The sequence below is a fragment of the Schistocerca americana genome, chromosome 4, assembly GCF_021461395.2.
Source record: "Schistocerca americana isolate TAMUIC-IGC-003095 chromosome 4, iqSchAmer2.1, whole genome shotgun sequence".
NCBI classification, from domain to species: Eukaryota; Metazoa; Arthropoda; class Insecta; order Orthoptera; family Acrididae; genus Schistocerca; species Schistocerca americana.
In genome coordinates, this window is record NC_060122.1 from 437,579,552 (window position 1) to 437,651,640 (window position 72,089).

The window sequence follows — 72,089 nt, forward strand, 5'->3', positions numbered from 1 at the left end:
AATCAGATAGCAGAATAATATAGTGGCGACATCTGATCATAGCGATAAAATTTGTTATACGCACATGAACAAGGTAGAAACTGTTACACGATCGGATGTACAATATTAAATGGAGTAAAATTATGGAGCGATCATAGCAACGCTTACGATATTTAAATAAGGAAGGCATAGATTCTAAATGCTGTCATCTGAACCGTATATTGGCATATCATTTCTCAAATGAATTACACTCCATCGTGTTGTACCTTGTGCAAAAAAACGTAATTGAATCAGTAAACTATCATCTAGAAATAGTTTTTATAATCAATATTGATCAAATAGGTTAGGCTGTATTACCATGGTTGCTGATTGAGTCAGTTACTGGTGCCAGTGTAAAGTGCATTTGGATCTCCTCCTGCTTTGGGTGCATGCATTTTTACTTTGCTGTGTCGATATTTGATAGGTTCGGCGAATCTTATTTCAAGACTCTTTGAGCCTTGACGTTTTACTTGTTGGGAGTTCCTGCGTATGAGTCTTTGTATTTACGGAATTGTGTGTTTTTGATTGTTGTTTTAAACGCTTTACAAATAGGTGTGCATGATTTTCATTATTCATTTAAATATTTGCTGTATTTTTGTGTTTTGTTTTTTCGTGAACGCGAATATTATGTAGTATAGTAATGTTATTGTAGGCCCTCTTGTTAGTGGCAGCCATTTGTTAGGATAATTAATTTAATTATATGAGTAAATTCATATAGCTCAGTTAAGATTGAGATAACAATAGTTAGGTGTCGCTGCGAATGTAAACGCACCAAATGCTGCCATTGTATTGGGCAAGTAGACATTTTAAGTACGGTGCTCTATGAATTGAGCAAGAAAGTCACGAAAATTCACAACAATCGTAGATGAAGCATTTCCTACACAGATTGGCTTCTCTTATGGGTTATATTAAGTCAAGTGGGCCGGTATCCCCGATGGACCATTTAGGAATATAATAACATTTTGTAGGGAGGTTCAACATTGTTTAGGATAGATAGCTTTGAAGTTTCAGCTAGATATCCCCATTGATTTCACAAATACAGCGTCTCGTAGATATGGACTCCGAAGTTGCTCCCTACTGGCATGCAAAACTGCAACGACCGCACAACTATTATGGAAGGTATTCTTACAAGGCTCTGCTTTGGTAAAGACCTACGTAAGCAAATGCTTGTGCTAAGTAACAATTTAGTCCTGGTAGATTTTTAAGTATATCTCGTACAACGATACTGCATTTAAAATGAGAGAAAGTACACCACTACTCGGAGAGCCCATTTATAACCAGCCATAAATAGTAGTTTTACGGACAGGTACAGCCAAGAATTGACTATACGAAATAAAGCCAAACTATCATTTCGTCAATTTTGTGCAGTAGCTTCTGCCGTTTATTGAAATATACGCACTTGAAAAACGGATGAAAAGGTTTTGGGTGTCAAATCTTTTGTTTTTTTGGGTGTCCATGTCTCGAATATAAGTTCTGTAGCCTTTTTATCACACCAAATCTAGAGAATGTGTTCTTCAAGCTTTAGAAGCTGTTTTGTGGACAAAAACCATTGCTCAAAGTTGCTTTGCATTCACAGTATATATTGTAGAATGTCACATCAGTGAGTAAACTGAAAAAAAGTTGACATATTTTGTCATATGAGACATTAGGGCCTATCGAAAGCATTGCCAAAACATTTTTCCCATCCTCCCCTCCCCCTTTTTTTATTTTTTCCCCTCGTCGCTCTCACCCCCATATTGTGGTGGGGGGGGGGGGGCAGCAGTACAATCAACCTGCTCTTCAGTCAGTAGACATTATACACTAATGTAGAAGTTAAACAAAACAAAGAGACATATTTACCATGTTTAATTTTTTATATCCAGGTGCGTAAACAGTTTACACCATCAATGCATTCCCCTATACTCTTCTTCGTTGCCTAATTTGGGCTGGATTCAAACACAGATTAGGAATATCTATAGAGCGAGAGCAGCTTAATCAGAATATCGCCATCATCAACCCGAAATTGTTGCGTGACTTCAATATAACGATGTTTGTTTACATTTCGTGCTACGAACGACACTCTAGTTTTGCACTTACGTATCCTGTATTTACACATTTAACTGCAATGGCGAATCACTGTTGCCGCTGTGGGCATAAATAAAAAAAAACATCAAACGGGGAAACGTTCCTTTTCATAGCTAGGTCTAATTGTAATTATCATACTAATAAGAGGCGCTTTATGTTTTGAAAAATATCGGGACACAGCGAAATAAAATATTAATATACCAGGGCTGATTTATGTCACTGTCAATATACACTGACGGAAAAAATGGCAACATCAAAAAAATAATTAACGTAGAGTACCGAACTTCCGGGAATACATTTGTGTAGATCCACTGGACCTGACGGGATACCAATTCGATTCTACACAGAGTACGCGAAAGAACTTGCCCCCCTTCTAAAAGCCGTGTACCGCAAGTCTCTAGAGGAACGGAGGGTTCCAAATGATTGGAAAAGAGCACAGATAGTCCCAGTCTTCAAGAAGGGTCGTCGAGCAGATGCGCAAAACTATAGACCTATATCTCTGACGTCGATCTGTTGTAGAATTTTAGAACATGTTTTTGCTCGAGTATCATGTCGTTTTTGGAAACCCAGAATCTACTATGTAGGAATCAACATGGATTCCGGAAACAGCGATCGTGTGAGACCCAACTCGCTTTATTTGTTCATGAGACCGAGAAAATATTAGATACAGGCTCCCAGGTAGATGCTATTTTTCTTGACTTGCGGAAGGCGTTCGATACAGTTCCGCACTGTCGCCTGATAAAGTAAGAGCCTACGGAATATCAGACCAGCTGTGTGGCTGGATTGAAGAGTTTTTAGCAAACAGAACACAGCATGTTGTTATGAATGGAGAGACGTCTACAGACATTAAAGTAACCTCTGGCGTGCCACAGGGGAGTGTTATGGGACCATTGCTTTTCACAATATATATAAATGACCTAGTAGATAGTGTCGGAAGTTCCATGCGGCTTTTCGCGGATGATGCTGTAGTATACAGACAAGTTGCAGCATTAGAAAATTGTAGCGAAATGCAGGAAGATCTGCAGCGGATAGGCACTTGGTGCAGGGAGTGGCAACCGACCCTTAACATAGACAAATGTAATGTATTGCGAATACATAGAAAGAAGGATCCTTTATTGTATGACTATATGATAGCGGAACAAGCACTGGTAGCAGTTACTTCTGTAAAATATCTGAGAGTATGCGTGCGGAACGATTTGAAGTGGAATGATCATATAAAATTAATTGTTGGTAAGGCGGGTACCAGGTTGAGATTCATTATGAGAGTGCTTAGAAAATGTAGTCCATCAACAAAGGAGGTGGCTTACAAAACACTTGTTCGACCTATACTTCAGTATTGCTCATCAGTGTGGGATCCGTACCAGATCGGTCTGACAGAGGAGATAGAGAAGATCCAAAGAAGAGCGGCGCGTTTCGTCACAGGGTTATTTGGTAACCGTGATAGCGTTACGGAGATGTTTAATAAACTCAAGTGGCAGACTCTGCAAGAGAGGCGCTCTGCATCGCGGTGTAGCTTGCTCGCCAGGTTTCGAGAGGGTGCGTTTCTGGATGAGGTATCGAATATATTGCTTCCCCCTACTTATACCTCCCGAGGAGATCACGAATGTAAAATCAGAGAGATTAGAGCGCGCACGGAGGCTTTCAGACAGTCGTTCTTCCCGCGAACGATACGCGACTGGAACAGGAAAGGGAGGTAATGACAGTGGCACGTAAAGTGCCCTCCGCCACACACCGTTGGGTGGCTTGCGGAGTATCAATGTAGATGTAGACAGTGACCATTAAACATTAAAAACATAGCACTGTACACTTTCACTAAAACTGGAATAAGACCTGTCCTGGAATCAATAGAGGGTTGATGAAAAGAAAGGTTGATATGGATGGAGGTAGGAGAGGGGTGGTGATGAGGATTGAGGACTGGTAAGAGGTGGGATGAGGTAGGGGTGGATAGTATTGGGTTCTATAAATTTGAAAGGAAAAGTGGATGGGGAGCAACAGGAAAGGGGAAAAGGAGGTGTGAGGACAAGGAGGGAGCACTTGGGGGAAATGGGTATAGTAGGGTAGATTCAGAGTTGGTGGGATGGATATATTTGGGGGCAAATTTGTGGTCTAGGGTAGAGAGAGAATTGAAATTTCTTTGGGATAGGATGTGGAGGGTGTGCAGACAGAGGATTGGTGGGATGTGTAGGTAAAGGTTTGGCAGCACACTTGGATTAGAAAGGAGAGTGGGGACGATAGGATTATTGGAGTAGAGTTTGCGGTGGTTGTTTATTTGAAAATGTTCAACGTGAGTGAGGAGAAGTGGGAGTTTGAGGAGTTGGTGAAGGATTTTTATGGGAGAAGGTGAGTGGATGTGGAAAGCATAGAGTTTGAAGATCTGAAGGGACTTACAGATCTTGGGTGGGATGGATATCCATGTAACATTTGCATAGCAAAGGATGGTGCAGATCAGGGATTTTATGTATGAAAGGCAGTGGAGCGTTGTTGTACAAATGTTTGGCCAGTTAGTAGTTTGTTTATTGTTGGCTATCTGTTGGATGCTTAGTAGGTGAGGTTTCCACATTAGTCGCTAGTTTAAGGTTAATCCAATGTGTTTTAGTTTTTAAGTTAACTGGATAGGATAGTCGTAAATGGTGAGGTATAAGTCGTGGGGACATAAAGTGCAGGCGGTAATCTCCATAATCATTGCCTGGATTTTGAAGGGGTTAATCTTAAGAAAGTTATTGGTTATTCAAAGAGATAAACTGATTGAGTTGGATTTGGAAGGACTGTTGGGATTTCTGTAATGTATGATAGAGGGCAAGGAAAACAGTGTCATCAGCATATAGAAGGAGGTGGATGGGAGGAGATGGTTTGAGCATATAAGCAGGGTATAAGAAGTAAAGGGGAGGAGAGAGAACGGACCTTGAGGCACTCCTGCAGTGTGGTGGAAGGTATGGGAACTGGTGGTGTTAACAATGACATAGAATGGGTGATAAGACTAGGAAGTGTGCAGGTGGACACAGTTGATTGGAAGTGCATAAGTCTGGCATTTGAAAAGGAGACTGGAATGCCATACATAGTCGTGTGCTTTCTCTAGGTCAAGAGAAACAAATGTGGCTGATTTATGATTGCTGAGCTTTTGAGATAGGAAATGGGTGAGGTTCAGGAATTGATCATCAGCTGAGAATGAGGGACAGTAGCCACATTGAGTAACAGAAAGCAGATGTCGATGGATGTGTCGGGGAAAGGATGTATTCAAAGATCTTGTTAAACAGTGAGGTGAGGCAGATGGAACAATAGGAGGGGGTATCAGTGGGGGTTTGTTCAGTATGAGGAAAAGTGGGATTTTGGAGGTTTTCCATAGGTCAGGATAGTGACTGTAGGGAGGATAGTGGTATACAGTAGTCTAAGGGTGACGGGAGAGGAGGTAGGTCATTCATTGAGATATCAATAAGTAATACAGTTGTGGCCATGGCATGTATTGTGTTTTCTGTGAAATACATGTTCTATGTACTCTGCTGTGATTGAGGTATTGAATTCTGTTTGTGGTATGTTGTCAAGTACCAGAAGCTTTAAGGGAGGGGTGGAACTGTCGTATCTGTGTATTCGTCAGCAGTAGGGAATTGGGAGTGGTCAAACTGAGGATTGTCAGGGATGGAGATGATATTAGAGAGGTAGTGTGCAAAGTGATTGGCATTACTCAGGTCATCAAGTAAGGGATGGTTGTTGTGAAGGATCGGGTAATGAGGGATGGGATGGGTGCCTGCAAATCAGTGGAATGCTTTCCTCTAGTTGGAAGAGTTAATTAGGGGTGTAGCATTGAGTCTTGTGCCAATCCAGCTGTTTTTTCGCATTGAGTGAATTTCTAATGCGTTGTCGTATTTGCCAGTGGCATGTGAATATACCCCAGTCACAAGACCCTAGGAGAAAGTCATATTAGCGACGGGATTCACGGAGGAGTATGGCTTGTGGTGGAAGAATGGGTCAATGAGGATATATGGCTTTAGTTGGGATATGGATGGAGATAGCATCTGACTAGATCTGCTGCAGGAAGACTGTGCCATGGGCGATGTTAGCGGATTAGGAGGTGGCTTTCTGTCAGTGTATCTATGGATCCCCAGCAGTCATTCCAGTTGGCATGGGGAGTAGTTGTTGTCAGCCTTTGGATGAAGGTGGGATGGGGTGCATGGGGACAGAATAGTGCGTGGGATATGGTGAGGAGGACAGGTGGGTGGTTACTTCCAATTGGATTGAGGACCTCCACAGTGAGGCAACCAAGGTTGAGTGATGCCAGGATGACTTCCGGGGTGGTGTTACTTTCATGACATGTGTGACTGTATCACCCTGGAGGGAATTCGTAAATTGAACGTCAGCATTGGAGTTCTGCAGGAGGTCTACTATGGATGTTGAGGTCAACAACAATAATATAGAAGAAGTAAATGCAGTCGATGTGGCAGAGGAAGTTGTAGAGTATGAATCTGTAAACTTTGCTTTCATACTAGCTGTTTATCTTACCTTCCTACTATTGCACCCAGTTTTTCGATGGCTAAGCTATTTTTATAACAGTGGTGTATGGTACTTAGATCAGATCTGTAATATTTTTGGAATGCTGTAGAGCATACAGAGATAATGTTTTATGTTCTCACAAATGAGACAAACGCACACAACTAATTTTTTTACCCACAGTGGTTTGTGTGTTACTGGTAATAAGATGCACAAAGCAAGACTCAGACGCCTGGTGATTTCCTTGGACATTGTTTGGGATGTTTAGGGAATGTTCATAAACATCCAATGATACTGTGGCAATGCTTACACCAGATGACCCTTTAAGTATGTTGTAATTTTTTGAGTGAAACTTTACAATGTAAGAGAGTGGAACTAATTTTGTCAGTTTAGATGAAAACTCCTCATTCACGTTAACAGTATTAGCGTAACATATTCATTTTGTAGTCCGTGCTGATCTTCTGATTAAGTTCAGTGGTTTCATGTTTGTCGAAGGTTTCAGTTTTTTTCAAAGAAACTTTTTTGTCGTGGTTGGCCATCCATATAGTAACTTTTTAGTTTTCTTCAGATGATACTGCATTAATTTGCTAAACTAATGTTTTGATGAATGGTGAAGATATACTGAATGCTATTAGCGTCTGCTACAATGCATGATCTGGTGCAGACTGGAAAGTATTTAGTAAAACCTACTGTAGTTTCAGAATGTTCACTGTTAAAATTGAATATATTTATTCTAAGCTGCATAAAATCAACTGTTTCATTTAATATTTTTCCTTCTGTGTGTATACCATATTTTATACCTGGTAAAACTTGACTCTATTCTTTACTTTGCGACTGTTCATTTCTTTTATAAAGCAATATAATCATAAGAAGCATTGCCGTACACACACAGGCAGATTACAATTACGAGACCCCTTTACAAGGAAAGTAGTAAGACAGATAATAATTATGGACCAGTCTCACTACTTCTCATCCATACTGGAAAAGAATTATGTATGCAAGGACTAAAACACACCTCTCTCAAAATAAGCTAATTAGTCAATCTCAGTTTGGTACTTGGGTAGTTTCCAAGATCTGTTGCAAGTGATACACAGTTGTCACAGAGTGAGATATACATTTTGTTTACAGCACTGACAACAATTCACATGGCTGTGATAGCACCTGATATCCATTTTGTTTACAACCGTAACAACAATGACAAAAGAGGTCCCGAAAAAAAAATACAGTAATTTTTTTTACCTTGCTCGTGATCCAGAATTTTAACATTGACTATTCCGTATTTTGTATATTCAGCCGGGTGCAACCCCTGTGTAGCCATAGCCTGTGTACACTCTTTCACCAAATTTGATACACATTACTCGGTGACAATCCACACAATTGTAAACTCATGATTCAGCGGTATGTGAAATCTAAACCACTTTCTGTAGTACTCAGTCTTGGAATTAACTCCTGGCAGGTAAAGTAGTGCAAGTCAGCACTGCACTGGCTTCAGTTCACTCGTCTGTTGAGTGCTTGTTCCACAAAAACGTATAATATGGATTAGAAATGTATGTCAGACCGGGACTTGGACATGGGGCCTTTATCTTTTGCAGGCTGGTGCTCCACCGACTGAGCCATCCCAGCATGACTCGTGACCCACCTTCTCAGCTTTACTTCTAGTAGTATTTAATCTTCTACCTTCCAAACTTCACAGAAGCCCTCCGCCATCTTATTGCAGGAATAGCACTCCTGGAAGGAAGTGTACTGCAAAGATTGTACAGTCACAGCCTGAAGGTTGTTTCCAAAATGAATTTTCACTCTGCTGCAGGGTGTGCACTGATTTGAAACTTCCTGCAGGTTAAAACTGTGTGCTGAACCAGAACTTGAACCTCTTACATTTGCCTTTCACAGGTACTAAGCTACCTAAGTGCACTCTCTGCTGCAGAGTGAAAGTCCTTACTGAAAACAAACTGTGTGGTTAGGCCTTATGTCTGCAGTAGGTATCCTTTCTTCAAGGAGTGCTAATCCCACAGGGCTGCAGTAGAACTTCTGTGAAGTTTAGAATGTAGGTGATGATGTGTTAGTGGAAGTAAAGCTGTAAGGGCGGATGGTGAGTCTCGCATCTATAACTCAGTCAGTAGACTACTTGCCCAGGAAAAGCATAGGTCCCAAGTTTGAATCCCAGTCTGGCGCAATGTTTTAACCCTGCCACGAGTTTCAAATCGACACACATTTTGCCATAGAGTGAAAATTTGTGTTAGGATACTAAAGATAACTCCAGAACCTCAGTTGAGCATACTGACAACAGCCCCATGTACATCAACCACCAGTTATGAAGTTTGTGGTCAAAAATCAATCATATTTTGACAATGGTAGTGACAGTCATGAATATTGTAATGGAAAGAAAAAATGGTTTATACTATCTCTCTTTCAGCCTTGGTGTGGCATAAAAAAAAGTGTCTTCTTAATTGCAACGTTACATCACAGATTGTATTGTGGTCGTATGTAGTTACATGAAAAGAACTTTTCAGTGAACAACCTCCAATTAAAATAATTTTATAAAAAAGAGAAAGTAATCGTAGCATGGGCAAATGTCTCAATTGTTTGTACATTTTTCTAGTGCCAATATAAGGAATAATTAATAATTTTTCACAAAGAACTAAAATAACTGTCAAACCACAATAAGTTAATGCTAGTGTTCATTATAGTTCCCGTTAGAGTAAATTGAAACAAATTAGCCCTAGGTCACAATTTTTAGTCGTATTAACCAGGTTGTAACCTGTGGCTGTACAGGTATGAGCAGCCCATAGTGGCTCGCCTTCATGCATACTTTTTAAAAAATTCTGTGGCTAAAGCCCTTCTGGCCTGTTATTTATTTTATATGTGACATGTAAGTACTGTCTCTGTCTTGTGTTGTTAGTCAGTACTTAAACTTTTATATAAAAAATTTCTTATCCCTTAAATTTGTAAATATGCTATAGGCCACTTTAAATGTTTAAATTCTGTTGAAGGCACTCTTAGAAGTATTGCAACCTGGTTATACGACTAAAAATGGTGGCCGAGGGCTCATTTGTTTCAATTTTGATTTATAAACGGTCACTGAACCAAGCAGCCATGTTCAAAACCTTTCCATTAAAGACTCCAAAAAAGGCTTAAATAGTGTGTTTCAACCTAAAAAGGTCTTTTCCAAGAAAATAAAGGGCTAAAAACCATTTCATGAAAACCTAAAAATCTGAGCCGTAGTCACTTTACAAAAACACAGTTCCTTCAAATATGTACATGGCAGAAATTACCATCCTTAGTAACAGTAGGTCAGGGGAAAGAAAAGATTGTAAAACTGAATGTTAAAAATTTCTAGGTATATGTGTTCAACAGAATGTGAGTTGGAAATAGATCTTTTTTAATGCTGTGTTCATTAACATTTGCCCTACGTGTATTTGCCAAGATTTTGACTGATAGAAGCATTAGGAATACAGTTTTGTGGGACAAGTATATGCAAGTATTTAAAAAGATGTGTGTGCTGACAACAGCATGACAGTTCACATTCTTTTATGAAGTTTGTTATGAAGAAACAGTCACAGTTTGAAGTTAATAGCAGCAGTCACAACCACAACTCTAGGATTACCATGGGTTCCCCTAGCCCAGCTTAAACAAACTCTTGCTCTGAAAGGGGAGAATTATGCAGCCGTAAATATATTTGGTCATCTCCCTTTCCAATTAAACGTGAAATACGGCTGGTATCGCCTTGGTTTGACGAGCCAACTACACCAAACATTAATTTCTGAGCAGATAGTACATTGTATTGTAGACTGAAATTAACATAAATATTTAGTTTTGTAAATGGTCAGCATTTAGCTGCTATTTTTGATGAGAAAATGCATGATATTTGTAAATCTCTTGACATGTTTACATTGTAGTTAGTTGTTACAAGTGTGCTCTAAAAACTTTATAATTGATTCATTGTTTGTATGTTTGCAGAAAATGTCTAGATTTCGTGAATGGGACCTGTCGTGCAAAGTATATGTTGGAAATTTAGGTCCCAGTGCATCCAAGCATGATCTGGAAAGGGCATTCAGTAAATATGGCCCCCTTAGAAATGTGTGGGTAGCTCGAAGCCCTCCAGGCTTTGCATTCATAGAGTTTGAAGATCCTAGAGATGCAAAGGATGCTGTTCGAGCACTTGATGGAATGTAAGTAGCCTTTTTAATGAAGACTTCTTCAGTCTGTGATAAGTGTTGTAGGGATTTTAGGTATACCAGACCATGCAAACAGGAAAATAAGAATGAACCTGACAAAAAGTAACGCTCGCGAAAAGAGATGTTGGGTCCAAATTATGCTCTGAGCAAAAATGTTCAATGTTAATACCACATTATACATGCATATATAGCTCTGTATTTTTTATAATTAAAGAGAAATCATCATTCCAAAAAAGGTATAAAAAGCAAAGGCCTATTGTTTCCATAGGTAATCTCCTAAGTTCTTGATACAGCATGGAATCTGTTACAGAATATGCAATCTTGTTTTGCAGTCGGAACCTGATTTATTTAAGATGAGTTGTGTTGGTGTGATAACCATCTAGGTAACTAGGTTAGTGATCATATACTGTTCATGCCACTAAACTGATCTCCAAATTAAGAATAATTCTTAATGTGATGGTGATGAAATAGTGTGTGATATCGATGTCACTACAATGAAATTCCACTAAGTCAGAGTGTGGTGTATAGAAGCACTGGTGAAAAATGTTTTAAGGCCTTACACACACATGACCGCCATCTCCGTAAGCTCAGACCGGAATGCAGCTGTCATATAGCATGGAAGCAGCAATCTGGAAGGGGCTGGGAAGCAAAAGGGATAACAGTGTATGAGTGGGGAGAGGGAAAATCACCGTCTGGCAGAGCATGCAGGGACCAAATTGTCAACAGGTGTAGCTTTGGGGTTTTGTGAGGTGGGGAGGCCGGGGGGTGGAAGAGAAAAAACAAGAGGAGCAGGGAAGGGGAAAGATGGGCCAGTGCGTAAGCAAAGGGTGGCCACAAAGAGGGTGGGAGACGAGAATAGGACATAATAGGACAGGGGGTGGAAGTTGTTGGTTGGTGGGTGTGGGGACAGTAGGTTGAGCCTGGGATTATTTCAAGAGCGGAGAATCTGTTGTAAGAATAACTCCGATCTGCACAGTTCAGAGAAGCAGATAGTGGCAAAGAGGGTGGAAGAGGATTGAGATGGCTCGGGTAGTGAAGCAACCGTTGAAATCAAACGTGCTACGTTCAGCTGCATGTTTTGCCTTAGTGTGGTGTACTGTGCTCTTGGCCACAGATTGACGATGACCGTTCATCCTGGTGGACAGTTTGTTGGTGGTCATACTAATATAGCAAGCCGTGCAATGATTGCAGCAGAGCTGGTAAGTGACATGGATGCTTTCACAGGTGGCCTGGCTTATGACAGGTTAGGATAAGCCTGTGACAGGAATGGAATAGGAGCTGCTGGGTGGGTAGATTGGGCAGGTCTTGCGTCTGGGTCTTCAAGAGGGGTATGATCCCTGTGACAAGGGTTTGGGATTGGGAGTAGCAGAGGGATATTGTAAAGGTTGGGTGGGAACACCACTTAAAGAGGGGTGAGAAGGGCCTTGGGTAGGATGTTCCTAATTTCAGGGCACAATGATGGGTAATCAAAGCCCTGGCAATGGATGTGGTTCAGTTGTTCCAGTGCAGGGTACTGTTGGGTGACAAAGCGTGTGCTTCTTTGTAGTTGGTTCTCGGGGTAACAGGGGGGATTGAGGTTGTGTGGGGATATGGCATGGGAAATTGTTTGCGGACTAGAGCTGGGAATAGGACCTGTCTGGGAATGCTATGGTGAGACACTCAACATACTGAGCAAGAGAGTTTTTGTCACTGCTGACATGCCATCCCCAGGTGGCCAGGCTGTGTGAGAAGTTTTTTTTTTGTAGGGATGACTGACAGGTTTAATGTGGACAGAAGTGTGGATGGAGCCGTTAGAGGGGAGGAGGTCAGTGTCCAAGAAGGTGGCCTGGTGGATTGAGGGGCCCCAGGTAAAGCAGACGGAAGAGCAGGTGTAGGGATTGTGAAGGAATGAGGGTAGGATGTCTCGGCCCGGAGTTCAGATCATGAAGTTGTCATTAGTGAACGTGAACCAGACTAAGGGTTTGGCATTTTGGAAGGCAACAGAGATATCCTCTAGATTGCCCATAAACAATTTGGCATAGGAGGGTGCCATGTGGGTGCAGCAGATTTGTTTGTATACTTTTCCTTCAAAGGAGAAGTAGTTGCAAGCTCTAAGTTGTATGGTGTAAGGTGTATGGTGAATGAGGTAGTGCTTTTGGAGTCTGAACCCCATTGGGAAAAGTAGTGGGCATGTTTCCTTTACTGAAGAAGGCATAACTAAATAAATGATGAATTTTGCTGTCAAAATACTTTTTCATATATCGTCATTCTGATTGAATTATTCTCACTAGTTTGAGACCTCTCCCTGTGAAAGTTCCCATTCAAAATAGCTACATCATGTGCTGGACCATTTGCATGTTTTGTCATATGGAACATTGTCATTAAGAGAACTGATATAACATTTTGGTGTGCAACAGAGCAGTGTCACTTTTTGAATGATAATTTTTGGTCTATTTACCATTTGCTTGTTAGGGAGTGAGATAATGCATTCATCTGACTTGGAGAAATATTGGCTGGAGAAAGAGATCATAGTGCAGCAAGATGAATTTTGGTAGTACACTCGATTATTTACGATCACTTTTAAATCACTACTGGCCTTTATTTCCAATTTTTAACCCAGTTTGCTGAAAGATGTCCGTCTGCCTTCAGACGTAAGTTTTTAAAATTAGAATGCACGATGTGTATTTGTTGAAAATAACTTTGTCAGATGTCTTTCTTGCCCTCGAGTCATTGTGGCACTGTAATATTACATCTATTTTTCAAGTATGTTATACATGTGACTCATAGTATTGATTTGAGCTATCACTATTAAATCCTGTTGATTATTTCATGTGTCATAGATATGTATATTTAGAACCTATTTCATAATTTGTAGGAGGCTGTGTGGAACTCGAGTTAGGGTTGAAATGTCTACGGGACGCACAAGAAGAGATGAAGGCCGCAGACATTCAAGGTACAATTTTTTGCCATGTCTGTTATCTCATTTATAAATTTTGCCACTAGGTGTATTACCTCTTTGCAAACACTCACTTTATTTTCCTGATATTAAACATGGAAATAACATATTCACAATAGTGCAGTTTTAACGGGGTTGAAGCTCTCTTGGTAATAGATATATGCCAGTATGCATGCAAATTCATATGTAACTAAACACATAGTTTTTTCTAAATTTCACTGCATCTGGCTTAATGTGATTTTTGTTGGGGAAATAATAGATAGTATGTATTTCATATTATGCCAAAATTTTCAGGATATATTCTCCCTTCAGTCTACCATCTCTGGCTCAAGTCAGTCTGCTCTTCATGTTTTTGCTACCGACATGACCCGGGACAACCTGAGAACTTCCCACTTGAAACAAACTACGCATCTGGCGCCCCAGACATCTTAGGCCCACAAATTTGCATCCAGCGGTTTCCACAACCCTTCTCTGCCATCAGACCACCAATCAACACAGCTACAACCCATCTGTTGGGCAGCAGAACATAACAGCCTCCTAATACCAGCGTACGAGTTTCACAACTTCTCATGCAACTGCCATCTCATGGTGCTGATACAAGGGCCAGCCTAATGTGCGGCTTGTAGTATTCAGCATACAACTGATAATAGGTGATAAAAGCAAAGGACTTTTCTCTGCAGCACAGTATGTAATTTTATTATATTTCCAGCAGATGTTTTATGTTATTCTTTAGTGTCACACAGTTATCATTTTTTTCTCTCGATTGCATAGAAAATAATGTAACAAAATTTATAGTTCTTTACTGTGCGCTCAACTTGAAAGTTGAACCACATCTTTTCTATACACATTCTGGCAGTAAGACTTTTAATATGAGCCCTTCACATTTAATATTGTGTACTAATTCAGTTTTATCTTTGGTTTATGTGCAGGTTTCTATCTGTAGTTCAACAAATCAAATATTCATTATTTATCTGTTAACGAATGTTTAAGAAGTTGTGTATTGTCTAATAATTATGCAGATGTAATAAGAGTTTTCATTGGCAGTTTGCAAGGATTTTGGTTAATGCTCATGAGTAGAATACATTTGATTTATTTAAATTTGTGTTTTGATATTTTCAGTATTACAACTCATTATTTTTTATCTTCATGCTTTTGTGTTCTTTTTTAAACTGCTGTTGCTTTTTAATGACACACTGAATACGGTTTTATGTGGTGTGTTTAGAGCAGTTTCAATCTTTAGAATTATATTAATATTCTAAATGTTCCACAATAGATTTATTAGATAAAAAGTCAACTCACAAAGCAGTGGCAGGAGAAAACTCATAAAGGATGTGGAAAAGCACAAGCTACTTTCTTGCAGAAGGGTTGAAAGGAACGGAAGAGGGTTGAAGGAAAACAGGTGGTGAGGATCGGGAAATTGGAAGAGTTATAGAAAAGTCATCTAGAACCCTGGTTCAGGGGAGACTTACTGGACAGTATGAGAAGGAAAGATTGAATTTTGGTGCTTGCGCTGGATGACATCTGAAAATCTAAGAACTTCAAAGTGGAAGATAAGGTAATAAACACAATCCTGGGTTGTGGGCAACTTTTCCTAAACTCTTCACATTTTATAAACCTCACCAGTGCTTTTATTACATCCCTTTCGCTTTCCTTTCAACTCTTGTACCAGAAGAAAGAGCCACTGGCTTGGGAAGCTTGTGTGTTTCCACATCTTTCACTTGTTTTCTCCTGCAGCTGCCTGGTGAGTAGATTTTTTTTATCTATTGATATTATATCTTTGAATATTGATATTTTCTTTGGAAGTATATTTTTTCGTAATTAGAACTGGAAGTAAGAGTCCTGTTTCAAGTTCTTCATTTTTTGATCAGTTTACTTCATTGTGTCTGCTGATATTTTTTCGAATGAAATACATGTAACTGACCATAAGACTACATGGAAGATATAATTTTGCAGACTGTAAAACATTATTAGAATCATTACAACTTTTTCCTTGTTTCGATTTGCTAAATGTCGCCAGCAGTGACTACACGCATCTTTCTCATTCCACTGCCTTCCATTTTTCTGGATATTTCAAAAAGAAAAACTGGACTGATTAGGTGGAACTTCATATGCAGAATGTTCTAAAATGTTAGGCCAGCGTATTTATATATCATAGTTCATGACTTCATTTCCGTAATTATTTTTACTTGTGAGAAAATGATTACCACTCGTAAAATGTTTGTTAGACGCACCTGCAACACACGTTGCCGTATTTAGTTATTTATTACTTAGGGAATCAAGTGGTAATAGATATTTATGAGGGTGGTTTGACAAGTCTTGTAAATTTCCATGAAATAATGGGACATTTTTGATGCACCTTCATGGTTAGTAAGCTTGATTATTCCAAGGACCGTGTAGAGAATTTAAACGATGCTCAGTATACAGTTCATTGTTGACAACCATCTGAATTGGTCAGTGTGTCTGCTGCGATTGAAAATGGAGAAAACAGATTTTCTTGCTGTTATTAAACATTTTCATTTTTGGAAGGGTTGGACTGCCACACAAATCAAAATCGAATCGGATGAAGTTCATGTGGACTCTGCACCATCATTAAATACCATTTTCTATTGGATTAATGAATTTAAATGTGGTCAGACAAGCACCAAATATGAAGTGAGTTCTGGCCATCCAATGGGGCCACCCTAATGGAAACTATTGACAAAATCCATGACGTGGTAAGGTAAGATCACCTAATAAAACTCTGTGAGATTGCCGAGACTGTAAGCATCTCAACTGAGCAAGTGCATAATATCCTGCATGCAGGATTGTCTATGAAGAGGCTGTGTGTGAGGTGGATGTCACAATTCACAGTTGACCAAATGCACGTCTATGTTAACATTTCAGCACAGTGTCTGGCGATGTTTAATCAGTCTGCAAGGATTTTTGTGCCGACTCAACTGTTGAAAGAATCCATATCCATCATTATGCGCAGAGTCAAAAGGCAATCAAAACTATGAACAAAGGCTGGTGAAAGTGCACTGAAGAAGACAAAGACTGGTTTGTCGGCTGGTAAAGTGATAGCTACTGTTTTTTGGGATTCCTGAGGAATAATTCTCATAGATTACATGGGAAAAGGCAAAACCATAACTGGACCCTATTATGCTGCATTGGTGGATCATTTGCAATGTGTTGGCTGAAAAAAGACCAAGATTGACACACAGAAAAAAGGGTGCTCTTTCACCAGGATAATGCACCGTCCTACATGTCTGAAATGACAATGATGAAAGTGTATGAATTAGATTTTGAATTGGTTCCTCATCAACGCTATTCACCAGACTTAGCCCCTAGTGACTTCTTCCCGTTCCCTGACTTGAAATTTTGTCTTGCTGGAAAGAGGTTTTCATTGAATGAGGAAGTGATGGTTGCAGTCAAAACAAATATCTTGCAGTCTTGACAGAAGATGTTTTTCTGATGGGATTGCTGATCCAGTTGTATATCTCTCAAAGGAGACTATGCTGATAAGTGAGATGAGTTTTTTACGAAACAAACTTTTTCTGCCAGACTTACCAAACTACCCTCATAAAACTCTCTATCTCACTGTGTGACATTTTGCTTGCGTGGTTCCTATGATTTGAAATGTATGTACATTCTACGTTAATTCATGGAGGACTGAGCTAGATGTGTGTTTGCACTTTATAAAAGCTTTTGCCAAAGCAATTAAGGCAAATGGAAATTATATTATGCAGTAAAAACTGCAAATAGTGTGGGATATGTATTTGCAAAAGCCCGATGATCTACCATTATTTTAAAAGAGACAGATTTTATTTTTGAATGTCTGTCCATATTGACATTGCTATTCAGCCACATTTGTGTCGTAGAAACATATTTTTTTTCTGCTCAATTACACTGCTGCACTTTCTTTAGGATCTCCATATTGTATCATTACAATCAATTATTAATGGCAGTCAGAAGTAAGTAGACATGGAGGGTTATTTGGGGCTATGTGACTAGAATGCACGTTTTCAGTGGTTAGTGCTTGTTTCTCAATACAGATTGCACAGGTTTTGGTTGAAACCTTTTCTTCAAAACAGCATTATTTTGCAGACATTTTGCAGTAGTTTGCATTTTCTCTTTATTTCTTTTTGGTTTTATTACATGTGATCAGAGTGAAAACTCCATGAGTGTTGGGGTGTGAAGAGAATGAAAACTTCACAAGCAGTGTGGTATGAACTCTTCTGTTCATAAAGAAAGAGACTTCCAATTTTACTTTACAAAAAATATTCTTAGAGGTCACTGCATCACACTAGCTTTATGTATTGTTTCAGCAAAGGAGACAGACAGGTGTAATTTTCTCAAACCTCTGAAAGTGAAAGTGTTAGATAGGTATTCAGTAAATTCAACATAGAATGTGTCCAAGGAAAATTTAAATGTTGTGGCACTGCAAAGAAATTAAGGTGTCTGCTGTGAGAATTCGGACAGATGGCTTCAAAAGCTCTTTTGTATAAGGAGAGATAACAGTTTAATTGCAGGCCACCAGTGGGCTCACAGCTCTCTTGTGAATGCATGCATAGTGAGCATGGTCCCCCCCAATGGTACTTTTTTCCTGTGCTGTCATCTTACTCTCTGACTGTATCTTTCCTCATTTTGTGTGTAGGACACATTCTGTAATAACAGCGTGGCTTGCTTATAGAACATCTAATGGAGCTTTTCTCACTTCGTTTCACTACTTTATACCACCTATTTCAGTTAGGTTTGGTCCCAACATATTGATGTGACCTCCAACTGGTTCAGACTTTTCTTCAGAAGTGTGGGCTGTGGGGGTAATATTGCCCAATATCCAGCATTTAGTTAGTCCATGTTAAGGGTCATTGTGTACCTGTATGGTGGTTGTTAGTCCTGTAGTGGGTGTTGCACACTACTAATGGATGAATGTGCCCAGGTAGTTAAAGAACAATGGAACTTTATTAACTTAACACAACGGGCAAGTTCAACATAAGCAGCTTCAGAAGTAACACAACGATAAGGTCATCCAGATTTGATATGTGAATGGCACAATGCACAGTAACAGTTCCGTAGTGTCCTTAGTGTTTTGGTCAGTCCTAATAAGTTGTCACTGGCAAAGTCAAGAAATGTCTGAGGTGGACATAGTCTGTGATTGTTGCATTCATGATTTCTCAGCACTTTGGACGCAGAATGTGAAGTTGTAGGCTCAGACTGATGGGCCATGAACTTGGAGTGTTCTGCGCACTGGGCACATGGAGCTCCGATGTGAGGGACTACTGGCGTTAAGCTCAGACATCTGTGAACGGCTGATGTCGACTGCCTGGAGAGGGCCAAGCAGTAGCCTATAAAGCCATCCAGCAAAAGAATGCAAGCAAAACGTGGTGGTGGCATGTGATGTGTGGATGAAGTAATACCAACAATAGCATCACTATATACAGAAAACGCAGTGCCACCTCATGCTATGGTGGCTGCCGAGGTGTGATTTGCTGTTGGGTTGCTATCATACTTGAAGGGCAGCAACACCCAGTACACTGTGTTAGTGGCTGGGCTGTAGGCAACAGCCTGCCAGAGCAATGTAAAAGAGGAAGTAATAGCTTTTGGCATCAATTGTATGTTCCCTGCGTAGTCAGAGGCTACTACTGCGGTAATCTCTGACTATATAGGCAACACACTATTGGTGCCCAAGCTGTTAATTCTCCTGCTTTGCCTGTTACATTGCTTTAGCTGGCTGGCACCCATATGGAGAACCCTTGTTTGGACTAGGTGGCATAATGCCAGATATGTGTCACCATGAAGGGATCTAAGCTTTCAGCCATGGGTCATAAGGCTCTGGCAGTCCTTCCAGGCAGACTGAAATTCTTGCGTATGTCTCATGATGATCCTAGAAACTTACCGTAGTTGGCTACGCCATGGGAGGAAAACGAACACAAGTGGCTAACTTCCCTCAGTTCCTAGTTTGTACCTGGGCAGATGGATGATCCTTCCTCTCAACTAAACCATCGTTCTTTATTGAGAATATTGAAAACATATTTAGAGAAATCTCTTCTCTTAATAAATTTGATTACATCTTAATTAAAATGCTAAATTCTACCCAGTTGTGAACTTGGGTAGAGCCTGCCAGACAGCAATGTTGGCACTGGTCATTTCCAATGGTAACAATCATGGTTTACTGCTGTGATGTGAAGCCATATTTTGGTGCTTTAAATGTCAACAGCTCAGATGTAGGTTTCTCTGGTGTACGTACAACCTGAATTGTGGAGACTAGTTGGTCACATCACAAAAATTCACCTTGTGTGCTGCCACCAATATGTGCCAATTGCGGAAATGACCACCCTCCCAGATTTCCAAAGTCTGTTGCCTTGTTATGCAAAATCTGTGAACTGAAGGGTTCAGATTGCCTTTTGTATTTTGAAGCTCTCAGTTAGATTGACCTTTGCAGCTATTGTGACTGGGTCAACAGCAATACCTAGCATATTTACTCCCTTGATGTTACCTTCCAGTAGTGTGCAAGTAATTTAGACCATGGGGGTGACAGGCCTTCCCTCTCACAGTTCCTGCAGCACCATCTACTAGAACCTCAACTCCCTGCATCCAGCCAAAGGAAGAAGTCTCCAGGCCTGTGACCTGACACACACACACACACACACACACACACACACACACACACACACACACTGAGCCAATGTTTGCTGATACTATCCCACTCCTACATGTGACACAATGATTTTCGGGCATGACTTGTTCTCCCAACCCCTCCATGCCTAACCAGGACAAACTTAAAAGTGATATTTCAGTGGAACTGCAATGGATACTACTGTCACCTGCCTGTACAATTGCTACTATTTTCCTTCGATTCTGCCATCTGTTTTGCTCTCCTAGAAATACGTTTCACTGCCAACCATTCTATAACTTCTTAGAGTTACCTTGTATCCTCTCAGAATCGTACTGCCCCTAAGAGAGCATCTGGAGGGGTCTGTACATTGGCTTTTACAGATGTCATCAGTAAGAGGATTCCAATGTGTACCACATTGGAAGCAATAGTAGTGCAAGTGCAAATAACCACAGCAATCACCATCTGTTACTTTTATTTACCCCCCAGGTAGGACACTTACCTAACTTCATTGGACTGCTTAAATCCAACAATGTCAGAAGACCCTTCAGCATCTGAGCAACGTCTTTCACAGACCATTCTCATCACTTTTAAGTGACTTCACACTAAGGTTCACTGTCTGAGTAAACACAGTAAGAAGGATGGAATTACATTTTGAATGAAAATTTGTGTGATGACTGGGACTTGAACCCAGGTCTCCTGCTTACTGGGAAGATGTACTAGCCACTACACCACCATGGCATTGTGGCTCAAAGAGCTGCACAGAATACCGTAGTCTAATACCCTCCTTAATGCCTAGGGCAAAATGAGCTGAAGGCATGAATTAAGGTTTGTTTTAGAGAAGGCATTTTGAGAGCCACAGTTTCACAGTGATGTAATGCTAGCATCTCTGCCCAGTAGGCAGGAGACCCAGGTTCAAGTCCCAGCCTTGGCATGAATTTTAATTCAGCAACTCATCTTATATCCATATCGAACAGAAAGAAGTAATGGAGAGTACACTACATCTTCTTCCTGGAAATATATGCCTCTTCATCCCAGGTGTGGGCCAAGCTCCCTAATCTTGTAGGCTGCTCTCTTCCTTCACAGTAGTCTTTCTAGCAATGCTTCGGTTATTGCTGAACGCTTTGCGATAGCATTGGCATCCTCCTCCTATCTGGCTACCCTTTGAATACATAAAAGAGAAGTTCAAGACATCTCCCTATCCTTTATCTCCTGTCATGCCAAATTATATAATGATCCTTTTACTGATGGGAAACTGCATCAGACTCTTGACTAGTCACACAATACGGCCCCACACCCACAATTTGATTCAAAATCAGATTACTGAATATCTTAATGTTACTCAAAGATTCCATCTACTAAGATTCTTGAGCCAGATTTTGCTAGAAGCTGTTTTTCTCCTCATTGGTAAGATGGTGTCATTGTCCTGAACCTTAAACCAGGCAAAAAACCCACATCCATTTATGGCTACGAATCAGTTAGCCTCACTAACACGCTCTGCAAACTGCATGACCGGATAATTACTCTGGGTTCTTGACTAAAGAGGTCTTTTGTCCCCCTATCAGTGAGGGATGATACACAATTGACTATCTGGTTAGGATGGAAACTGAATTATTACACCCTTTTTTTATCTACCAAAACCTCATTTTCACCTACATAAGGTGTACAATGCGACTTCTCATTTTACTCCCCCTCCATCACTGGGTATTTGAGGCACCCTACTAATTTTTATTCGTCAGTTTTTATCCCACCAGTTGTTTTGAGTTAGAGCTCCTCCTGGGCCCAAGAAACAGCATTCCTCAGGACTTCGTGCTAAGTGTTAACTCTTCATCAGCATCATTTAGCCAGTGATCCCATTGGATGAGTGGTCGTCTGTGCTGTGCGCTTTATGTCAGTGACTTTTGATTTGGTATTGTTTCCAGTCTGTATGCATTATTGGCTGAATGCCAGTTCAAAGACCCCATCCGAATGACTTCCACTTGGACTTTTTCAAGAAGTAGCTTCCAATTCTCTCCCTCGAAAACACGTGTTGTGGGCTTCTGTCATACCCAGAACTCTACCTGTGTACACAATGCTTGGACATTGTTGCACAACCCATATGTTTGGAACTCCTGTTTTTATCAAAGTCTGACATGGCTGTCCCATATTTGTCGGCTAAAGACCAGCTGCATGCGAAAGCTTAATAATCTCTCCTGGCCACACAACTCTTGTGGTGTGAATCACACTACTCTCCCCCATATTTGCCAGGCTCTGGCCTTGTCCCAATTGGACTATGGTTGTCACATGAGTGGCTCAACAGCACCTTCAGCTTTAAAATTACTGGACCCAGACCATCATTATAGAGTTGGACTGGCCACTGGGGGCTTCCAGACTAGTCCCGCAGACAATCCCTGCGCTGAAGTGGGGATCTTGCCTTTTGAATTGGCACTGAAAATCACGATGTTGGAGTGCCCAAAACAACCAAACACCACCTTTTCAGTTCTGACAATACCAATTGTTGCTCATTTTTGCAATCACCATCTGACAAGTTCTAATTATCCAACTTATAAATTTTTTTTTGCATGTCTGGGGTATCAGTGCCATAACACCTGCTCAGTTGGAATACGCCTCGAGGTCCTCTGCTGGTACCTCCACTAACCCCATCAGAATATGCTTCCCATCTTTCCCTGCACTCACTACCTTGGTTAGTACTAAACAACAAACTACAAACTGTCCAACAGATTTTTGTAATCTTGGGTCTGTCTAGAAGTATCGGTACGATTGACATTACAAACTAGCTCCAGTACAACATAGTTCATATTTAACTGCACAGAAGTATCAAATTATATTCAGTAATTTGAAATAACTTTTAAGCAACAACTAGAGGAATTTGAATTAGAATTGTTATTAATAAGTCATTCACACCTTTCACGGCAGTAAATATCTGAGTTTGGCAATCGGTGGTTGCAAACAGCAAGCAAGAGTCCAAATAGCATCCTACTATAACACGAAATTAATGATCCTTGGTAAGCTGCTTCACAGTCTTATCACCAATGTAGCTAAATTTTACGAAGTTCATAACATGGCTTTATTCTCAGAATGCATTCCAACAAGCTTTCACCCTGCCACGAACTACAAGCAAGTTTCATATCAGCGCACACTCCGCTGCAGAGTGAAAATCTCATTCTGGAAACATCCCCCAGGCTGTGGCTAAGCCATGTCTCCGCAATATCCTTTCTTTCAGGAGTGCTAGTTCTGCAAGGTTCGCAGGAGAGCTTCTGTAAAGTTTGGAAGGTAGGAGACGAGGTACTGGCAGAAGTAAAGCTGTGAGTACCAGGCGTGAGTCGTGCTTCGGTAGCTCAGATGGTAGAGCACTTGCCCGCGTAAGGCAAAGGTCCCGAGTTCGAGTCTCGGTCGGGCACACAGTTTTAATCTGCCAGGAAGTTTCATATCAGCGCACACTCCGCTGCAGAGTGAAAATCTCGTTCTACAAGCAAACACTTTCCTCATTGTGACCAAAATGAGACACCTTTTTCATCACATTCCAGATGCAGCCCATTATGCTGTGCTGTGCTTACTCACAACAACAAACTCTTTTTTAGTTAGTTACATGTTCCATAGATTACTTGAACAAATCGTTTATCGAAATGGTGTGGAATGAGTTTGTTTGTAGGGTGTGTACATGGTTAATGTTAACAGTAATGAACACTATTGTTAATCCTGCTTGTGCAACTAGAATTAAAAACAAGTTGTTTTTTACAGTCTAACAGTTTTTTAATAGCAATTCATCCATGAAATCGGATTTGTCAATTTGGGTCAGATTAAAAATTTGATTTACCACCTGTCAGGCATTTTATCTTATTAGCAAATGGTCAAAGATTTTTGCTGCTGCATATTGAACTCATTTCTGAAACACTGAGAGCTTCAATAATGGGTAATAAGTGTATTTTTCCCTCTAGTGTTGTAGGTATGTACATCACTCTTCTCAAATTGTGACTGATCATTTATTACGAATTTCATTAGCGAAAGTGCATATTGTGACGGCACAGTTAAAATGCCTAGCTCCTTGAAGAAGTACCTACATGACACCCGTGCGTGAACAGCACATATTATTATTACTGCTAACTTTTGTATGATAAATACTTCCATTAATACTTTCTTCCTAAGTGATGAGTAACCCCCTAAAATTATTGAGTGCAAATATGTAAAATGTGTCAGCAGATTGATATGTTTGTCTCTAAGATTAGCAATTACATGAAGAACAAAAGTAGCTGAACTTAATTGTTTGAGAAGTTCAAGGGTATGCTTCTTCCAGTTCAAGTTTTCATCAATATGTACGCCCAAAAATTTGGAGCATTCTACCCTACTTACTGACTCCTGCTCAAGTGCTATGTCAGTTGTTGGTGTGACTATTTGTTGTACAGAACTGAATGTAGTGTGTTTTTTCCCAAATTTGGGAAGAGTTCATTTTCAGAGCGCCACTTAATATTTCTTTGTAAAATATCATTTATACAACTCTTTTGTTGCTTCCTCTCTAATGGGATTTGTTATAACACTATTATCATCTGCAAAAAGAATGAATTCTTCTTGTTGAATGTTAAGTGGAAGGTCATTCATATATACACTCCTGGAAATGGAAAAAAGAACACACTGACACCGGTGTGTCAGACCCACCATACTTGCTCCGGACACTGCGAGAGGGCTGTACAAGCAATGATCACACGCACGGCACAGCGGACACACCAGGAACCGCGGTGTTGGCTGTCGAATGGCGCTAGCTGCGCAGCATTTGTGCACCGCCGCCGTCAGTGTCAGCCAGTTTGCCGTGGCGTACGGAGCTCCATCGCAGTCTTTAACACTGGTAGCATGCCGCGACAGTGTGGACGTGAACCGTATGTGCAGTTGACGGACTTTGAGCGAGGGCGTATAGTGGGCATGCGGGAGGCCGGGTGGACGTACCGCCGAATTGCTCAACACGTGGGGCGTGAGGTCTCCACAGTACATCGATGTTGTCGCCAGTGGTCGGCGGAAGGTGCACGTGCCCGTCAACCTGGGACCGGACCGCAGCGACGCACGGATGCACGCCAAGACCGTAGGATCCTACGCAGTGCCTTAGGGGACTGCACCGCCACTTCCCAGCAAATTAGGGACACTGTTACTCCTGGGGTATCGGCGAGGACCATTCGCAACCGTCTCCATGAAGCTGGGCTACGGTCCCGCACACCGTTAGGCCGTCTTCCGCTCACGCCCCAACATCGTGCAGCCCGCCTCCAGTGGTGTCGCGACAGGCGTGAATGGAGGGACGAATGGAGACGTGTCGTCTTCAGCGATGAGAGTCGCTTCTGCCTTGGTGCCAATGATGGTCGTATGCGTGTTTGGCGCCGTGCAGGTGAGCGCCACAATCAGGACTGCATACGACCGAGGCACACAGGGCCAACACCCGGCATCATGGTGTGGGGAGCGATCTCCTACACTGGCCGTACACCACTGGTGATCGTCGAGGGGACACTGAATAGTGCACGGTACATCCAAACCGTCATCGAACCCATCGTTCTACCATTCCTAGACTGGCAAGGGAACTTGCTGTTCCAACAGGACAATGCACGTCCGCATGTATCCCGTGCCACCCAACGTGCTCTAGAAGGTGTAAGTCAACTACCCTGGCCAGCAAGATCTCCGGATCTGTCCCCCATTGAGCATGTTTGGGACTGGATTAAGCGTCGTCTCACGCGGTCTGCACGTCCAGCACGAACGCTGGTCCAACTGAGGCGCCAGGTGGAAATGGCATGGCAAGCCGTTCCACAGGACTACATCCAGCATCTCTACGATCGTCTCCATGGGAGAATAGCAGCCTGCATTGCTGCGAAAGGTGGATATACACTGTACTAGTGCCGACATTGTGCATGCTCTGTTGCCTGTGTCTATGTGCCTGTGGTTCTGTCAGTGTGATCATGTGATGTATCTGACCCCAGGAATGTGTCAATAAAGTTTCCCCTTCCTGGGACAATGAATTCACGGTGTTCTTATTTCAATTTCCAGGAGTGTATAAGAAATAGGAGTAGACCCAAGATTGAACCCTGTGGGGCTCAGGATCTCCCTTTGTGATTTCTCCCCAATCACTAAAATGTTCTACACTTTCATCATTGTTTTAATTATTTAGCACAAATTTTTGTATTCTGTTTGCTGTGTGTAAAACTACCAGTTCCATAAAATTTGAGTTTTACTGAGAGAATAACATGATCTAACCTAAGAAATAATGATAAAAGAAAAGGGGGATGGCATTGTGCTGCCATGCTTTACACTGTTATGTGTTAGCAGGTACTTGGTTAAGAAAATTATCTAAGCAACTAATAAATCAGTACTTCAAAGAATCACAAAAATCAGAATAATAATAATAAGCTTTGACAGAAAAACTAAATGTGAAACTTTTTCATCTTTAAATTTATAGGTCTATCAGTAATTAATTAATGTTCCACTGCTGAAAACCCAACGGAGGCTTGTGAACAGTACGATTGGTATTCTTTGATTCACAATGTTTTTAGCTGCAGCTTTGAAGCTACCAAGTGATTGATACACTTCGTTTTAGCACTCTGCTCAGATTGTCTGAAGTCTTGAAATATGTTGTTAAGTAGCACTTTGCTGATGTACCGTCAGATGGAGTACTGCCCAGTTGGTCTGCAACACTCTGCAATACTGTGCCTGTCAGCCACACATCCAAGTTCATGCCAACAAACAAACATAATCCAAAATGAATGCCCTGCCGTCCGAAAGTTAGGCTCTTTTTCTTTTCTCTCGCTCACAAACTTGAACTCAGTCAAAGGCAACTGGAAGAAATGAATGAGAAACAATATAGCTGTAATGCTTCAACCAAGATGATGTAGCACCCAGAATTTTCCTTACACTGCAGTGTTCTTGTAACTTTCAGATCAGAGACCTAAGACCACTGGACTGTAAGCTACAAAAATAAAAGGCATCTGAGTCATCTGTTTGTACAAAGTTTGCATGTGGCTTCCCATACCGAATTGAATATCTCTCAACTAAATGTCATACACATTTACCAGTGTAAATAATTAAAGACACATCTCACTTTAAAATAAAGTAAAACCAATGTATTCATCACAGAATATATATAGAGTGCCATCATATTACTGTACATGCAGATGTGCACAACTACAAACACTTGACAGCAGTTAAACCACAGCACACTCCAATCTTACTGCAATCATCCAATAGAAATAAAGGAACTGTACTCTTTGATCATAATAATTTAACTTTAATGAAGTACTGTACTCTTACTGCAAGTTTAATCACATGGTGGAATTACCACCTGCATGGACCAAAACACTGGTACACTTTTATAAAAAAATTCAGTTGTGTGTAGCTCTTACTAATATAACACTCACTCGTCACATTTTCTCTACTGCTAAACTAATTAGAAACAATATACATTAAATATGAAAAATGGATGAAAATGTATACAACACAAACAATAACCCCAACTGTTCCTCAATACCCTATAACTGTTCTGGTCTTTCAGGGAGCTCATCACTGATCTGGTACAGTATATGGAACAATACCTGCCTGTGTACATCTGAAATATTCATAACACTGGGTACCTTATCTTTAATTTGTTCAGTTATATGCTTGGTGTCTATTGTCTCATGTATTAAACAAAAGTTTGCTGTGAACTTTGGCCCTGATGACACACAATTAAATTTTACCCTGTTCTTGCCAAAGTTACAAGTAATTGTGTTAATTCTACAGTCGGTTGTTAAACACTGTTTGACCCAGAAATACATACTAAGGACCATATTTGTTGTCAAACCTCTAACCATGAATAAATCCTCCTCAAAGCTTGTCCCACTTATAGCAAATTCAGCTGCCACATCTCTCTTCAAAGATTTGTTATACTGACACCTTGGGTGCTTTCAATTTACAGCATCATTCCCAGTATCGATCAGGATACTTCGATTTGAAGCTGAGTGGAGGGTCTCTACTAAAAGCTGTGTCGGTTTTGTGATAGTCTTGGCTGCAGATTTCTGGACCTGTGTTATGGAGTAGCGAATCGTAGGACTCACCTGAGAGTAAAATCAGACTACAGACAAAGTGAAGTCATAACAACTGTCAAAATTGTAACTGTAAATTGTTGAAGTATTCATAACATAGTTCCTGAATTTACTGTCCTCCAGGAAAGATGTCATGAATATAGACACCATAGAAGGGGGAGTGTTCATTGCAGTAGACAAAAATACTGTCTCTCCAAGTCGAAATAGAGTCTGACTGTGCAGTTATCTTGATGCTTATAACAGATCTTGGTGAACTCCACTTAATTATCAGATGTTTCACAGCCATCTGACGCTATGACAGTTTAAGAATCATTCAAAGAAAGCCTACACTCAGTAGTATTGAAATAACCAAATTGTGCGATAATAGTTGAAAGCAACTTTAACCTACTGAGTAATGGACTGGAATGGAAATAGGCAAATCATGTGATAACAGTTAGAGGTGACTTTAACCTACCGAATATAGACTGTGACGTCTACGGATAAGTTGCAGGTGGTATGGACAGGCTGTCATGTAAAATATTATTGAACACAATTCTAAAAAAATAAATTAAAAAAATAAAAAGTTTTAAATTTCAGGTTTAAGAAATCTTTCGAACAGGGGGATTGTACAAGTGTACTGTCATTCAACTGTCATACAGGCTATCAAATGGAGGACATGGAATAGGCATACCTGATGTAGAGAAACAGCTCAAAGGGTTGAAAACAAATAAGTTGCCAAGCCCAGGTGGAATCCTTTTCTAACGATACCCTGCAAACCGTGGATCACGAACAACAGGGAGATTCCATATTCCAAGATTTTCAGGAAATGTTTTGACATGGTGCCCCACTGCATGTTGTGAATGAAGGTACAGAATAGGTTCATAGGTTCCCAGGTATGTGATTGGCTTGAAGACTATGTTGCCCACAATGCCGAGTGTTTGTCAGAGAGAAGAGTATCGTCAGGAGTGCCCTAGGGGGTGCGATTTATTACTTTCTACTATTTTACTATTACTTTCTATATACCTAAATGTTTTGACAGACAGACTGGGCAGCAATCTGTTGCTGTTTGATGAAGATGCTGTGGTGTGCAGAAGAGTGTTGTCACTAATGTAGAGAAATTAATGCAGATGAATTGGGGCGAAAAAATCCCGTAATGTTTTTAACTGTGAAGCGAAAGTCTTGTCCACTTCTGATCTTGGAATCACTGCCTCACATCCCCTTTTAAAATTAATCCTTGCTTGTGAGTTTAAGGATGTGTAATCGGATCCATGATAGATTTTCATAAGACTTATGCCCCTCAGTCCACATCTGTTAATACATTGTTTCAGAGTAGTCCAGTACAACATATAATCTAAAATTAATTGCATAAAATCATCAAATGGAGAGGTTTGGAATTACTATTCTGCAACAGCAGGGGTTAAATTTTTTAAGACTTGTTTATTAACGCTTTGATTGCTGTGGATGAGTTAACTCGTTATCCTCCATCATCGCCCAGGGGCTGAGGACATGTTGAAATGTGGCTTCTGGGTTTACCTTAAGTACTATTGGTGTGTTTGTGCATCCCATTCCTCTGATCACGTTTCCCAAAGCGCTCGGATGGAATTGGGCACAGCACACACAACCATCCTCCGGGTATAAAAACTAATGATTTGGAAAGATTTAATCAAATTTAATTAAAATTTTGGTATCTTATCTACACTTCATACACAGCAGTGTATGAGCTGAAATCAACCTTACACAAAGCTCATGCATTGCGTTTTTACCTCTGCAAACTTTTTAAAATTTTGTTCAGTGATTTACTTATGCTATGTGATCAAAAGTATCCGGAAAACCACGAAAACATATGTTTTTTTATATTAGGTGCATTGTGCTGCCACCTACTGCTACGTACTCCATACCAGTGACCTCAGTAGTCATTAGATATCGTCAGAGAGCAGAATGGGGCGCTCTGCAGAACTCACGGACTTCGAACGTGGTCGGGTGATTGGGTGTCATATGTCTGTCTGCGATATTTCCACACTCCTAAATATCCCTGGGTGCACTGTGATAGTAAAGTGAAAATGTGAAGAGACACATACAGCACAAAAGCATGCAGGCCGACCTCGTCTGTTGACTGACAGAGACTGCCGAAAGTTGGAGAGGGTTGTAATGTGTAATAGGCAGAGATCTATCCAGATCATCACACAGGAATTCCAAACTGCATCAGAATCCACTGCAAGTACTATGACAGGTAGACGGGTCGTGAGAAAACATGGATTTCATGGTTGAGGGGCTGCTTGTAAGCCACACATCACGCTGGTAAATGCCAAATGTCACCTCGCTTGATGTGAGGAGCAAAAACATTGGACGATTGAACAGTGGAAAAATGTTGTGTGGAGTGACAAATCACGGTACACAATGTGGCAATCCAATGGCAGGGTGTGGGTATGGTGAATGCCCGGTGAACATCACTGCCAGCATGTGTAGTGCCAACAGTAAAAGTCGGAGGCAATGGTGTTATGTTGTGGTCATGTTTCTCATGGAGGGGGCTTGTACCCCTTGTTGCTTTGTGTGGCACTATCACAGCACAGGCCTACATTGATATTTTAAGCACCTTCTTGCTTCCCACTGCTGAAGAGCAATTGAGGGATGGTGATAGCATCTTTCAGCACGAATGAGCACCTATTCATAATGCATGGCCTGTGGTGGAATGATTACACGACAATAACATCACTGTAATGAAGTGGCCTACGCAGAGTCTTGACCTGAATCCTGTAGAACACCTGTGGGATGTTTTGGAATGCCGACTTTGTGCGGGTCTCACCGACCGACATCAATACCTCTCCTCAGTGCAGCACTCCATGAGGAATGGGCTGCCATTCCCCAAGAAGCCTTCCAGCACCTAACTGAATGTATGCCTGCAAGAGCGGAAGCTGTCATCAAGGCTGGTGGGCCAACACCATACTGAATTCCAGCCTTACTGACAGAGGGCGCCACAAACTTGTAAGTCATTTTCAGCCAGGTGTCCAGTACTCTTGATCACATAGTGTAATTTGATTGCAGCACAACTATGATGAATAACGGAAAGAAATTCAATCCTTTTTTGAGTAAAAATATCAGACACTACAATGTGCAAAATTCAAATCTTATAACTCAAATATTTTCTTTAAAATCAGATGATAAGTATTTCACAGCAGCCGGAATGCCAACCACAGCACCGATAGCAGCATTAGGCAAGCAGTACAGTGACAACAAAGCTGCACTATCCATGGAATACAAAGAGCATGCCCGTAGCAATCAAAGGTTTAATCAAAAATGCATATATCTCGCAGGAAATGAATAATTGTTTCCAGCAGTTGGTAGCTGCAACCAGTAAGCTATGGTTCAATATTGTTGTACTACATTTTTAAGTTCAGTTCATTGTTGAGCTGCTTCACTGTGTACCACCAGTGCAGCTAAACTTTACTAAGTCCATAACTTGGATCCATTCGCAGAATGGAATTTCTTAAGTATAGTAACTGACAGTATATGCAGCTGTATGCTACATGGGACAAAGTCCGACATATCTTCGCTGTACTGTGACCTAAGAGCAAACCCTTTCTTTGCTGTGATCATAACAAGACTCCTCTCCATTGCATCCCAAATACAACCCTCAGAGCTATGCTAACCAACAAAATATCAGTGGGCTCACTTCTATTTGGTTGCAGCTTCCGATGCTCCCCCCCTCCTATCTGCTGCAGTGTTTAGTGATGGGTTCCGCTGTAAATTATAAGAAATTTGCAACTCTCAGATCAGTTGACCAATTTAAAATTAAAAAGAATTGTTAGATCCGTGCTAATCCACTGAGCATTTTGATATAAACATGGTGTAGTTATCTTAATTCTTATCTGATTAAATGATAAATTAATACTTAAAATTTTGTGTAAATTTGATTATTCTTCATTGCACTTCATTTGGTGCTAACAAAACTCATTTATCATATACCATTTTGTACTTAATTTCTAAACTAGGATAATTTAGGGTATTTCAAACATAACTGCATATATTCAGAAGTTTCGTAGTTTCATTATGCAAACAAAACCTTAATACTCTGATTCAATTTCTGTGTCAATCAGTGTGAAAACATTTATAAGATTGTGTAGTTTCTCCATATCTCCACTGGACATTAAGGTATTGTTGACTTCATACTAACATCCCCCCCCAAGACCGTAAGTTTTATATAGTCAACTTTAGAGACAGTTGTGTGTCATTTTAGGAATATTTGTATTAGCTATGTGACCAGGGAAACCTCATAATGTGTGTGTGTAGCTTATTGACAATGATTCTGCTTCTCAACTTAAGTACTTTCCCATCTTGCAATAATCTTCCACATTTCCTTTGCTCAGTTGGTGTCCATTCATAGATTTTTTATGGCCGTTGGTTATCATTCGTGCATTGGAGGTGGCCATTCCAAGTTAAAAGCTGTGGCATGACAAATAGTGTCATTTCATTTCTGATATGTTCCAATTTGGAAATATGACAGCTTCTTTGTCAAGGGTCATCAACATATTTTTGTAATTTTTGGTTAGCTCCCATATTTCAGTGTCATATGTGGTGGTGCTCTATATGACTGACTTTTAAAAACCTCTGTTTTCTTTGTATTTTTGTCATTCCATGACAAAGAGTTCAGGTGACCAATTACTCTTTTCCCTTGCCTTATTTTATTTGTGATTCTCAGGTGCCTCTTCCATTTTTTGTATAAGTGATACCCAAATATTTAGATGTACATCCATTTTTAATTTGAATCCTACACCCAAATTTTCTCGTTCATTGCCACCCACTAGCATATTTTCAGTCTTTTGTGTGTTTACTGCACTTACACAAAAGCAAGCCAATCTTTTTTTCCAATTTCCATGGCCCATATATGCGCCTGTGACTTAGATTCAGGTGCAAGCCACAGGAGGTTCTGAAAATGCTGCAAGAAGCTGCTGTAAGTAGTTACTTTGCCACAGTAGTCATTGTGTTAGTGTTTCGTTGTGGGTTGCTCATCTTTTGAATTTGGAAGTTTTTCATATATCCATATCAATAAAGATAAGTCTCTTTATATACACGCCAACAAAAAGGACATTTTTAAGAAACTTTCAGAAGTTGGCAAGCATGGTAAGTACAGTTTTACATTTTGACAGCTCCAACTCCATTTGGAGGTTGTCGTCACACGTTTTTCAATGCTGCTAATATTTGCAACATAACATAATAAGTATTTCACTGCCTTAATGTAATATCATAATTATGAGTTACCCATTTGAACATGAGTGCCCGTATAAATGAGCTTTTACAAAACCTTGTTACTCCCATGAGAGACCCCTACCATAGCTGTTGATTGATATGGATCTTATGCTATCTGCGCTACTTGCAATGAGTGCACCAACCCCAAACCCCCCCCACTTCATTTGTGTTTCAGTGGAGAAATAATGCAGCCTACCAGCTGCAAATAATTTTTTAATATATTGACCTAGGTTTTGACTCCTCTAAGGATGTCTTTGTTAGAAGAAAATTTTAGCAACCGTAAAGATACGTTGCTAGACAGCAGTAGTCAAAGTATTGACCAGATGTGCTCAAGCCAAAAATTAAAAATGTTCCAGCCTTTTTAATTTTTGGCTTGAGCAATTCTGATCAGAACTGTGGCTATTGCCTTCTCGCAATGTAACTTTATGGTTGTTAAAATTTCATTCTGATGAAGACAGCCTTAGAACTGTCGAAACCTAGGTCAGTATATTAAAAAATTATTTGCAACTGGTTTCTGCGTTATTTCATCATTGAACCATAGACGTGGTTACTGAAAGGCAGCCATGTTCAAAACTGTCATTTGTGTTTCTTCCACTGACCTCTAGGATAATGAGAGCAGTGCTTGATCATGCCACAGGTCAGTGACACGGGATCAACGAGAGTAACATGAGACCAAGGAGACAGGAAAAGGAACAACTTATAGCTTGTTCCAGCTATAGAAAAACATTTCTGGGCCAAAACGTGCTTGCTATTATATACTAGACGTGCTGAATGATTTTGTTAGGGAGCTACGACATAAGTGCTTATCTGTGAGTGTAGAAATTATCCAAGTTAAAGCACATGAAGTTGCTCGACAGCAGGAAATCACTAATTCAAAGGAAGCTGCAACTGTGTTGGCTGTTTCGTGAAACATGGATGATTTTCTCTTCGTAGGCGCACTTCAGTTGTACAGAAGCTGCTTGAAAACTATGAGGAAGAACTTATCATTTTTTGGCATTTCATAATCAGATGTCAAACTGAAAATAGGTTTCTTCTTGGTCAGATAGGTGTATTTTGATACGCCAACAAATAATACAGTAGAAGCAACAGGGAACAGAGCTGTCAGGATAATGTCCGCAGATGGTGAAAAGCAGCGTGTGTCTGTCTTGCATGCTTGTATAGCTGATGGCCATAAACTGCCACAATTTATTGTTACTAACTGCACGATGTTATCCAAGTCTGAAGTATTTCCAAAAAGTGTTACTTACTTGCTAACGAATGTGGCTGGTTCACATAGGACATGGTATTAGAGTGGATTAAACTTTTATGGCAACATTTCCTGGTGCCTTGCTATGTTTGCTAAATATCCTTGTAGCAAATCTTTGTGCAGTTCATGCTTCTGTAAGGAGGGAATTAGTAGAGAGTAGGTAGATTTGGCTGTAATTCCAGGAGGGATGACATCAATTATGCAGCCATTAGATGTTCGTTTAAACAAACCATTTAAGGACAAACTTAAAAATATGTCTCCACAACGGCTACTGAGAGAAGATAGACAGGCAACGCCTGCACTACATGTTAAGCTTGCAAGCTTCCCTCAAGTGTGTAAGTGGATTGACCAATCTTGGAGATGTATCCCGAGTAAGACTGTCCATAATACATTTAAAAAATTTTGTGTTTCCAATGCACTTGATGGCACATAGGATGATGCTATCTACAAAGGCAGTACCAACAAGGAATCGAGTGGTGATGACTCAGAACAATCTGAGTAATGATTAAAAACAGTATGTATACATGTGCAACAGTGCAATAAAATTTCTGTTTTATACTTTAGCTTTTAATTTCTAAGTCATTTTCTTTGTAGATATGTAACAGTATCCAACAAGTTGGTGAGCCTATGCTACCATGAATGAGGAGACATGGTGTGTGTTTCTTACGTATGTGTTTATGTGATAGTTATTTCCATCTTTTTTATATTTTGTGTTGTAAACTTGTATTCTTGTTTGCTACATTACTGGCGGTTTCTCTGAAGCATATGTCGATTTGATCTACTGTAAACCTGCGAGAGCCTCTTCCCCCAGCAAGAAAAAGTACTGCCTGCTAAATGGTAAAAGAGGTTGACATCCTTAGGAGACTTCATACTAGCATTTCTCTGACTCAATAAGAAAACGTATGTAGGAGATATTGCAAGAGAAGGATTTTCCATAATTATGAAAATACTTGCTCTGTTCACACTTTGTATGGATCACTTGTGCTGCAAATAATGCTGTATAGACAAATTATATTGTTTAGAATGTTGAAAAAGTAATCTAATAAAGTACCCTCTCTAATCTCTATCAGTGACTATACAAATCAGTGTCTTGAATATGGAGATTGCTCTGTGCCACGTTTATATCCCTTAAATCAAGTGCAATACTCCATCAAGCCAAACTGTAACTTTCTTGGATGAAAACATTATAATTCATTGAAAGAAAAAAATGTAAGATGACATTTATTTGTTATGGAAAGACTGACGTACGACTCAAACACGAGGCGTATGCAGTACAGTCTGTCAAAGTCTTAGTGGCCCCAGCTGCCCTAGTTCCACTCAGATTATTTCGATAGATATCATGTATTCTCACTGCTGTCAGTGTTTATAGTGTAACAGTAATTTTAAGCACCTGAAAGGTTAAATTTAATTTCATGCAAATTACTACAAGTAAGTACTACTTCCTGCAAGTCCCTGGGAGGTGGGGACACTTTATTCTTTGTCCATCACATGACGAGCCATATTTGTTTACACTTTAAACTCCCCCTCCCCTTCTGAGTATAATTTCTCGGGTGTGGTGCTAATGAGCTCCCTTGCCATAGACCCTCATTTGTGGAGAATTCAGGAGGAATTTTGTTACCTTCTTTAACCATACTGATGCAACTGTCATATAAGTTTCTTATTACCTGGAAGTACCTATTACTAATACCAGAATTTTGCATTGCTACTCACTACTTACTTTAGTGGGATTGAATAATATGCCTCCTGCTGATCAATAAATGTTAAGTAAACTTTCATTCCCCTTTTAGCCTCTTTTCAGTGAGGTTTTTAAGAGCAAATAAGCCATCCATGTGCGCGTGTCCTGCTCTAAGCCCATTTTGCTCCTCAGACTCCATTATTTGTGCCGCTATTTGTATTGCTAATTATGTGTTGCTGCCATCGTCCTGCTATCAGCTTCTTTGAAAATCATGTAACATCAGAAAAGACATCACTAAAACTTATATATCACCACACATTGCAGGGGGAATAACACTAGAAAGTAATTGAGTAAAATGAACTACCATATCTGGAAAAGCAGGGTTAGGTGGATTGAGGGTATACCCAGGAGAGCAGGAAAGATTATAGGCTGTATTAGAGAGCAAGTTTCCACATAAAAAGTTTAAAAAACTAGTACTGGGTAAGATAACTGGGTGGTGTAGAAAGTGCTGTGGTCTTCTGAGTCATGCCATAGACCACACACAGCAAGTGAACACTTGATATCCTGTAATGAGACAATTCTTCTGTGACCACTCATCCTTCAGCCAGTGTTTTTGTGGTGGCCTTTCCTATACACAAAGCCATGTAGGAAGTAAATGTTAGTTCATAAACATCAGGTTTTTTTACATGGTACTCTGCTTTTGTTGATGTACGATTGATTAATGGTAAGGTGGATCTTGTTTCATTGGACAAATAATTGCAGGAGTAGGAATCCTCTGGTAAGTAGGGGTAATGATCAGGGAATGTCATGGTTTAGAGAGAAATGTTAGGAAGTTAGAAGAAAGACAATTGGTAACAGTAAGTTGTGTTGGGAGGTTATGGAAGGAGGATGGTCTCGTTTCAGGGCTTGACCTTTGAGTGTAATAGTCTTAGTGGAGCAATGGTTTAACGCATTCAGGGGTGATATTGAATGGGGGTTCTTTTGGGTTATTTGGAAGTGAGAGCTGTATTTGGAACAGAAGATAATTGTAGAGATTTGTTTATGGACCAGATTTGTGGTGTGGTTGTGAGAGAGGAGAGTCTGGGAGAGGTTATAGGTGTTGAGGAAAGTGGTGTGTGTGTGTGTGTGTGTGTGTGTGTGTGTGTGTGTGAGAGAGAGAGAGAGAGAGAGAGAGAGAGGGGGGGGGGGCATACTTCAGAACACACCAGAGAAGTGAGAATGTTCTGTCTGTACTAGTGTTTTAACTCCTCACTCAAGAGGGCTGTGAGCTTGGGCACCATCTTACTACAGTACCCTTTGCACCATCAGAGGCACATCTTCCACCGAGCGAGGTGGCGCAGTGGTTAGCACACTGGACTCGCATTCGGGAGGACGACGGTTCAATCCCGCGTCTGGCCATCCTGATTTAGGTTTTCCGTGATTTCCCTAAATCGCTCCAGGCAAATGCCGGGATGGTTCCTTTGAAAGGGCACGGCCGACTTCCTTCCCCGTCCATCCCTAAAAACCGATGAGACCGATGACCTAGCAGTTTGGTCTCTTCCCTCAAAACAGTCCAGGCCAGCACATCTTCCAGCAAGAGAGGCAGGTTCGTTTTGCAAGAAGTGCAGATATGCTTCACCTGTGAGGCGATACGAAAAGATGACTGGTCTCACAAGTCGGTCGCCAGTAATTCCCGACCACACATTGAGGCTAAACCTGTGCTGATGATTTGCTGCTTCTACCATGGGGATTCTCCGTAGCCCATAGTTGGTTATTGTCTAGGATGACAATAACGCATCTTGTAAATGTAGCCTCATCTGTGAATAGCATGGGTGATAGAAATCTCAGCACCTTGATGGCCTGTGTGAATAACCAGTGACAAAACTGCCCCCATGGAGGCAAGGCCTGCACACATTATAAGTAGTAAGGCCTGCATGCTTTGTAAGTGATATGCGCAGAGTGACAGTTGTCATAGAGAATGTTCCACACAGCTGATTGACTTACTCGTTACTGGCGGGCCGCCTGCCTGGTGTTGTTACCAGGTGTTTTTACAGTCAGATCTCAGATCTTTCATCTCCACCTTCAAGTGGGTGTACCTCCCTTGGAAGAATTTCCAGCCATATGTCCTTATGACTGTTTTTTTCCTCTTATCCTCTCAGGGGATTGTTCCCTGCAGTTTGTCCCCATTTAGCAAAATCACTCCATATATATTTGCCAAAAATATCTAGAATGCAGAAAAGGGATGGCAGCTATTGTGGTGCTGTTGTTGCTAATTACTTAGTTTTTTAAGATGAATGTGTATATGTGAGCCTTAGAGAGATGGTCGGTGTCAAGGAAGATGACTTTGGATTTGGGAAAAGACCCGACAAGATTTAATAGGAAAAAGGAGTTATCCTTTTGTAGGAAGGGATGGAGGAGTTTTCTGCTTTGAAGTGTGTCTATCAGCAGTATTACCAATTTCCCTTCATGAAGGATCCAAAACTTATTGGTACAATGTATCTCATCAAAGTTACTTCCGTGAAGCATTACACTAACACCAAAATGCATAAAAGGTAATGAAGTATTGTGATAAAGTCTGAAGCATTGTTATAGTGCAAAAGAGTCCGCCCCCGGTAGCTGAGTGGTCAGCGCGACAGACTGTCAATCCAAAGGGCCCGGGCTCGATTCCCGGCTGGGTCGGAGATTTTCTCCGCTCAGGGACTGGGTGTTGTGTCGTCCTAATCATCATCATTTCATCCCCATCGACGCGCAAGTCGCCGAAGTGGTGTCAAATTGAAAGACTTGCACCAGGCGAATGGTCTACCCGACGGGAGGCCCTCGTCACACGACATTTCATTTCAGTGCAAAAGAATCAACAACACATCTCTAAAAGAATTTGTGCGATATATTAAGAAGTAAAGTTACTCTGTGATCTTGTCTGCTTATTAAAATCAAATCTTCCCATTTCGATATCAGAAAATGGTTTGTCACTCAGACCATAAAATCCATCTTGCAGTGCATTGCCAATCATAACTTACTTACATTTCTTATTATAGGCAGTGAGCAGCAAAGCTATGTTATTAGGCTTCATTGTCTCAAGGTCATGCCTTTTGAACAATTTCAAAGTTGTGTTGCAAATTTTGAAAAGCATTTCAGTATTATGTTGTCTGTTCGAGTAGTTCTCTTTTAGTAATTATCATTAATGTGTTGAAAATCAATGTTGCTCTTGTATTCTCCAAAATATCAAAGGCTTAAGAGGTATAATGATTGATTTTCTGTGACAAACGTGTGAGGGGACAGGTAAGTTACACTTAGTAGAATACTGCGTTATTTGGATGTCGGTTGTAAGAGGAATGTTATTTTGAGTATATGTAATATCATATTTGCTCTGAGTCATTGACTGATTCCCATCAGTCATGGAAATATGCCAGACAGATGAAGACATGTCATCTAGTATATGCTGCAATACACAGGATGGCTTTCTGATATCTAAAGAAAATCCAACTATGTACAGATAATATTGAAAGAAACCAAAAAGTTACATATGCAAACCAATATTTATGAAGCTATCGCTACTTTTCTGTGGCTTGAAAATGAGGTGCCAGAAGGAAAAAGCTAATTCAGACATAAAGTATAATAATAATGGCGTGTGACGAGGGACTCCCGTCGGGTAGACTGCCCGTCTGGTGCAAGTCTTTCGATTTGACGCCACTTCGGCGACTTGCGCGTTGATGGGGATGAAATGATGATGATTAGGACAACACAACACCCAGTCCCTGAGCGGAGAAAATCTCTGACCCAGCCGGGAATCAAACCCGGGCCCTTAGGATTGACATTCTGTCACACTGACCACTCAGCTACCGGGGACGGACAGACGTATAGTAATAACATTAGAAAGATTTTCATGGAACAGCTTTGTCTAAATGAAGCACATAAGTTGCAAAATGCGTGAAAGTTTCAATAGCCAACCAAATGAAAGAGGCTGGTAACCTTGGAAACTCCAGGGTTAGTTAGAAAGACTACCTTGTGAATTTCATTGAATGAACGTGGCGTACAACAAATCAGTAAACCTTCCATGTGCCTGTTTCTTTGGGTCTCAATGTGCAACTGCTTATTCCAGTCAGGCAGATTCCAGTGTTGCTATAAAATAAAAACTTTGAAGTTGATTATTGATTAAACTGTTGGGGCAAAAAGGAGCAATTTTTATCTGCAAGTTCCTGAGGTTTCCATGTGCAGGAAAAAGTCCTCCTATGTAAAAAACACAATTGCCTTATCAGTTACAAGACGAAGCATCTGGATGTTGTAGCAGTTGGAAAACTAGAATATTGATTCCATGCAGATGCATCATATGCGTACATTAGTTACAAATTTTTAAACTGTTGTTTTTAATCTTGTGTATCAGAAGTGTATGAAATCCCATAGACAGAAAACTCATAACTTTATAGCCAGTGCCTCATCATCTGTTATTATTATTATTATTATTATTATTATTATTTATCTTTTAAAGTCAATTTCTTGTACTTCGAACGTAATATTTGCAACATTTAATTTTAACGGTGTTATAATAATGCTTTTTATCTCTTTAAGATCATGGCTGTAGCTAGGTTCCCTGTAATAACAGATTTAATTTTATCAAAAGATTACCAAAAATATCTAATTATCGAACATTATGTATGGGCACAATTGAAGTTCTTATTTGTATTTCTGTACCTTACAGGTAGTATTTCGTGAAACACTAAACATCGTACTCAGTTGTAATATGAAATCAGATGTCATCACTGATGTAAATTTTTATAAGAGGACGGAATTGTTTGGCCATTACTTTCTTTCAGAAGGTGCAGCACATAGTACAGCCAATAGAGATACACAAAGTAGTCATCATTCCTAGCTTTTGGAATCACAGGTCCTTTTCTAAATACAGAGAAGAGGAAATAGTATGGGATGAGGGCAGGTACCAGGCATGTGGGATGTAGGAAAGAGGGACACACCTTGTATCAAGTGAAAAGGAGCTCCTCAGTGTGGAAGTGATTCTCCTTTAACCTGAGTTCTGAGTGATTCGCTCCCCACCTCCAATCTGTTAGAACCATGCCCTTGACTCTGCCTGGAAGAAAGAACCTGTGATTCCAAAAGCCAGGAATAATGTCTTATTTAATTTTTCTGACTCTAATGACTATACTGAAAGTTGCATTTCCTAAAGGTAAGTACTGGCCACCTCATCTTTCTCTTCTTTATTTGATAACTTTCTGATTGGAATTTTCCAGTTTATACACTTTGTAGAATTTGTCATTTACAGTAATTTTCCAGTGGATTTTTTTAAGCTGCTGTTACCAGAAAGGCTTTCAAGTGATATGAGGGAATGTTGCTACAGGCATTGTAAGTAATTTTTTCCAAGCCAACTGTGTACAGATGACAGGTAACAGCACAAAAAGAAAGGATTGGACAGGGAGGGATATCATTCATGAATAGTGAAACCTGATAGTTGCATGAGGAAGCAGTTTTCAAATGAGTAATTTACATATTTAACAGAGGAGAACTAAAACTAATTTTTGTGTATTTAATTGTGTACCTACTTTAAGAAACTATACGTTTACAACTTTTTATTTTCAGATCGCGCTCACCGCCACCAAAGCGGTCACGGTCACGATCAAGGAGCCATTCAGTAAAAAGATCTCGTTCGGGTTCATGGGATAGGCAGTAAAATACTTGGTGATAAAATACTGCACCTTATCAATAATATGCACAAACTATTGACGAACCATGTCTGTAGGCATTGATGCACTTAAGATCAGAAACTTCACATTTCTGTTTATTCATGTGATGTCATTTTGTAATGTCTTTACTTTATAATAACTAATAAATTTATAATATCTTGTTTACATATTTTATGACATGGTCATGATCTACATTGTCTTACCCACTCCTTAAGTTGTTGGTCTTAATTCACAAAGTGGAGCTGGAGTAGGGTTGTTAATCTTCCCATATTGTGAGGGTTAAAAAATTGACCCATATAGTCTAATACAAGATGCTGAAATCTTATATTTAATATTTTCCAATAATTTATCTTACTTGTGTAGCTCATTTGTTGAAATTATGTCATTGTTAGGTACATAAGTAGCTAATCAATACGTGAAGGTATGAATTTGTTTTATAACATATTTACAGGAATCACGGTACCATATGTCATATCACTTATTTGTAATTGGTCACTTTCTTAAGTTTGAATTGGCTTTGTTTTAAACTGTAGCATTGTCAAAGCATTTTAAGTAATACAGACTGTATATTATAAACAAATTTGATAAGTTGCGATAACAGTGAATGATGCTTTATTTAAACAAGCCAGAACTAACTGCAGCTCCGAACCGATGCCAGTTATGCTTAGACAGTAGATGCAAATAATCAATAGTTGACACTAAATGTCAGTTGTTTGTTGTATGATAACAGTTAATATCAAAGCAGTATTATCGGAATTCACCTTTCCAGCAAGTTAAAGAAAGTGGGAAAGAAAGTGGCTACTCGGGTAGCATAGTACTTGTGGCGTGCACATGGGGGTTTTTTAGGCTAGGCAGTAGTGCGAGGTGTCCTGATGAACACTCACCAGTCGACGTGCAGGCAGGGAAATCAGGACACGCTCAGTGTAAAGACACTTCAGCTATCAAGATATTAGCAGTAAATTTTCAGAGTACTCGGAATAAAGTTCCTGAATTTACTGCCCTCCAGGAAGTGTGTGGCACGCAAATTGTTCTCGGGACTGAGACCTGGCTGAACCCTGAGTTAGGAAGTTCTGAAATATTTAGTGAGGGTTGGAACGTGTATCGGAAAGACAGATTAGACACCGTAGGAGGTGGTGTCTTCATTGCAGTTGACAAAAATATTGTGTCTACGAGGTCGAAGTAGAGTGTGATTGTGAAGTTATCTGGACACGTTTAACAGGGCTAGGGGAAGTAAAGTCAATTGTGGGGTGTTATTACTGGCCACCAGGTTCCACCGTGACAGTTCTAGAATCATTCAAAGGGAGTCTACATTCTGTATCGCAGAAGTACCCGGATCATGCTATATTAGTCGGACGCGACTTCAACCTACCTAGTATAGACTGGGATGTCTATAGATTCATTACAGGTGGTACAGACAAGCCATCGTGTGAATTGCTTTTGAACACATTGTCTTAAAACTGTCTTGAGCAGCTAAATTGACAGCCAACATGTAATGGAAATATTTTAGATCTGGTAGCCACGAACAGACCAGACCCCATCGACAGTGTCAGTGTTGAGACAGGGATTAGTGATCATGATGTTGTCATTACGGATATGGTTACGAAAGTTAAAAAGTTGGTCTAGAAGGCTAGGAGAGTATTCTTACTAGAAAGAGCAGATAAGCAGTTGTTAGCATCCCACTTAGTAAATGAATCGACTTTATTTACTTCCAGTACGATGGACATGGAAGAATTATTGGCAAATTTTAAACACATTGTAAATCACGCATTGGACAAGTAGGTGCCGAAAAAGTGGGTTACGGACAGAAAAGACCCACCGTGGTTTAACAGTGCAATTCGGAGAATGTTCAGGAAGCATATGCAGTTGCAACCGTGGTACAAGAAAGATTGGGAGAATGAGAACAGGCAAAAGTTAGTAGAGATTCGTGCTGCTGTAAAAAGAGCGATGCGTGAAGCATTCAACCATTACCACCATCATTCCTTAGCAAAAGATCTTGCTGAAAACCCAAGGAAATTCTGGTCTTACATAAAATCGGTAAGCAGGTTGAAGGCTTCCATCCAGTCACTCACTGATCGGTCTGCCCTGGCACCGGAAGACAGCAAAACGAAAGCTGAAATTTTAAATTTATCATTTGAGAAATCTTTCACGCAGGAGGATCGTACAAACATACTGCCGTTAGAGTCTCATACAGATTCCCGTATGGAGGACATAGTGATAGACATCCCTGGGGTTGTGAAGCAGCTGAATGGGTTGAAAATAAATAAATCACCAGGTACTGATGGGATTCCAATTCGGTTTTACAGAGAGTACTCTACTGCATTGGCTCCTTACTTAGCTTGCATTTATCGCGAATCTCTTGCTCAACGTAAAGTCCTAAGCGACTGGAAAAAAGCGCAGGTGACGCCTGTATATAAGAAGGGTAGAAGGACGGATCCTCAAAATTACAGACCAATATCATTAACATCGGTTTGTTGCAGGATTCTTGAACATATTCTCAGTTCGAATATAATGAATTTCCTTGAGACAGCGACGTTGCTGTCCATGCATCAGCATGGCTTTAGAAAACATCGCTCCTGCGAAACACAACTCGCCCTTTTTTCACAGGATGTCTTGCAAACCATGGATGAAGGGTATCAGACGGATGCCATATTCCTTGACTTCCGGAACGCATTTGACTCGGTGCCCCACTGCAGAATCCTAACTAAGGTACGAGCACATGGGATTGGTTCCCAAGTATGTGAGTGGCTTGAAGACTTCTTAAGTAATAGAACCCAGTACGTTGTCCTCGATGGTGAGTGTTCATCAGAGGTGAGGGTATCATCTGGAGTGCCCCAGGTAAGTGTGGTAGGTCCGCTGTTGTTTTCTATCTACATAAATGATCTTTTGGATAGGATGGATGGCAATGTGTGGCTGTTTGCTGATGATGCTGTGGTGTACGGGAAGGTGTCGTCATTGAGCGACTGTAGGAGGATACAAGATGACTTGGACAGGATTTGTGATTGGTGTAAAGAATGGCAGCTAACTCTAAATATAGATAAATGTAAATTAATGCAGATGAATAGGAAAAAGAATCCTGTAATGTTTGAATACTCCATTAGCAGTGTAGCGCTTGACGGAGTGACGTCGATTAAATATTTGGGCGTAACATTGCAGAGCGATATGAAGTGGGACAAGCATGTAATGGCAGTTGTGGGGAAGGCGGATTGTCGTCTTCGGTTCATTGGTAGAATTTTGGGAAGATGTGGTTCATCTGTAAAGGAGACCGCTTATAAAACACTAATACGACCTATTCTTGAGTACTACTCGAGCGTTTGGGATCCCTATCAGGTCGGATTGAGGGAGGACATAGAAGCAATTCAGAGGCGAGCTGCTAGATTTGTTACTGGTAGGTTTGATCATCACGCGAGTGTTACGGATATGCTTCAGGAACTCGGGTGGTGTCTCTAGAAGAAAGGAGGCGTTCTTTTCGTGAATCACTATTGAGGAAATTTAGAGAACCAGCATTTGAGGCTGACTGCAGTACAGTTTTACTGCCGCCAACTTACATTTCATGGAAAGACCACAAAGATAAGATAAGAGAGATTAGGGCTCGTACAGAGGCATATAGGCAGTCATTTTTTCCTCATTCTGTTTGTTTGGGAGTGGAACAGGGAGAGAAGATACTAGTTGTGTTAAGAGGTACCCTCCGCCAACGCACCGTATGGTGGATTGCGAGGTATGTATGCAGATGTAGATGTAGAAGAAATAACCATGGCTACCATGCGTCAGTAATGGTTCACTCAAGGCGAAATGTATAAGTTGTAACTTATAGTTTTAAGGATTTTTTAAAAAATTGTTATCCATAATGAGAAACGGTTGACTGAAGTAAAGGAAATAGTTGAATATGATTTTGCCTGAGAAGAGCCTGTTTGTTAATGTCCAATTTTTAACATTTTTAATGTTTTCTGAAAGCTCAAGCGAGTTCCATAGTACATTAAAAGTTTCATTAATACAGTATTTTATACTAATTGGTTAACATGAGACTCAATTACTACATTATACAATTTCTGACCTTAATAAAATAACAGATGATTGAGGTAAACATATGGAGTCACCAACGTCCCTTACTGAAGTGTTGTTGAACTTGGCAGCCCAAAGCTGGTGTATCACCAGCAACTATTCTCATATGATATTCTAATGTTTTTGGACAACTTGAAGTGGTGAAGTATGTGTGCAAACTTCCAACTTCTTTAACGAAACAACTTACTTGAGATGGTCAGCCGACTTTCCTAGCTGGTTAGCCTGCTGCTGCACTTCACTTAACGACATATATTTAACCCTTTGTCTGTTGCAGCCGTGCATTCATCTAGCAGGGTTGAGCGCGCCATTGAGGCCGCCTAATCCTGGTACCTGTGCTGATGGTTTTCCCCACAGACCGTTGCCTGCAGCTGAGCTCGCCACTTGGCCGAGCACGCCTTACGCTGAATATTTCTCGAGCCAGGGCGCCTGTGGCTGTCTCGCCTTCTGAGTGTGATCACTGACACACAATGTATCTCAGTACATTTTCCGTGGCTGTGAACGTGCACACGAATTACTGGACGCACATGATGTGCATTGAAACTGCTTATGTTGCTAAGAATCACTATAAAAAATGATATGTAGACTTAATTATTGTTAGCTTTGCCATCTTAAGTTCACTGCAGTTAATGAAAAAGAATTTCACACCAGACGCACTTCACTTTTATTTACAAAGCATTTTGTGTGTTCACTGGTTTTCCTGCTTCATGTTTACATCCTTTGCACATCACTGCTTTCCCTCTCTTCATTAGCGGAGGTTGACATGGAGCAGGAAAACCAGTGAACACAGAAGATGCTTTGTAAATAAAAGCGAAACGCAGCTAGTGTGAAATTCTTCTTCATTAATTGCAGTAAGATTAAGATGGCAAAGCTAACAATAATTAATTGTTAGAGCTGCTGAGGAAGATGGCCATGGAAACAAACATGATGTTTGTTTAAATCAGCAATGTAGCACTATGCTTGTTTTAATATAATGCTTAACATATGTAATAGATTTAATGGCATCTGAGAAATGCAGTTCATGTTTATGAGAGTGCAGTAACACTTCTGTAAAATGGCTTCAAGGTCAGAAATCATAAGTGTTGGAGTATGTTTTACACCTTCTGAATATATTTTCCAGCCTTCTTTTTGATCCGGGCTTTGGACCGGCACTGGCAAAGTTAAAAATATATTTTTTTGTTTTTATTTTATTTTATATACAATTTTTGTATTTTTTTATATTTTTATTTCCTTTTTGTTTTCCTTTACTGTTAGAAAGTTACCAATGTCATTGTCACTTCTTCTCTTCTGAGTGATTATAGACGGTTAATAGTTTTGTTTAGTGTGATAGGCCTCAAAACATGGCACTACACATAGTGGTATGTTGCATGCTGTACATTCGTATCTCGTTTCTTGGTGCACTTTCTGCTTCAAGCATACTGGGCACCAATGCATTGCCGTACATTGCTTCGAATTTTATCAATGGTATACCTGATTTTAAATAACCTGTCTCCTTAATTGCTGACAGAGTTGTCACTGAAGTGAAGCATTCTTAAAGTTAACAGAAAACAGTCCCTGGGCGTAATTTTACTGAAAACAGGAGTGTTCAAGAGTATGTCTGTGGACCAGTAGCCACTGATTTTCGGCTTTTTCACATGAGCCATTAGCATACAAACAGTGACGAAGTTCCTCGAAACCCATTTCTTTCCATCTGGACAAACAAGAATGCCCTGATTCTGGCGTATTTTCTTTCATATACAAAAAAATCTGTTGGTTTCATCTGCTACTAATTTCGTCAGGTCTTCTGTTAAAATACTAGGAAATACGATAAAGCATTTGAATATGGCCCTAAACCACTGTTGTGTCCAGAAGCTGAAGCATCGAATGCATGCATAAATGGACGAAAATCACTTTTCTGCCAGTCAAACGTGTCGCTAAAGCGAGCTCTTTTCAATGGCACTTGACTATCACTCTCAGACCCATCAGATTCTGAATGATATCCCTCCCTTGTTGACAGATGCGTAGTTCCAGCTGAAGTACACAGCACAGTACTGTTACTTCGAGATTCAGTCGAAGAATAATCACTACCATTACTGTCAAAAATTTAATTCTCACTGTCTCTTCTAGTGAGAATTTCGAAGATTTCTTTGTCTGTACAACCACGACGACGTGTCATTTGCTTCTCAAAACGTTAATGGCGTCAACAGTCAGTAAATGCACAGATGAAAACGGCAACACAAGAACACAGCAGCAAACGCTCACGAGACTTCAACTGTGCCGGCGGAAAGCTGAACAGCTACTAGGCACTCGGCACGAATATACGGCTGGGCGCGTTAATGCAGCCAAAGGCCACAGGGGAAGAAGCTGCAGCGTGTCTCAACACATCAGGAGCACACAGGGACAGGTACAAAGGCGCGCGTTAACACGTGCAGAGCAGTTAAAGGGTTAACCATCAGACGTTTACAAATCTCACTGTACACATGAATAAGTACTGTTAAGTAAGTCTCCTTGCGTGTCCAAATGTTGGAAACACAGTTACATTCACAACAGAGTTGGCTTGCTAAGCACAACTATATCATAAAGAAATCATACGCCTGTCTTGCCTCTAGCAAGTTCAAATTTAAAGTTACTAACAATCTTTTTCCACTCAATTGTTCTTTTATCACTATTAATAGTCATAGTTACAAAACAGCACAGAATATCACAGAAGTTCCTTGGTTCTGCCTTGTGCTTTCATTACGACTTCTATTGCACGACCGACAAGTACTTTCTCCCACTCGCATCTAAAATATTGTGTGTTCGAGACAGTGGAAGGCCAAGTGGTTCTAGAATTTACGCCGAAATTCTCGAAGCACTACATATCCCACCCCCTCAGATCGAACATGCGATATTTTATATAATCATTATGTACATTAATATCACACATAATAACAATTCACATTTCAACAGTATACATTTTTTTCTTTTAATAATCGTGAAGACTATAATTGTTTTACTTTTTTGTGCTATCTTTCTGATAGTAAAGGCCAGGTGTTCATGACACATGGGTAATCTACTTTCTGTTTTCACCTTTTTGTGCTACCTTTCCTAAGTATGTACTAATTGTAGTACTTTTATGTAGTTTGGAGGAACATTGGGCAAAATGAAAGTGTTCTTTGGACACTCGTAAACTTCCATAAAATGTAATAATGTTCATTGTGCATAGAATTCAAACTTACCAGAATAATCCCTATAAAATTTGTGACTTCTGTCACGCTACTGTCCCCTTCTCCTAGGATCAGTACCTATAACTTGCATGTGGGTTGACCTTTGAGAGCACTTCCTCTTTCCGTTCTGATAGGTACACCCCTTTATAAAACATTCCTATATCTTAGGCCACAGGCCGTCCTATCTCCATGTAAGTATACCTGCCCTATATACCTAACAAATGCCAGGTATGCCCCCCCCCCCTTTCCTTTCTGAGTAGGCCTCATGGTTCATTACCCCAGTATACTTTCCTATGTATATTATAATCAAGTATTTTCTGGTAAAGTTACAAATCTACTCTACACTTCGCATATACTTCTTAATACTTCATCTAATCCCTAGAGTCCTCCTCTACTTATCAACTTCTATACGCTTAATAGATTCCATGTCTATATACTCTATTCAGTAGATAATATGCTTATTTAGGCTATTCGAGTCCCACTATTCTACAGTTTGGCACTTTATAAGAGTATTTATTCTAATGACTTTTCTTAAATGACTATCACAATCAATTCCACTCTTGTTTGCATTCTTTATCTTTGCTCATGCCTCCTTCTCATGTATACTTGATGTGTTTAAATGCCTTCTCAAGTGTATGTGGATGTGCGTTCGTGTAGTCTTGATTCATCAGCCTTCTTATTGAAAGATAAGATGTAGTTTATCAGAAACCACAGAAAGTAGGAAGGACTTCTGCGATAGAAGCAGGTGAATATGGAAAGAGGGAAAAAATAGATAGGTCCTCGAGTGAGAAGTAAGAAAGGAAATAAATAGAAATGGTTGCCAAGATCAAAGAACAGAAATAAGATAGCCCCAAAGACAGGAACCCTTCCCACCCCACTTCCCCAGGATCACTATCTCACAGGTACTTGAGTAAGATGTCGGAGGAGGTTTGGTGTTAAATCATCTCCTACAGAATGGACATTCCCACCTTCACCTTTGAAGGATCTTGGAAACCCTATGGAAACGGCAAATGGTGAAGAATCAGTCAGACTTGTTTGCGAGGGTTGTCTGAAAGGTGTGGTGTGTGTTTTGTGTTAGTCATGGTTTATCTGTTGTTGTAAATCATGCTTTAAAATACCGGGCCCTCTCAAAATGTATACAAACCCTCCAATTTATATCCCATCTCATAAAAGGTATCAAATATTCTGTACAAAATATAAAAATCTGTACACTGCTGTAAAATATTTATTTAGCTCTTCATATTATATTACATTTTATACACATATAAAATACTCTCTTCATTTCATTTTATGCCAATATCACTTTTTTTCTTATGCTGTGATTCTCTTGAATTGTCTTTTTTTATTTTATTGTCATATCCAGTTTTCTAGGTAATAAGATTATAGGATAGTTTAAGATTTTAGAAATAGATGATAGAATAGTGTAAGATTTGCGAGGAATTCGGTGCAGGAAAACTATTTTGGAAGAAAGACCGAAAACAACTCAGGATCGAACGATCGTCACTCCCCCTGTTAACTCAGAATGTTAACATTCCTGGGGAATAGATGACTCCGCTTGGATCCCATGGATCTGATATTAACTTCACTTGAACAAGCACAGACCAGTACTTCTCGTTAAATTTTGTTTGAAAGTCTCCCCACTGCAAAACAGTCACTATTTCACTAGGTAACACAACATTAGGTGAAGTTATTTGTTTTTCTACTTGGTCCTGGATAAGTTTGACTTCTCACCAGAGTTTGTCTATGCACCTCCTGGTATCAGTAAGTTCGGAAGAAGCCATAGGCGATGTATTCCCGGATGTTACTTTCTTGGAAACTTTTTGATCTATAAGTTCTTCCACGTGTTCCTCCAGATTACTTACATTTATGATACCAGTTCTTGCTATCTTCTCTTGGAAGCGTCTTTCTACACTGTCTGCTCATGTACTTACACCTGTAATTTGCAACTGAATGACAGGCATTAATTCGCTATGCATATCAATGCTGTCTTTCAAAGTATGCCATCCCTGCTTTGCAGCATTAAACTGAGCGTTACATACATCCTCCAATGATCCTAACTTTTCATTGATCTATAATTCTACACTATTACATTTCTCCTCAATATTCAATTCTAATATTTTTGTCAGATCCTGAAAATTATCCTTCTGTTTTTGATTGAAGCCAGTAAACATTTGATTTACATGAACATTTAAAGAATAAGTCAATTCCTTCTTTAAATCTTAATTTCAAATTTTCAATTTACTATTTAGGGTGTCAAATTCAGTCTTTAAAATATCCATGCCTTCGCATAGATTACTAAATTCTCTCCTCTGTGCGTCAACTGTGGCATTTAACAAATGTAGATTTGGTGCTTGACTATTCAAGATTTCACTCTGGTCATTTAGAACTTCACTCTGAGCATTTAAACTAGAAAGTACCAAACCTATTTCTTTACTTATAGTTGCATTTAGTTCCTTACTTAAAGTAGCATTTTGAGCAATTGAAGCTGTCCTCTGGTCATCTAATTCAGTATTTAATTGAGTACTTTGATCTTCCAATTTATCATTTAAAGTTTGATCAAATTTACTAACTCCGACCAGTTAGGTCCTTCTTTTGTAACTATCATAGCAATTGTTGGTTCTTGAGTTTCCCCAACTTGCTGTTCGTTATTCATATTTTTACCCGCTTTGGACTTTGTGAGCATTTAAAAATTAACTTTAAGTATAATAACTACACTAATATAGTTCATCCATCAGTCTATACCATGTTGTATTTAAACAATAAAGTTCTGTTTTGCATGCATCCGGCGTAGAATTTGGGCTGCATCGATGAGCGGATGTGTAATCATCACTGGTGAGCAGTAACTGGTGCCAGTGGTGTCTGTCGGTTTCCACATAGACGTCAGTGGGCGGAAGTGGAAGTGGGTCAGCACTGGTGAACAGCAACTGGTGCCGGCGACGTTGCATGTTGGTTTCCACGTCTGCGTCCCCTTGCTGTGTGTGAGAGCTATACATTCTCTGCACCAGATCTTCTTAGTCAGAATGATCTCGGTGTATTTCTTCTTAGGGAAACACACTAGAATCTTCTTCATTATTCCTCAATTCAAAATTTTTTTCTCTTTTGAATACTTGGGCATGACCTTACGTCTCTGAGCATATTCTTTATTGTGTTTGGTTTAGTTGCTATGGCAACATACAACATCCACTTTTCTAGTTTTTGGTCTTAGAATTCCTGTTTTTCAAGTCCTTTTTCACTGATCGCCACGTTCTAACATTTTTGACTTGTGTGGCAAAAATAATATTTTCTTATTTCCGTAATCTGATGATCACATATACAAACTTTACTGTCAACGTACTTGTCGATTAACGATGTAGTCGACTCGAAACACAAGTTTCTTCATGTTCACTTAAATATATAACTTCCAGAGACCAATTAAATAACATTTATGAGAGAGTTGGTTTAATAACCATTCCTCTTCTCATAAAATCGTAAACATGTTTTGCCTCTAGCAAGTTCAGGTTAAAAGTTACTAAATGTCTTTTTCCACTCACTTGTTCTTTCATCACTAACAATAGTCATAGTTACAAAACAGCACAGAATACGACAGAAGTTCCTTGGTTCTGCCGTGTGCTTTCATTACGACTTCCATGGCGCGACGTACAAGTACTTGTCGGTGCCGTTCGACCGCCGTGTCTACCGTCTTTGTATGGCAAACTTCAAAGCTGCACACACAGACAGGTGACGTGCAGTAGATAGGGCTCCTTTCTCCCACTCACATGTAAAATATCGTGTGTTCAAGACAGTGGAAGGCCAAGTGGTTATAGAATTTACACCGAAATTCTCTAAGCACTACAATATTTGTTAATGTGCACTTTTTTTTAATCAAGGTAGGATTGACGTCTAGTAAAATTTTTGCTTTTTCTGGTATTAAGTTGTTTTTTTTACGCTACTAGTTGTTGATATAAAAAATATTCATATTTTGAACCAAGATATCAGTTAATTAGAAGTCAAAGCCACACACTGCTTTGAAATACTTAATTGTGCAGTGATATTTGGCTGATAGTATACAAAAACATTTGGCTACTTAGTTGCTCACAACAATATTTTTATGCCATTAAGCTGTATTAATGTCTCACTTTTAAAAATGTAAGTGATATGCTATTATGGGGGACCTTTCCATATTTGTATTAGAAGTATTTCTACATTTTAAAGGATCAATTGCACAATTAATTTTGAAGCTATAATGGTTATCAACAGCTAAAATTTATCTGTGGTGGAACTATCATTTCTTAAGTTAATCTGTGTTGCTAAATTAAAAAAAAAAGTCTTCAGTTTACTTGATTGGTTCATGATTTGGATGTTCACTGTTCATCACACATGCACTGTCACAAATGCTATAACCTCATTTCAGGAGGTTGCTGTCATTTTATGTTCTGTTGTTTTTAACTGCTGTCAGTAGTAGTACCGTAGTTTTAATGGCTCAGTACTTGATTGTACAACATGTGATGAATTAAACATGGTAATAATAATTTTAAGATCTGAAGTCGATTGCTATCACAATCTAAACCAGTCATATCCTAGAATGAATTCACAACCTAGGCAAATAACAAAATTATCTTTTATTGTGATCATTTTTCACCATCTATGTGAGCCAATGACCATGTAAATGTTTTAATAGTTCCAGGATGCATTGTCAGCTATTCTGCTATTTACTGTTGCGTTTCTCATCATGGTACATTCTCATGTTTATCTACTAAGAACAGAAAGGAAAATATGAAATCTTTAACATTCAATGAATTGGCTGCAGAAGCTGTGTTTGCATAATGTGGAGAATCTGTGAGAATTGTTAAGAAGTGAACTGAAAACATCATCAAATCATGTTAAATGTGTGACATGAAGCGTCTTCCAAGCAGTTGATCAATCATGGGTAGCACAATTTTTTCCAAGGTAAATTGTCAGCACCCACGGTAGACATATTCAGGGCAAGTATCTGGTTGTAACAGAAATGCTCAGGTTGAGAGTAGGAGTAGGAAACTTGAAATAAACTGTGAATAAAATTAATTGTGGTTATAATCATGTCACGGGTATGTGGTAATACCAAAAACTGAATTGAAGTGGGGATTTCAGCACTTAATTATAGCTGTGACCATAATCGTAATTACTTGTTCCATAGATCATATTCATGACAAACATTATGATGTGGAAAGCGTAAAATATACACTCCTGGAAATTGAAATAAGAACACCGTGAATTCATTGTCCCAGGAAGGGGAAACTTTATTGACACATTCCTGGGGTCAGATACATCACATGATCACACTGACAGAACCACAGGCACATACACGCAGGCAACAGAGCATGCACAATGTCGGCACTAGTACAGTATATATCCATCTATTCTCCCATGGAGACGATCGTAGAGATGCTGGATGTAGTCCTGTGCAACGGCTTGCCATGCCATTTCCACCTGGCGCCTCAGTTGGACCAGCGTTCGTGCTGGACGTGCAGACCGCGTGAGACGACGCTTCATCCAGTCCCAAACATGCTCAGTGGGGGACAGATCCGGAGATCTTGCTGGCCAGGGTAGTTGACTTACACCTTCTAGAGCACGTTGGGTGGCACGGGATACATGCGGACGTGCGTTGTCCTGTTGGAACAGCAAGTTCCCTTGCCGGTCTAGGAATGGTAGAACAATGGGTTCGATGACGGTTTGGATGTACCGTGCACTATTCAGTGTCCCCTCGACGATCACCAGTGGTGTACGGCCAGTGTAGGAGATCGCTCCCCACACCATGATGCCGGGTGTTGGCCCTGTGTGCCTCGGTCGTATGCAGTCCTGATTGTGGCGCTCACCTGCACAGCGCCAAACACGCATACGACCATCATTGGCACCAAGGCAGAAGCGACTCTCATCGCTGAAGACGACACGTCTCCATTCGTCCCTCCATTCACGCCTGTCGCGACACCACTGGAGGCGGGCTGCACGATGTTGGGGCGTGAGCGGAAGACGGCCTAACGGTGTGCGGGACCGTAGCCCAGCTTCATGGAGACGGTTGCGAATGGTCCTCGCCGATACCCCAGGAGCAACAGTGTCCCTAATTTGCTGGGAAGTGGCGGTGCGGTCCCCTACGGCACTGCGTAGGATCCTACGGTCTTGGCGTGCATCCGTGCGTCGCTGCGGTCCGGTCCCAGGTCGACGGGCACGTGCACCTTCCGCCGACCACTGGCGACAACATCGATGTACTGTGGAGACCTCACGCCCCACGTGTTGAGCAATTCGGCGGTACGTCCACCCGGCCTCCCGCATGCCCACTATACGCCCTCGCTCAAAGTCCGTCAACTGCACATACGGTTCACGTCCACGCTGTCGCGGCATGCTACCAGTGTTAAAGACTGCGATGGAGCTCTGTATGCCACGGCAAACTGGCTGACACTGACGGCGGCGGTGTACAAATGCTGCGCAGCTAGCGCCATTCGACGGCCAACACCGCGGTTCCTGGTGTGTCCGCTGTGCCGTGCGTGTGATCATTGCTTGTACAGCCCTCTCGCAGTGTCCGGAGCAAGTATGGTGGGTCTGACACACCGGTGTCAATGTGTTCTTTTTTCCATTTCCAGGAGTGTATATATGTCACAGTGAAACGCCAAATCTGGAGAATGTCTACTTTCACCGGTGAATGTCAACATTCACATAGTCACTTAGTGTATGTCCAAAATATTTGCTAAATATCCTTATTTCTGACTTACATCGGTAAATGTTGACATTCACCATGCACTAATGGTGAATGTTGGAGATTTATATTTTCTTCTCTGTAATTCAGTTGCTATAAAACGTCACAAGGGTGACGTAACTTTTTTGCCTCTCTTTCTGAAAGGAATGACCAAGAATTTAAAATACACAGTACATTCTACATGAGAAAAGAAAATAATAGTTATAAAAAAATTACTTATGTCATTCATATTCTATTTATTGCAACAACTTAAACTATAATGACTCTTTGAATTGCACAAGAGTCCCTTGCTTTTACAACTGCATTTATTTGTGGAACACTTCCTTTTGAAATGACAGCATGTATAGCCTTGTTCCCCGCTTCTCGAATTAGCTGCAGCTGCTTCTCTCAGCAACATTTCTTGTAAAGAAATCTCATCTATGGAAAGTAACTTTTCTTTACAAATTACGAACTATTCCGCGTGTAAAGCTGCTTGAGGGTACCATTTTTATATACCAGTTTATAGAAGTCGGAGTCTTCTATTCCAACAACAGCTGCTAACACATTTCGGCTATCTGTACGACCACGGTCGACATCAGGGACTTGTATTCGTGCGTTATCACCAATTTGAGCAGGAGGAAATTGTTTTTGTGAGGTTCGTAACACCTTTGTTGCTTGCAGTAGATTTTCTTTCGCGACCACTCTTTTTGTAGAAATCAACTTGTGTTTTTCAGACAGAATTTGATGTGAAGGTGGTGTTGACAGTAGATCCTCTTCAATATTTTTTTTTGGAATGTGGTTTTTGGTATGACCACTGCTAAATTTTTTTTTATAAGCATTTACAGTTTCATCAAGCTGTTCTTCGGTTTCAGAAGTATTGGCATTTTCTTCGAGTTGTTCTTCAGTTTCAATATTTGCGATTTGTACGCCAGGCAAAAAAGACGATGCTATGCCTCTTTTTGCTTTAACGCCAAACATGGATTCATAATGACTTTGGCATATTCCTTCCTGGTATGTAGTGTTCTTGGCAAATTGAACAAAGGATAAACCATCTGACCATTTATTTGTATTGTTATCGTTCATCCACGCAGTTAGCATTTTCTGTATATCCTGATTGGCCCTTTCAACTGAGCATGGTGTTTGATTGTAACGAGGCTTTCCATGAACTATTTTAACATCTTTCCACATAGCGCATATTTTGGATATGACTTGATTACTAAATTCTCTACCATTATCTGATTGCAATATTGCTGGTGCACCAAATGTTAAAAATATTAAAAGAACGTGATGCGCTCCTTCTTCGGCTCTTTTAGTTTTCAAAGGTCGTAGCTGGACAAACTTAGTTAAATGATCTTGATACACCGTTATGAACTTATATCCGCCATCTCTGTTTGACGTAGTGTTCTTGGCAAATTGAACAAAGGATAAACCATCTGACCATTTATTTGTATTGTTATCGTTCATCCACGCAGTTAGCATTTTCTGTATATCCTGATTGGCCCTTTCAACTGAGCATGGTGTTTGATTGTAACGAGGCTTTCCATGAACTATTTTAACATCTTTCCACATAGCGCATATTTTGGATATGACTTGATTACTAAATTCTCTACCATTATCTGATTGCAATATTGCTGGTGCACCAAATGTTAAAAATATTAAAAGAACGTGATGCACTCCTTCTTCGGCTCTTTTAGTTTTCAAAGGTCGTAGCTGGACAAACTTAGTTAAATGATCTTGATACACCGTTATGAACTTATATCCGCCATCTCTGTTTGACAGCAAATCTATCAGATCAACCTGACATCTTCAGTTTAATTCAGAACTAACCATTGGCTTTACAATAATACCTTTCTTAGGTGCACTGTGTTTCATTTGACACTGTTTGCATAAATTTAAATACAACATTACAACTTCAGAGGTAATATTTTTGTATTTAGCGTGCAACTCTTTAAGCACACGTGTTCTTCCTCTGTGGCCTATTCTGATGTGAGTTTCATATAGTATACTGTACAATTCTTCATTGGTAACATAATACTATATGTTCGTTTACCCTGGTTTAATAGTACAATTAACTTCTCTTCATCATTAATTTTTAAAACATCAAAACATTTTAATCATCTGTAACCCAGAGGTGTGTTGCATTTAATTTACTGCAGTATCCATTTAGTATAAATTAGGATATCAGAAAAAAAATGACGGAAACGTTGCTTGCGTTATCAAAGCTTGCATAAGACTGACAAAGCTGATTGACTCTGAGCAGAACAAAGGATTTGGCAGGTGAGAGCCAGTCACTTATTTTTTGACTCTTCTGTTTTGGGCTTCCATATCTGTGATTGTCGACACAAACGGGAGAGGGTCTGAATGTACAACAATGTAATGAAATATTCGATCTTTCACAGACGCATTTGGTATCTGTTGACTTTCACTAGTGAAAGTCACCATTCTCCAATTTCGGTCATTCACGGTAACATATATATAAAGCCATATGCTAACAGTTGAGAAATATTTTCTGTAAAAATTGCTATTTGTGTTCAGTAATTCTTTAAACTACATTTGAAAACATTTCTGCTATCGGTCAGACATTTTATGTTCAAGAGTTTTATAACAGCAAAATTCAACCTTTTCTGTGCGAAAGTTCAATTCCTTAAAGGATTATGCAAATCATTTTCCTTCTAATTTTGTACTTGTGAATAGCTCTGTTACTGTAAAAGTCAGAGGGATTGTTGATCAAGAATTTCGTAAGTGAGTAAATGGACAGTGAGGTCATGCTTAAATGTATTGTGAGGCTGTGGTTAATATTCATAGGTGCTTTAAGAGGTCTCTGGAAGATGTGTGTGTATGAACCCCACACACACACAATTCTAATTACTTTTGTACAATGAATCCTTTTTGCCTAAGTGAGGAGCTACCCATGAATATAATCCCACAAGACATCAGTGAATGAAAATATGCAACTTACAGACTTCTATTGCCCATAAGTTGGCAAAAGTTGCCAAATGTGTTAGTAGGTGATGGGATATTTCTGACAGTAAAGAACTGGATGAGCTGCACTTTTTAAAAGTTTAAATCTAGGTCATTTGTGGAAAGCCAAGAGCCCTTCACAGAAACATCATTTACTGTTTTCGCTGTCGATGCTTCTTCACTCAACTTAACAATTCTTGTGTCATCTGCAAACGTGACTAATCCTGCATCCTAATTCAAATAAAATATTAGACATTTACATAAAGCAAGAACAAGTGAGTCAATGATTGAAACCTGTAAGGTTCCCATCATAATTCCTCTCTGTACAGATGATGTGGTGTCCATCTTCATATTACTCAAACAGCTTGCATTGTTTTCTGAAATAAAAACTAACCATTTTTATGAACTATGTATGCTGTAAAACTTAATTTCTTTATAGAATATTATGGTTGACACAGTCAAATTCCTTTGATAAGTCACAGAAGATTGCAAATGATAAAATATTATGATTTAAATATTTTATTAGGTGTTCAATAAGTAAGCAAACAGGCTCTGTAGATTGGCTCTTTTGAAATACAAACTGTGATTGGTGGGTGACAACCCTACAGTACATTACCTTCTAAAAATTGTAGAAAACAATGTAAAAAGTGACACTGGGCAATAGTTTTTGACATCTGTGAAGACATCCATAGAGAGGCCTAACAGTGGCAAATTTCTGTGTATTTGGGGAAAAGTCATGAATTAATAATGATGCATTACATAAGGAACGAAGAGCATTACATTTTATATGGCCACAAGTTTTAATTGGAGAAATAATCCACCTCATATTAATTTTTCCTTTTTGTAGTTAACCCCCAATTCTATAAAGAATAAAACAGCTTTACAAATGAGTTAATGTCGTAAGCACGTAATCAAGAAAAAGTTTAAAATTATGCATAAAGTTGGTTGGAAGTTGCTAAGTGCTCTAATTGTCAAACATTGAATGAATGTATTATGTGTAATTTGCCCTCTGTTTCAAGCAAAAGCTAATTTTCACATTTTATGATGTCATCTCCTGTACCATGTGTTGTACAGTGATATAATTTTGCAGGTACATTCAGAACTATATATGGACACAGTCTGCAGAATACAGTTAGCACTAATGAAAGAAATTAAAACATAAAGCCTGACGGGGTAGTGTCACTGCATGAACAGCAAAAAGTCAGCAAAAAAATCACAGTTTTTTTTTAATTTGATCACTATTTATACGAAATATTGAAAATCAGATTTTTGTTGCTCCTGGAAGCCATTAGTTATGCAATCTGTAGTTGGGTCTGGGCTTCTTGCCCCCGGGTAGTTGACAGTAATTCAGATTGCACCCTTTCTGGTGTAGATGTGCATGAACAAATCCAATGGAAAGTGAGGAATAAAGCTGATTTATCCTCTCCTGAAGCAACCCGGCCTACAAATGTAACTGGCCCTCAGTTGATTTTGGCACTAGGATGGAGTTGATGTATGAGCTGGGGTCTCGTGTTCATTTGGGCACAGATCTGCGAATCTTGCTGTCCACGGGAGTAACTCAGCATCAAGCAGACATTTAATAGACACGTGGCATGTGTGAAGAAGCATTGTCCTGTTGAGAAATAGAGTGAAAGGTAACACATGTTAGTTACATGTTCCATAAATCATTTGAACAATTATTTCATTGAAATGATGTGGAATGAGTCAGTTTATAGGATATGTACATACAATTGGTGTTAACATGAGTGAACACATTACCATTTTATTCCGCATAACTACACTTTCTTTTTTTACTACCAGTTTTCAAGTAGAAATTTGTCTAGGAGTTGTCCAGGAGAAATAATTTTAAATTAGATTTAAGGCTTGCTTCACTACCTGTCAGACATTTTGTTATCGGACAAAAGACCAGAAATTTTATGGCTGCATATTGAACTCCTCTCTGAGCCACTGACAATTTTAACAGTGACTAACAAAAGTCATTTTTTCATGTAGTGTTGTAGGTATGTACATCACTGTTCTTCTCATATTGTGATGGATTATTGATAGCAAATTTCATTAGTTAAAATTGTATTGCGATAGTGCAGTTAAAATGCATAACCCTTGAGACACCTATCAGTGAGTGAACACCACATATTATTCTTACAGCTTGCTTTTGTGCAATCAGTATTTTTTAAGTGATGAGTTACTCCAGAAAATGATTCCATACTACCTTATTGACTGGAAATATGTAAAATATGTCAGGAGATTGATATGTTTGTTTTCAAGATTAGCAATTATACGAAGAGAAACAGTAGGTCAACATAATTTTTTGAGAAGCTCATAATATGCTTCTTCCAGTTCAATTTTTCATTAGTGTATACACCCAAAAATACTTATCGACAGCTGCTCATGTGCTACACCAATTGTTGGTATGACTATTTGTTGTAGAGAACTGAATGTAGTGTGTTTTTTCAACATTTTTGGAGAGCCCATTTCCAGAGAACCACTTAATAATATTTTTGGAAAACATCATTTACTAACTCTTCTGTTGCTTTCTCTCAACACTAGTATCATGTGCAAAAAGTATCAGTTTTACTCGTCAAATCTTAAGTGGAAGGTCAGTCACATACGTAAGGAATAAGTGTGGAACACAGAATGTCTGTGATGAAGATTGTAACATCAAAGGCTAGCAGTGTCTTGAAGTGAAGCCCGATGCTTCCCGCACTATGATGCTGTGCCTCTTCAAAACATTGGAAGAATGGGCCTCTCCCCAGGTCACCTCTATACTTGTCACCTAGGATAGTGCAGAACCATGGTTCACCACTGAGCAGAGTGCGATGCAGTTTATCAATAGTCAGTGCTTCCCCGTCATGGCACCACCCCAAACACAGCTCTTTTTCCCTGTGGAGTTAACAGCACTGGCAACATGTTAATTCTTCGTCTGCAACTTAATGCGTCATCTTTACGGTAAGTAGCAATCCGTCATTTCCTACATTGTTGTTATTCCTACCTGCTGCTAGCCTTTGACCAATGGGGCTGTATGATGGAATGTTACAGGAAGACTATTACTTGTTCTCAGATAGCAAGCGCAGATGTGAAGAGATCTGGATATTGCACAATTCAACCATCTGACCAAATGGATACGCACAATTAGCACCTTTCAAGCTTTGTCATGCTGATAGTGTTATCTCACACAAGTACACAGCATCTCTGTGTCTTTCAAAGTGATCACTTGACAAGTGAGGCTGTTCGTGTGCCTTATGAAGCCTACCAGGCATAGTAATAAAACAAAATGTGAATGAATGTCACTAATACACGTAGGTAGCCACTATCTGTCGCTGAGAATTGCAACTTGCTAGTGATGGTGTGTACATATACAAAGTTCCAGTGATTTACAACCAGTCATGATGTGATATGACCCAATTACCCAGTCGGGACCTATGTATTGTAACAGTCACAAATTACATTTCACACTACTAAACCAAAAGCATATCCATCCAATCCTGACCTATACATAATTTACTTTTTTCTTACAGCTATGTTGGAGAAGACATATTGGTACTTACCGTAAAGAAGACACGTCAAGATGCAGACAGGCAAAATCAACACATTTACATAAAGCTTTCGCCTACAGCCTTTGTCAGTAAAACACAAACAAACAAGCATACCTCACACACACGACCACCAACTTCAGTATCACTTCATTTCAGTCTGAGGTGAAGGGAATTTGCAGTCGTGTGTGTGTGTGTGTGTGTGTGTGTGTGTGTGTGTGTGTGTGTGTGAGGTGTGCTTGCTTGTGTCTTGTGTGTGAATGGTGCGTGTGTCTCTCTTACTGATGGCAGTGGTCGAAAGCCTTATGTAAATCTCATTTAATTGTTCGTCTGCAAATTAATGCATCTTCTTTGCGGTAAGTAGCAATCCGCCTTTTCCTACATTGTTGTTATCCCTACCTGGAGTTTCCATTGTTTGGTTTTACCTTTTTCCTATATTTTTGTACTCCTTTTCTTATGACGGTGACAACTCCTCCCTTATCCCCATTGGATCTACATAGAATTTATAACCACTTTAATTTAGAATTTCTTTCCTTATTGCTGTATAGTTTTCAGATAGACAAATGACATAAATTTCTTCCCAGCTGTTAAAATCTTTCAATAAAATTAGCTACTCTTTTATTGTTTGCTTCCAAATATTCTAATGATGCACGTTGATTCCATCCATCCCTCTATTATAATCAAATGAACTGACGATATTTGTCAGTGTGATTTCGTTTGATATTGTCTGTCTAACTATGACCTAAAGTCCGTGTCTCAGGGGACCTAAGCAACCACATGTATACATCTATGTGTGCTGGTAGACCTCCCCCACCCCCTTATGTTTTCTGCTAAGGTTTTCTAACTTATCCTTAGCCCCCCTGCTCATCTGTAGGCCACCTTCTACAGCAACTAGTGGAACAGCATGAATATGAGATTTTGCATCTCTGTTAAGGGGCCGCCTCAGCTGCAGTTGCATGAAAAGCGTTACAAATCAACCTTGCAATTTATCCGCCAAAAGGCAGTTGCGTCACTTTTATTGTTGGCTGGTTAATGATTCGTCGTGGCAAGAACAGTGCCACTTCCGCATTGCTACTGTAAGACGTGCACGAGTCAATCACGATGAGGGGTACATTTTGTGTGGTAACACTTCTCATATACCGTATTCACCCGATTAGCATGCGATGTTTTTCCCAAATTCGTCAATCGAAAAATACGGGGTTGTCTTATATTCGCAGATTAAACTATTGCTTTTATGGTATATTAATAATTTTTACTTATGGATCGTCTGACAGCAACTGAATAAAACACAATTTTAGTGCCATACGCGTTTCGCCTTTATTTTCTGCAAGGCATCATCAGTGGCAGGTTGCGTGGACAATTTCCTACATATTACGCTCCCGTTGAATTTTTGGTGTTGTCCTTCTTCTTATGAACGCCAATTTGCGGTTTTCTCCCCATTCCACAACACTATGCACTGAACGCTTGTTTTAAAGCCTATTGCTGCTGAGGTAAACGTCTTTGCACTACAGATGAATAAAGGGGTCGTCTTACATTTAAAGACGTAGAGCTTTGGTTAATGAGAGTACGTGCAAATCTATTTTGAAAAGCTCTGTAGCAAACAAAACTTTCGTTCGACATTCGAAAAGGCTCGAGATTTCCCGATACGCAGAAGCGCTCCATACGTATCGATCTTGTTCCCTCAATCTTGCGGCACGAGTGCAACGGATGGGTTCTTGAGAAACTACGAAATAAGCACTATAACAGTCTAATGCTCTGATTAAAAAATTAACACTTCTGTCAACTCATAGACTTTCGTTGCATTTGAAAAGGATTGTAATAGAAATTCTCGCATATGTGTGGATTCCGTACAGTACAATGGGGTAAAATAAGACAGTGGGGTAACATGAACCATTTTGACATCGATTTTGTTATGTTCACGTTGTGGCTACACTGGTGGTTTTGTGACATTTTTCGTGTTATGAGGACGTGATTAAAGAAGTGCTGGTTTATTTTTAAACAAAAAGTTGTGTTTGTTGCAGATGAGTTTCAACTTATTTTTTTAACACCCGGTGTTTAAATTACTGTTAAAATATGCCTCAAGAAACTCTGATTGTCCTGAAATTACCCTCAGTATTGAACCATTATCAATGTTTTCGTAACATAATCCCAAATATCGATGTTACACTGGCACACTTGAAAGTTCAGTGCTGCCAATACAAGGAAAGCTGTTTCCGAAAATTCTTTGGAGCGATGATGGGGTAACATGGGACATTGTCCTACGTTGTCCCCTTGTTACATCAGTGCGCTATGCTACCTCCCTTGTTACTTGCAACTACAATTTCAACACATTGATAGCATTTTTTCCATTTTAAGAGAATCTGTATCTCTCGAAATACAAAAAAGAAGCCTGGGTCAATAAATATAGCGATTTCACTCATCAAAAACTGCAGAAAGCGAATGATGATATGAAAAATAAAGGTGTGTCTCTAAAAAGAGCTGCTGAATTATGTATAGTCACCAGATCCACTTAAAACCATCATATTTCTGCTGTAAATATTGGAAAAGTGGGAAGATGATCAGTGTGTCCTCATGTCTTGCATCATTTCTGCAGGAGACTGGGGCTTCCCTTTGACAGCTTTAGACATTTTTCTACTTGTTAAATCACCCCTTGACCACAAAGGAATAATTGAGAGGAGATTCAACAATAATTTACCTGACAAAAATTGGGTTTTATCATTTTTATCTCGTCACAAACAAAAACTCTCTCAAACATTGGCACAGATGTGCGTAGACCAAGAGCTCAAGCCACTCCTGAGATAATAAATCAGTAATTTGATGAATTGCAACAATTTCTTAAAGGCATCGAACCACAGCTTACTGTAAACTATGACAAGACCAATATGAGTGGTGACCCAGGAAGAAAATCAGTCATTGTCAGATGTGGCTTCTGACATCCCGAAAAATTTATTGACTCTACTAAGTCAAGTGTTTCAGTCCTGTTTTCGGTAACAGCTAGTGGGACACTGCTGATTCCCTTTGTAATGTATAAAGCAGAAAATCTGTACAGCAGCTGGACAGGAGGAGGTCCGAAATGAACAGTTCATAACAATGGAAATCTATGAAAACTGGTTAGAAACGCTAGCTTTAACTAATTTCAAACAACTCAGCATTGAATCTCCAAAAACTTCAGTTGGAGACAGTCTAAGCAGCAATGTATCTGCAAAGGTAATATCTGAATGTCAGAAGAACATCAGAAGAGTTTTTTTTAGTTCCTCTCAACAGCACAAACTTATGCAACCACTTGATGTTGCCTTTTTCAGGCCTTTAAAAATTAAATGAAAATCTGTTATTGATTTCTGGAAGCAGAAGAACAGGGGGAGTATCCCAAAGGATAGGTTTTCTGGACTGCTAAGAAATGTTTTGATGAGTTTGGTGACAACTGTGAAAAGAATCTGAACTCAGGTTTCAGAAGTACAGGCACTGTGCCTATAGACAGGGAAAAATTGCTAAGAAAATTGCCTGTGTCCAAAACCACCAGTCATAATCTTGAGGGAAATGAACCAGAATGGGTTCAAACCTTAGATAATTTTCTGGAGTAAACCAGAAGAAAAGGACACAATCCTTGCAAAGCAAATGGGAAAGAACAGGTGCTCCTGCACTGAAAGATTGTACTATGCCTCCAGTTCCTAGGACTTCAAAGAAACATGTAAACAACAACAAAGATAAGAAACCCAACACATCATCTAGTGATGAATGTGACATGTATTTAGTTCATGAGTCTGATTTAGATGGAAATGTGCTTTCTTGAAACATCTGTATGGGAGACAGCAGGAGAAAAAGAAGAACGCCAATTGCCATCTTAAAGTATAAAGTTTTCTCCAAGCAGTGTACCAGTACGTGCATTTGTAGTCATAAAACTCGTGTTCAACAAGGAGACTAAGAAGGAATACAAGAAGTAGTTTTATGGACAAGCATTTTCCATTACTAGCGATCGGGGAAAGCTTCAGGTCAAGTTCTTGAGGAAATAAGTAAAATGTAACAAAACATATGTTTTCCCAGATGCTTATGATTTAACAGAAGTGAAAATGACATTAATAATGGCATTAGCGACACCACTAAGTGTATCATGATGCTATAAGTTTCAGTTTGAACTATGCTCTGTCCAGTTTTTATCAAGGTAAATTTGAAATTATGACCAGTGCTGGGTATAGATATAAAAAAAATATTTTTTCTTCCAAATTAGTTTATTTTGATTAGCATTCATTACCCTTCTCTTGCAAAATACAGCTTTTTGTAAAATAACATGTCAACATCCTACGTTAACCCTTTCTGTAAGGTAACATAGGACACATTTTTTTCATTTGAAAATGCTGTCAGATGCGAAACTAAATTGAAAATGTTCACAAAATATACGAGTTCCAAAGTAACCAGTATTTCAGACATAAAGATGACAAATATTCTAGGATTGGAGCAACCATGAGATGAAAAGAAAGGTATTGTATTTTACTCCATATTACAGCATACATACATTTATGCTGCTTTTTACGCAAAAATAATATTCAAAAGCGAAAATAAAAGTCAGTATTTTATATAATTAAGAGAAACTAATGATTTACAAAGTGCTTTGGAAATGAAAATTCGGTAGCTGTTCATCCATTATAATATTGGGGGAAAACATTACCAGCTGTTAATTAGCTTTGAACGAAATTGTAACTTTTAGATGAAATGAGAAAGAAATTTAATCCACAATTAAATGTCTAACAAACAAAACAAATCAATTAAACTGACTGCAGTTGTTATCGCAAGAATAAATTATAGCAGAAAGATACATTGTGGAGACAGTGCTAACAGACATCATCAGATCATAAGACAAGTGAATGTTCGAGAATTGGACATAATTTTTATTGCGATCTTTTGTTTATGTATTAGTTGCTATTATTAAATATGTCCTGCACTCTAGAAGATATAGCCATCTGTGGTGCACTGTTGTTCATGCCCAGCACTACAGAAGGCTCCAGAATGGTGACACAAGATTATCTGAGAAGCATAATGAGTGTGGGGTGGGGCATAGTGAGCAGGAAGTAAATTTCATCTCGCTGCCAACCATGGGGATGTGTACTGCGAAATTCGGTGTTTTATGAACATCTATTATGTTTAAACTGCATTTTACCATGAATGAAACCAAGGAGCCTCACAGTGAGCAGAATAAAGGGTTGTAGTTAACTATAACATTTGGGTTGCACTCAAAAAGTATTGATATAATCAATCAACCTTAAATAGAATAAGAAGCGAAATATTGCAGTCAGTTTCGACCTGAAAGATTGGTAAATAATGTACCCTTATTCTTATTAATTAATTGAAGGTAAAAAGAGTCATATTACTGTTAATAATATAATTGAACTATAAAGTTCCAATTAAGGAAATGTAAAGCCAATATGAAAACTGCAAACTTTTTATATTGGCTGTCAAACTCCATAAATATTTCTAACATTTATATAGTTTAAATAAAACATAACATTTTCACTGTAAAAATAATATAAATATATTTATAATTACCTAAAAATATTTCCTTAACATCTTCAGTGTCACTCCCTAATTGTAAGCTAGTTAGGTATAAGAAAAATAATATTACAAAAATAAATATTCAAAAAATAAAAGTTAGAAGATAAAACTTAAATTCGAGTCATATCAACCTTGAATATAACTAATTAAATTAATAAATAATCTGCACGTACGGTGATCACCTAACAACTCACCTCAACCATAATCAAAATACTTTGATGAATAATAACCTAATTTTAAAGACATTTAGCTAACAAACTTAGTTTAAAGAAAAGGTATCAATCATATAGAACCAGCAAATCTAACAAAAGGAAATACACTCAAAGAAAATGAGTTATGAGAAAAATCAAACTTAGAAATAGGATAACCCAAATAAGCAGCTAAAACAACTACAGTGATTGTCAAAAAATTCAAATAATGAAGTAAGGCAATCACACGAGGAATAGGAAAAATTAACAGAGATAAAAGACTACCACCAAAAACAGCAACAAATAATAAACCAATCATACCAAATGAAATATAATAACCCTTATTATCAAAAGAAAATTGAGTAAAAATTGTTATCCCCAGGTACTGAATAATGAAATAAATGAAAAGAATAAGCAGTAGCTAAACCTGAAGAAAAAAATAAAGAAAAAATCAAATAATTAATTTATCTCAAACAAACAATCTCAAGAATTAAATCCTCTGAATAAAACCCAGCCAAAAAAGATATACCACATAAAGACAAATTAGAAACATTAAAACAAACCGAATTTTAAGGCATGAAATTAACAAATGAACCTAAAAAGCGAATATCCTGAGAATCCTTTAAATTATAAATGATTGAACCTGCACACATAAATAACAACACCCTAAATAAAGCATGAGCCAACAAATGAAAGAAAGCAAGCTTTGGATAACCTATAGCCAAAATTCTCATTATTAAACCAAGTTGTCTCAAAGTAGAAAGAGCAATAATCTTCTGTAAATCAGGTTCAAAATTCGCCTTCAATCCAGTCATAATCATAGTTATACAACCAATTAAAAGTAAAAACCAACCACTATTATAAGTTTCTAATATTAGTCTAAAACGAATTAATAAATAAACCCCTGCAGTAAAAAGAGTAGAAGAATGAATTAAAGCAGAAACAGCAGTAGGATCAGCCATAGCAGTTGGAAGTCAAAAAGAAAAAGGAATTTGATTTCTCTTAGTTATAGCAGCTAAAAAAATTAATATAGTAATAAGCTTTATTTCAAAATAACTCAAAATGAAATCATAATAATAAATATAATTTCAACCACCAAAATCTAACATTCAAGTAATACAAATTAAAATAGCAACATCACCCATCTGGTCAGATAAACCAGTTAATATACCAGCTCTGTAAGACTTTACTTTTTGGTAATAAATAACTAAACAATAAGAAACTAAACCTAAACCATCCCAACCTAATAAAATTCTAATGAAATTAGGACGAATAATTAAAACTCCTATCGGAAGAATAAATATTAAGACAATAATAATAAAACTATTTATATTTTTCACACCTGATATATAATCCACTCTACAATAAATTACCAAAGAAGAAAAATATATATAACAAAAGACGTTAAAACAAGAGACATTCAAACTAAAATTAAAGTCATGACAACCATAGAACCATTCAAATTAAAAAGTTCTCATTCAACAAAAACTCGAGAATCAATTATTAAATAATAGATACCCAAAATAAACATTGTAGCTCTAGCAAAAATAAAGTAAAAAAACTAAAAGACCAAATAGAAAATACATACATGGCCTAAGATGAAAAACTTCATATCATTGACCCCACAAAACAATGTTCTAAATTTAAAAAATCAAGCAATTTAAACAAAGAAATATTCATCCTTTAAACAAAGAATGTTTAAAGGTAATCAATACAAAAGGAAAAGATTATATTCACGAAAATAACCAAGAGAACAAGTCTAAACCCCAGAATAATAATTTCCATGCTGAGAATAAGAATATATACATAAAGTATAAACAGCTCGAAAAAAAGATAAAAAAATTAGAGCCAAAAGTCTGAAAGAAGATCAATACTTAATTCTGTTTAGTAGTCTCAGCTCGCCTATGAAATTTAATGAAGGAGCAGCAGCCATACTTGATGAACTTAAAAGAAATCATTGCAAAGCCATTCTAGGCATCAAATTTGTTAAACCCTTATTAATTAATAATCTTCATCTACCTAAATGTTTGTAGATAAACAAAATAAACCAGAAGAACGTAAGACATGACCGACCACTAAAGAAAGTGAACCTATAAAACCCCATCAATTTATAGTCATTAATCAACAAATAATCATTCTTATATGGCAACAGAAGAATAAGCAAGTAAAGACTTTAAATCGAACAATAACCCCACCAGATAAACCTAAAAAACCAGAAATAATTAAATTTCAACCCCAAATACGAAATATCTTCTATCACACGAAAAATGCTGTAACCACCTAACTTCATCAAAACACCAGCAAGAATTATTCTACCAGAAATAGAGGATTCTTCATGGGCCTTAGGGAGCCATAAATGAACCAAAAATATAGGCATCTTAATTAAAAAAAGCCAAAATTATAAAAACATAAAACAAAAAATAATACGAACCAAAATCAAACAACAAAGGAAAATATAAAGTATTAGCAAAATCATAAACCTTAAATAAAACTAACAATAAAGGTAATCAAGCAACTAAAGTATAAATAATCAAATAAACACCAGCCTGCAAATTCTCAGGTTAATAGCCACAACCTAAAATTAAAAGTAAAGTAGGAACCAATGTAGCCTTAAAAATATAAAACGAAAGAAACTTAGTCTAGCAAACGAACAATAAAGCATAATTATTAAACTCAAAACTATAAAAAAATTAGAATGATATGAACTTAAATAAACTGAACCTCTAGCAGTAATTATTAATGAACAAATCCAAAAGCTCAACAAAATTAAACTAAAAGAACAATAATCAATACCAAAATAATATCTAATTATAGTTAAATCAGCCTATGAATATAAACAGATTATAAAAACAGAACTTGACAGGAACATTAAAGAATGAACCAACCATCAACAATTATTTACTAAACAAAGAGGATAGCAGAATACAGTTATAAATAAATATTTTAACATAAAGACAATCCAAAAGAATTTAAAAAATCATTACCATGAGACTGAATTATTGAAACCAAGATAGAACGACGTAAAGCTTCCCCACAAACAGAAAAAACTAAAACAGTAGCAGGGAAAAGATCATAATCAAATTCAATAAGAAAAATAATGTTAACATAAATAAAGAAAGAACAATATACTCCAATCTCAAAAAAACCATTAATAAATGCTTTTGTTTAGAAGAGAAAACGAACACCAGCAAAATATACCAATAATGAAGTAAAAACAGAGAATATAAACATTAATTTTAATAGTTTAAAATAATAGTCTTGTTAATCGAAAATATGTCTAGCCACACTTTTAGCCCACACTGAGGCCAGGAGGATTACAGGAACGTAAATATTTTGCAGGGAAAGTTCCCACCCACGAAATTCAGAAAAGATAGCGTTGGTGGGAAGGACCCATATTTCACAGGCTGTGAAGCAGTCGTTGAAATGAAGGATGTCTTGTTTGGCAGCATGCTCAGCAACAAAGTGGTCCACTTGTTGCTTAGCCACAGTTTGTCAAGAGGCCATTCATGTGAACAGACAGCTTGCTGGTTGTCATGCCCACATAGAATGCAACACAGTGGTTGCAGCTTAGCTTGTAGGTCACATGACTGGTTTCACAGGCAACCCTGCCTTTGATGGAACGGGTGATGTTTGTGACTGGACTAAAGTGTGTGGTGGTGTGTGGATGTATGGGACAGGTCTTGCGTCTAGATCTATTACATGAGTATGAGCCACGAGGTAAGGGGTTGGGAGCAGTGGTTGTGTAGGGACGGATCAGTATATTCTGTGGATAGTGGAACGCCACTGTGAGAGGGATGGGAAGGATAGTGGGTAGGA

At 39.1% G+C, this 72,089-nt stretch overlaps 1 protein-coding gene across 1 annotated transcript; it reads left to right on the top strand.

Annotated features, from left to right (window-relative positions):
• Positions 1 to 437: 437 nt before the first annotated feature.
• Positions 438 to 42,289, top strand: LOC124612701 (RNA-binding protein 1-like). The gene is made up of 4 exons (XM_047141050.1): positions 438 to 570; positions 10,522 to 10,733; positions 13,594 to 13,671; positions 42,021 to 42,289. Exons 2-4 carry the CDS (start codon positions 10,525 to 10,527, stop codon positions 42,109 to 42,111), a joined length of 378 nt encoding a protein of 125 aa, XP_046997006.1. The 5' UTR covers positions 438 to 570; positions 10,522 to 10,524; the 3' UTR covers positions 42,112 to 42,289.
• Positions 42,290 to 72,089: the final 29,800 nt, after the last annotated feature.

Coding starts and splice junctions, on each gene's coding strand:
- LOC124612701 (XM_047141050.1), top strand. CDS start 10,525: ATGTCTAGATTTCGTGAATGGGACCTGTCGTGCAAAGTATATGTTGGA. Junction 10,734..13,593: donor GTTCGAGCACTTGATGGAAT/GTAAGTAGCCTT, acceptor CATAATTTGTAG/GAGGCTGTGTGGAACTCGAG. Junction 13,672..42,020: donor GAAGGCCGCAGACATTCAAG/GTACAATTTTTT, acceptor TTTTATTTTCAG/ATCGCGCTCACCGCCACCAA.